Raw genomic sequence first — 71654 nt, 5'->3', positions numbered from 1 at the left:
TGCAAGGAAAGAGTGGAGAGAAAAAGACCAATGCGACCACGTATAGATTCCATAATAAATTAATTAGGTCCATAACGGGATTTGTTTACAATGCGTTAGGATTTACGTGTTAGTTTTCTTAATAAAGAAATGCACTGATGTAGGGAGCGATTGATTCGGGTAAGGAAAGATAGATTCGTGATCTTTTGTATGTTAGAAAATTATTGGTTTGCAAGGAAAGAATGGAAAGAAAAAGAACCAGTACGAGCGGGTGGTGGGAGGTGGGACGAATAAAAACTGGAGGAAATTGGGAGGTGGGAGGGGGCGAGTAAAAACTGACGAAAAAAACCCAACAAAATTGGGAGGTGGGAGGGAGAACGAAAAAAACCAAAAAGGATGGAAGAAGGACGAAAATAAACCGTATGAGGCTACCAACTACTTCATTAGAAGTAGAGATTGTCTTAGCATACTCTTATTGCAGAACGAGGAGCGCATCTCACGATACAGATCCAACGCTTCTGAGTCGAGGGGCACGACACCTGGTGGACACCAAATATTCACTCTATTTTTATTCATATAATACTATATTGCCAGAAAAACAAATACAACAGAACACATACAAATACCCTGAGGTCCCGAACACCGAAAGACTCACGCAAGACACAATTGCAGTAAGAAAAAGAGACCAAAGGTTACATTTCTCGCTTCTTCAACTTTACCATGAGTCCATTTTTCATCTGCAGCACACAAGACATCTTCGGCTGGACTCTGTGCCCTTCAACCACCTCCACATCAAAGTTCCACACCATTGCCGCAACAATAGTATTCATCTGCATGAATGAGACGTCCTTGCCAAGGCACAGCCTCGGGCCCGAGCTGAATGCCAAAAATTTGTGAGACGGCACGTACCGCAGCTTCTTGCCATCCTCTGAGAGCCATCTATCCGGGTTATACTCCAGGCAGTCTTTCCCCCACACGCCTTCCATTCTCCCCATGGAGTGGAGAGAAATCAATAAGGTGTCACCGGCGTGCACTACATGGCCACTCGGCATCACGTCGTTGGCGACCGCCGTCTTACGCTCGATGGGGACCGGCGGGTGCAACCTGAGAGACTCGTGTAGGGCGGCTCTCATGTAGACCAGAGATTTGGTCTCCTCCGGTTCAAAGATCACCATGGTGCTGCTGTTGTTGGCGCCTGTGGCTGCTTTCCGTGATGCAATAGGTGATAGTTCGTTGCGGATGGCCGACATGACATGAGGGTTTTGGGCGAGGTTGTAGAAGACCCATGTCAAAGCTGTGCCGATCGTGTCCCTCCCAGCGATCATGTAGTTGATGAGCGTCGCATGGAGCAAGCCATCGTTCTGCTGGTAGTCTGGATCGTCGATGTAGGAAGACAGAATGTCCACGGAAGAAGGATCTCCCTCGTTTGCAACATGTTCCTTCTTCTTCCTCCTCTCCATCATCTCCTCAATGAACCCACCTAGAACCGTGTGCGCTGCGGCGAGCTTCCTTTCCGGGCCGATATTTAGCCGCCTCATCGCCTTCCAGCAAGAGGCCGGCACGGTGTGCCGGAACAAGGCGACCTCCATGACCGTGTCCATGGCGGCCGCTGCGTCCATGGGGGGCATGTCCGGGGAGAGGAGGCCAGGGTCCACGCCGAAGAGAGGCGCGGCGGTCATGTCGAACACGAGCCTCGTTGTCAAATCTTGCAGGTCGAACGGGGTCGCGGTGCTCGCCATGTGCATAAGCACCGGCAGGAGGCCGTTCTCCACCTTGTCACGGCAGGAACCGGTCATACCGGCAAGCAACCGTGGGTTGCTCAAGACTCTCTGGGCTCTTGCGCGCTGCCGACGCCAGGGCTCGCCTTCAGTCGTGAAGAAGCTGCCACCGGCGATGTCAAAGATGGCGGCGAACTCCGCGCCCTTGGGGAAGTTGGTGTGGTTCGTCGTGAAGATGTGCCGGACGTTGGCCGGGTCGCAGGTGAGGAAGAACCGCATCCCGGTCCCCGGTGGGCCGTGCGCCCTGAAGTTGTGGCCTGCTTCGGCGAGGACGGCGGCGAGGTAGTCGTGCAGGTTGTGGAAGTTGGCGATAAGGTAAGGTAACACGCCCACTATTGGCCAGTTTGTGGGGAGCACTGATGGGTTCTTTGATCTACTAGACCTGAGGTACAACGTGTAGAGGGGAACAAGAATGATGGCCAGTGTGGAGATGAGCAGCTCTTGCGAGAACATAATCGACATTGCTATCAGTGGTGTGGGGAGATGCTTCTACTTTGGGTGTATATATGCTGCATGGTCATGGCGGTAGCTCCATTTATATAGTGAGAAGTTTCCCTCGGTGGCATGCATGCAGCAGCCATGAATCCTCTGTGTTTATTAGTTAATGCTCGGGCACAAAATCTGAAAATTTGTAGTAAATGTGTGGGAGGTTTAGCGCTGGCAGTTGGTTCGATGGATGCATTAATAGAGTCAACGATGAGAGTTGCTTAACTACTGTGTATATGCTGGCAATCCTTGATACTCCATGCTGCCCCATGCTGCATGAACTAATAAGATGTTATAATCAGTGGAGTATGATGTACAAGACCTTGGTTTAGAAGACACTGTCTTTGATTAATTCGGCTTCACATATCACTATCAGGTCCATCACGCGTACCCGGCCCCCGGTCATCTTCCACCACGATCTCAAGTCGGTGCATGCATATGCGTATGGTCTACCATTTGCCCATATACTAATTCGGGATGAAAACAACGTGTATGCATGCAGCTGGTAGGTATCATGGCGAGATGTATCTCAGGCATTAATCACCTCTGGTCGGTGCATCCACAACCACAGAACATATCATGGCGAGATGTATTTATAGCTGATCGGTCACCACAGCGAAAAACAGTAGGAAGACCCCTACTCGCCATTTTATATTATATCAAATGGGATATGTGCACAGGAGCGGATCAGAGCAATCACAAGGCATCTAACCAGAATTGCATGCCTTCTTTAAGGCTAGTCCGAGCACTATGTATAATTAGTGCAACAATGTTTTAATCAGTCCTCCGCAATCATTTGCTTTTTTGAGGGATTTCAATAATCTGCTTTTTGGGGATTTGTTCTCAAGGTCCATTGTTTTGGGTCAGATACTCGAACAGCCCATTATCTTGATTTCCATGAAACCCTCATAATTATATTCCTCTTAGCTTCCTGTATGATCTCGGTTACCACTGACGGGCCAATAGAGGCTTGTTATCGGTGGGTCTTGGCATTGACAATGAAAATAGACTATCGGCAATGACTATCAGGCGATAGCTAACACCCTCAAATTTGCTCATTTGGCTTTTTATGTTTGATTCTGCTTTTATGATTTTATGTGGCATTTAAATCTGGCATTTGGATTTTATTTGGGTTATTCCAAACTTTGGACCAAGTGGTGTTCTTGAAGAACCTTTGATCCAAGACTAGCCCATGCTATTATATATTTATCCACCCCACTTCCATGCAACCACATACAAGGATAGAAAAACAATTCATTTTCCTATTAAAATTATTCTCACTTATTCCACCTTTACAAAACAACTACTTTGCATTGCTTGGAAATTTCAAAAAAAAAAAGTCATGGAGCTTCCAATACCTATAAAAAGCCAGGATCCAGAAAAACTTGGAACTCCACAGCGAAAATATTTCTACAAAATGTTAAATCCAACGAGATTCTGCCCTAAATCTAAGAAATAACCAAAACTTTATTTCCACATCTACAAATCATCTAATTTCTTTACATAATGATCATAACCCCTAGGGATCTCAAAGTCCAAGAAGTAAGGAAGTCGCCAAAATTCTTTATCATCCCTTTTCTATCATTTTAATTGGCTTAGGAATGCAAGTTTGTCGAAATGGTGAGCCGAGGTAGCATGCACAGTAAGCCGAACATGATCGGCATGGCCGAGCCATGCCAATCATGCAGTAACCATGGTCGTTGGCATGCCCGCCATGACACAAACCAACATCATGCCACCTGCAGCAAAAAACCAAACGAGTGTGCCCTCTCACAAACTAATCTAGTTGCCGCCTATCTTTGCCACTCCACCCTGCCAGGGCCCCGATATGTGCATTTGACATCAAAGGCTAAATTTCTCAATTATTATGCGTATTCAATCACATTTTCCATGTTCAATCTTTACTTTTTATTTTATTGTAGTCTTGCATCGGGAGGGAGCTGAGAAACTATTGGAAATGGAGAATGGAGAATTCATAGAGAAAAGCATGTTTCTGAACCAAATAGAATAAAACAAAAAAGTCCTTGGAGACCTAGGGTTCCCCTATACAGTTGGTCCACATAACCTAAGCCCTGGCCACGTGACCAGGTCGCGTGAGTCCAACAGAGACTACCTCCTCTTCCTAGAGGGATACTAAAAGGGACACAAACACATCTTAACTCATTTAAGTGGCACATGATCTTTCTGTAGATGAATGTTATTATGTCATATATATGCTTTGCCTACATTACTTCGACAAATTTTCCATACTAAAATTTAAAATAATAAACTTTTTTTCACAACAAAACGGAATTCTACTTTAGCATGATGTATATGTATGTAACGATTTTAAGAATACATACAAATTGACACGGCGTGATGAATGATCATAGTTAAAATTGGGAATAATATCAATTAATATTATATTAAACATGTATGATATAAACTACTTCCAAAATTTGAATCAAAGATTGTCTAAAAATAAGTAAAAAATATATTATTAATAATCAACTTCCACTAGGATCTTCAATAAACAACACCAAATGCTAGAGTATGCATGTAGAGTCATAAGCTTGGTTTAAACATAATGGAAAGTTTGGATCCATAGTCATTCTCATACTTCATTGGCTTATTTAGTTGTGACATTCTACATAACATAAGATTGAATAGCATCTCCAAGAGTTCCACCGGCGGTACCACTAGTAGCCTGGGATTAAGTTAGAACCAATGTACCCTAAGTAATCACCAAGACTTAGTTGTTTTGGGAGCACTTTCTGCAATGTTCCTTGTGATGTTTTTCGCGTTTCAGAGGTTCATGATGAATGGATTCATGGTTGAGATAAGGTCCAGGAAGAGCCTTACATTCCCCTCCTTTCCCAGTGCACTCGCTTTGTATCTCTGACACACAAGGAGGGACACGATGGGAAAAGGTTGCCCTAGCCTCTATCGCTCTATCAGTCCATTGGCATCAGAGAGGCACGCCTTTCAAATATTTCAATAAATGCATCCCTAAGACCTGGGAATCCAAAGGGGCTCTTCAGATCATTTCATAAATGATTGACTTGTGATGAGCCGCATCTGGCCAAGTCAAAAGGTGCACCAAGCTATAACATGGATTCATCGTTGTTTAAGGCGTATCTCTCGCTAGAGGCCATCGACCACTATAAACCAACAAAGTATAGCACAATTCAAGCCCCTTATACTCAAGTGACGCATGAGAACTTGATTTATCGGCCAAATTTTTCGAGTTTTTATCATTGGCGGGTGTTTAGGAGCTAAATTATGTACCAAGGCATTGGCGAGATATAGAATGATAAAACCATACTACTTGAGCAAAAATTTAATGTGTCAATTTAAATGCCTTTTACTTACTCTATTATCAATTCTTGAAACATCTACGTATCCTTAACATATCTCAGATTGTGTCAAAAGAAACATTCAACTATTAATGCACGACAATCATGAAATGGAGCTTTGTCCAAATCGACTTGTTTTTATTTAATACTAAAGAGAAGTGATAAAACCTCAACACGACAAAAATTAGTACAATTTCTTTTCTTATCAACAAGATTTTTCTTGCAGTTAGCTGATGGCCGGGAAGCGAGTTAGTTGATAAAATGCCCCACATTTTTCTTCCCAACTAGTAAGCTTGCACGTGCAACACGTATAGTCTAACGCGCATTATGTCAAACATCTATAATTGCAAAGAAATGTGATATGTGCTAGTCTATAGTTGCAAAGAAATGTGATATGTGCTAGTTTATACGCACAATATATTAAACATCTATAGTTGTACAGAAATGTAATATGTGCTATTACCCAAAATAAATAAATGAAAATGCAGTTTGTGTGATGAACAGTTGGCAAAGAAGGCTTGTAAATACAAGCTCCATCCAGAACTAACTCTCGTTGTAATGAGTGTATCTAAATACACTCGTTTCAACAACAGTTAGTCCGGGCGAAGGAAGTATTAAACAAGGTGTTTGAGCCGTCCAAAACAAAAAATCAGAAACGAAGATACATCCATGATAAAAACAGAAAATGCATGAATACACAGAACACCATGACAGTTTAGCCCAAAAGGTAGCACGTTGGTTTTTACTGGTAAAAAGGGGGAAAGAAAAGATTTGACACGATGGTTAAAACACTATTACATGATTGCTCTTTATATGAAGTCTCGGCTACTCACCTATTCTTTCGGTTGATTATTCATATGAAGTCTGAGCTACTCACTGATCTTTGCCGAGAGCATGCTCTCCGCAAATGCTAACGAATAGAAGGCCACCACGTGCCCATTAGTCTAATAGAGGGGCCCTCACCTTCTACCGAGTGTTGCCTTTTGTCGAGAAAGCCACTCTTAAAGATACCCATTCATGTACAAAATTGCATAAATTTGACAAGCGTTCATGGATACATGAATCTTTGTTTTGACCATCTTGATGGTCTTGTAAATGCCTGAAATATGAGCAGCCACTACTCAAAGCACATTTGACGGTGTTCCTCTACAGTACTAATTTTTTTTTAGTAGTAGTGAATCTTACAAAATAGTTTATTCAAAATCAGTAATGTCTTCTCTATTCATTTTTCCTGGATCAGGGACCGTCATGTATGAGCCCAATATATTCCTGGAAAAAACAAAGATTACCATGTAAATGTTCTATAAAGATCAAACATAATCTTTACTAAACGCGCCACATGATTAGGCCCACTGAGTTCAATCTAACGGCTACTGTTAATCTAATATGTTTCCAGTGTGCACTTTTAGATTTACATTGACTGACCGTACTCCACCGCAGAGGAGGATACAAACTCCACGCACACTCCATCAAAACCCCTACAATCACGCATCATGCAAGCCACGCAAATAAAAAGATACAATATCTCATAAAAAAGGAACAGATCCCCAGGCTGATCCCCTCGCCGCACGGAAGCATTGTCGCCTTCCTGATTACCTCGCCGCCAACAGCAGTGTCACCTTCCTGGCCGGCGCCCTCCCCGCCCTGCACCTACCCATCAAGTGTGGGGTTGTTCCTCCATCACATCCTCACCGCGGACAGGCCGTCAGCTCCCTGCACCACCTTCGCCATACTCTAAAACATCATACAAGATTTTAATCTGATATTTAGACATCTCTTCTTCTTGTTCTTCTAATTAGCACGAACATTAATGGTTATATGGTGTGCTTCATGCCTCTTTCCCAAAACAATGTTAAAACAGACTATGTTCTGAATAGAATGAGCAGATTATGGATTTTTAAGTGCGGATGAGAGAGTGGTCTGAGCAAAACAATGTTAAAACAGACTACCTTACCAGAACTACGTATCAAAATGGTTTGCTGCAAAAAAAGAACACAGTTATAATTCCTTATGCTAATCTCTTTGTTCAAGAACACTTCCTGACAAGCCAATCTCTATCAGATTTTGCAATGTCATTAGATAATTTTCTTATAGCCTCCTGAGGGTCTGCATGCCAACATTTTTTTCCACATGATCAAGCATGAATGCCTTCGTAAATAAAGCAACTCAAAATGGTGCAGTCGATTAATAGGGTGCTCTCTAACCGTGCTTGAATAATAAATGTGTTCATGAGCTGAATCTGCAATATTGGGCCATGAATTTACTACAAATACATCTCATTTATAATTTAATCTTGGTATGGTTGCAAATGTCAAAAGGTATATTAGCTAAAGATTGTTGCTTGAACACTGACCTTTGTGGGTGCAGGGAGCAGGGACCATGAACGGAACAACCATAATCTAGAAAACAAACAAGTTCTTTATAAGAAAAAAGAAACAGATGGCATGGAGATGGAAAATATTTCTATTTCTTCACTTGTGCCTAGCACCAAATCTATACCTGCCCTATAATAAATCATGTGAATAGTCTCATAATAGGTTCTTGTTTATACTTGTTTTTGGAAAAAAATTCCACAAACTTTGGCCCAGGATGAATCTTGTGCATCAAGTCCTTAAAGGAAGAGGAAACATCAACTCTACAAGGGAAGGGGGAACTAAATTTTTGCATGTCTCCATTTCGTTGATTCAAAGCAAGTGGAAACTAAAATCTGGGAAATCTGTAGACATGATAAAATATGAAGATATATGAGCCAGAGTTGTACCTTCACATTGGGACATCAACAAAAGCCTTCGCCTGAACAAAAAATTGCTATCATCAAAAGAAAAGAAAAATAGATAGATCACACCATTACGTAGCACATGGCCCTCTGAAACTCACAGTTCAGCCTCTGCGATTAGAACAGGTAGCTCAACTCGTCTGAACCCAATCTCGCCTCCCAAAGCATAACTGGAAACAAACCAATGAACCAAACGCTCACACACAACGTAAGCTTGAGTCACTACCACATGAATACAGTCCAGGGGTGCGTTGTACTGTTGTAGCCTTGTAGGATGTGGGGGAAAGAAAGGGGTGGATGGATAAAAAATGTTCGTCGTCGCTGCAGCTTGGGAGCACCATGGGGTGCGAAATCTGGGCAATTGGCCCCGCCCTGATTCAAGCACGAACAACAGTCAATGGATACGACGGCTGTCGTGGTGCACTAATGAATTCGTCGTCGTCTTTGGAGAACTTGGGTTAGGAACACACTGCCATTACACGATTTAGATGTGATTCAGTTCTATATATATTAAAAAATGATACGCCTCGTTTTGTTGAGTGCCACATAATTGTATAGTACTGTGCAAAAAATTGAGAACTATTCTGTCTGTGCCAAGTAAACTGATGGCAATAAATCTTATATCAATATCAAAGGAGAGCCAAAAACACGTTTTTTAATTAAAAGATGCTTACAACCAGATATTAGTATGAAATCATGTGGTAGAGCCAAAAATTAAATGATATATGTTACAAGCTAGCAAAATAAATACAAAAGAAACATAATCCAAGTGCATAATAGCAAGTTCGGTCCTATCCATGTTAAGACATGAATACCCTGGTTTATTCCTTCTCTCCTCAGATGTTAAGACATAATATTACTTGAAATGTGGTAGGTGCAGCGTAGCCAGAGAAAATAATGTGATAGATTTCTAAAAAATAATGGAAAGTATCAATTGGACTCCTCAGAATGGGAAAGATCCTAATCCCCAAGGATCAAATACAAGCGACAAAATATTATCATAACAAACAAATTTTATTAGACATGCAAAACCACTACAACTTTCAAAGTATACGGTTAAATTTTATTATATTTTTACTGTTGTACGTACGCAAAAACGCGCAAAGGGTTTTATAGACTTGTGGTACCTCTTGTAGTCTTTTTAGTGATGCGTCCTCAAAAGTATAGAAATTAACAAAAGGTCGGCATGCCTGCACATTGGCGGAGGCAGGATTAGTGAAATTAGGATGTTGTGGAGGGCCCAGTTAGAGCAAAAAAAAAACAAATCAAAAGCGGCATTGTTCATGTTTTATTAGGGACAAATCGATGGTATTTGTGTGTATGTGTGTGTGGTGGGGGCAGTAGTAGAAAAAGGGCCTTTAGTCCCGGTTCTGGAACCGGGACTAAAGGGTCGGTACTAAAGCCTCCCCCTTTAGTCCCGGTTGGAACCGGGACTAAAGGCCCTCTCCACGTGGCCGCTGCCTGGAGGTCCACCTTTAGTCCCGGTTGGTAACACCCCTCATCAATGCTCAATTTAACCTTTAATCTCTAATCACCCCTCATCATTCCAAATCATCTAACTTCCGGAACGGTCACCCATCCTCTCACTACTCCAGCCTGAGCACGCTTAACTTCCGGGTTCTATTCTCCCTCGTTTCCAAGTCTGCACTTGTTGTTTTTCTGACAATAGTAAGATGTCAATCCTATTAACCCTCAGGAATTTAGCTTGAGCATGAATTCACACATTTCACTGTTTGAGTTTGAAACTATTGTTCTAAAAATCAATAATTATTCAGTAACACTAATATTTCTTGATTAAGTAGTCTGACCACATTTTGACCATAGTTTGACCACAGTTTGACCAGATTTGACCAAAATTCAAAAAACTGAAATAATTATTTAGTAACACTAATATTTCTTGAATAAGTAGTTTGACCATTGTTTGACCACAGTTTGACCATAGTTGACCAAAATTCAAAAAACTGAAATAATTATTTAATAACACTAATATTCTTGAATAATTATTTAGTAACACAAATACTTCTTGAATAGTTTGACCAGATTTAACAAAAATTCAAAAAAACTAAAATTTGAGCATAACTTTTTTTCCTTTTAGAATTTGAGGATTCTAAAAATTTGCAAACAGGCCATAGGCTGTCAAAATCGGAAGCGGATTTTCGTTTTGAACATTTTGATATATTATACGTTTTTTCCGACATCGTATGCAAAAGTTATAGCCGTTTTACATTTTCCCTACACTTTTTGCAAAACATGTCCAAATTTAAGTTTTTAAATTTTCCTAACTAGTAGATGTAGTAATATAACTACCTCTCGAAGGATTTTATTTTTTGAAGTTTTTATCATTTTTCTTTTGATTTTTTCAAAACAAAAAAGGCGATCCACCAGGGGGGTAGAGTTTGGAAATGGGACCTTTAGTCCCGGTTTGAGACACAAACCGGGACTAAAGGGCATCGCACCCTTTAGTCCCGGTTCGTGTCTCAAACCGGGACTAAAGGGCTCAGGTGAACCGGGACTAATGCCTTAGCCGAACGAACCGGGACCAATGCTCATATTAGTCCCGGTTCGTGACTGAACCGGGACTAATATGAATATTGCCCCGTGACCAAAGCCCTGTTTTCTACTAGTGGGGGGAGGTCCTCTGCGGGTCATGTATTTATCCGCAACGGCATGCCTGCAAATAAGAACAAAAAATAAATATTTGATCACTACAATTATTGTGATAGTTGAATTTATCAGTACCCACATTTAACTGGGAACAGAAATAGTCCAGATGATGTACTCCTAATCCCTCAAATTCAATTGTGTGATATCATTATTCCTCTACATGTGGTGCAGCAAGCCATTGAATCATGCTCTTAATTTCAGGATTTCCACAAAAAGCCCCACAACACCAGTTTCTGACTGAAACTCCTATACAGTCAATGGATCACTTGGACAGTTATCCTTGATATTATAATCTTGGAACCATGCGTTCAAAGTTAAAAAAAAACGATCAGGAAGATCAGAACATAAAAATACCATCTTCTAATGACGTGCATATATATATGTATATATATATATATATATATATTAAGTCACTATTGATCATGTTAGACATTATTTGAAATTCTATACACGAGGTTCATTGGAATAGTTGATTGCTTCATTGGTGGACGAACCGAAAAAAATGATAGGGGCAAATACATGCTATTAAGTCAATTTATGAACCTTGGCAGAGATGGAGATGTTAACTAATAGACTGATATTTGTCAGTTGTGATTGAAATTAGGTCATTCATAGAAGAATCAACTATGAAAAAATAGCAGAAAAGAAGAATATGGAACATTAGCATGGAGTTGTATGGTTCGGGATTTGACAATGTAGATGAAAATTGTTGAATTGCAGTTTGATGTATACCCTAACCACACATAGCAATCACGAAAGTAGCCCAAATATGCTCAGGATTAGTAGATGAGTAGCATTGATATGCTCGTCCTTAGAACCCAAACCTTCTGAAAAAAGCACAAATTCCAGAGAAGAATGTTATATTTTGAGTGTATGTGGGTTCGATGTTTATGGTGAAATTCCTGTGAAATGTTGATTTACTCCAGTAAGGCTAATGGTAGCTGCACCTGATGACCTGAAAATCATGCAGTAAAACGATCTCTCTCAGCTATAAAGAATGCAGCGGCTAGCTAGAAAACAAGTGCAAAAAAATGACTTTGCAAGAGGGAGAATATTTCTTACTTGTGTACATGAGATTCAGGAATGCTACAGCGATGCTTGTGAGCCCTGCCGTCTCGCCTAAAATTCAAGTAGCCTGCTGAAAAGAAAATTGGGAAGTCAACATACAAACAATTAAGAGCATGGTTGTCCTGCCCAAGTGAGACTTTCAAAAAATCTGAGCCAGTTCATGACAACAAGACATAATGTTTTACATATATACCAAATTTGCAATCAGAAGCATCAAGTTCTCTTGGGTGCAAGGATCATATACTGGGTAATGCCACTCTCGACACAACCACATGTCTCTCCTTCTTCATGGTCTATCAGTCCATCCCATTGATGCTTGGTAGAGAGTCCATGAGATTCATTTGTTTGTCGTTCCCGTGAGCTAGCCTCATACACACGTCCTTTTGCTCAAAATTAAGGTATGCCTACAAATATTTGATCACTACAATTATTGTGATAGTTGATATTTGATCTTGCACGTGCAAACGCACGTCCCCACTAATATTACAAACATACGAGAGAATTAAAATGCATAGAAAGAATTTTGTTTGCACCAGGTATTGATTCAAGTTGATTGATCAGGACAGAGCATTGCATTGACAATACCCAACATCAAGTTCTTGTCAATTGGGTAAATGCAAGACAGCATAATACTTGGTGCAACACTTGAATATACATACAACTAATACTGGTGGAAAGCTCACATACACGAAGCGCAGAGCTTCGCCAGATAAACTTCCACGTGAAAATATGGCAACCCACAATTGCAATATCTCAACATATCACATTACAGACAGGTAACACAGCAGTCTAAGAAACACTTTTAATTACACTAACATTTGGGGTATTTGGGATACTTGTCATGAATAATTTCTCCCATCAACATCATTGCAACTTAGCACAATTCATTTTCTTTTCTGTAGAAGGTCGATCTTATTTCTTCTAACCTGTCTGCTCTATGGATCTTGGAGCTGCAGGCAGATGGACACATCTCCGCTCAGAGCATGTTTTTAAGCAAAAATTATACCTAACGATATAATCTACAGAAAACTAATGCTCAGGCATAAATACTAAAAAATCAATGGCTTAGCAGTTGATGGTGAAAGTACATTACAAGTTGAAGTTTCTGGTTCCAACAAATCCCAGCTATTGGTTTCCGTCAGCCAATAGTTCATTATCGTATTAACCAAGGTTTGTGCTTCACTTATGGAGGTCGCCGGTAGAAACTATTTGTTCATACAAGTGTTTTTCAAGCTATAACATTTTAACTTAGGTTCCATTTTCATCCATCACTACACATTTTAATTTCTATGTGCAGGAAAAAAAATACCTTGATGACGATGCTCGGTGCAGAAGAAGTCATCATCATCTAGGTTGACATTGACATACCGTTCATCCAAATCCATGAAAATCATGGGTGCTCCATCTCCATATCCATGACGTTCTCTCGTAGAGTTACTTCTTCGTACCTGCAAGAAGCAACACTTTTAGATAAAAATGATACTGCTTTCTTATTCTTATGACATATCATTCTCCATCAAACCATTTTGTACCCATTCTATGCCAGTTTTACATATGTAAAGTGAAAAGGTGTATGAAAGGTCTAACAAACAGAGTAAAACTTTTGAATATAACTTGACGACAATGGTACAGTAGCAAGATGTTAAATATCGCATTTGGAGTGCTAACCAACTCCAAAAGGCAAGCAAGTCTGCCCGTTAAACATGACAGAATGTTAAGAAATGTTAATAGTTTTGGAAGGTGTTAAAATCCCCTCCGAACATACATTAAGCGCACAGTTAATTAATCCCACCAATTAGCCCCTATAAATCTGTACCGCTTTGTCCTCATGAACATTCCACCCGCGCAACCGCCGCGCTATCGCTCCTCTGCCCTGTGCTGCGTCCCAGGCCTCCGCTCCTCTGCCCCTAACTCCTAGAAACCATCAAAGGAATGAGAACTTGACATAATATGGTTGAAACATATATAGTTGAGATTTCATTGGGCTACATTTTTGTGTGAATGCAAAGGATATCTAACATATTTATGGGAATGTTCGATCTTTTTTTGCAACTGCAACTAAATAAACAAATTAAAACTAATGCATTTACAGGAATATTCAATCTTTTTAGCCAATCCAACTAAAGCACATCATATCCAAATAGGAAGCACCCTAAAAATATACTATACAGAACCATCACATGAAAATCTCTAACTTGAGCTGAAAGGTCTAATGTCATGAGTGTACCAAGCAGAGCATTTATTTTCCAAGCAGAGAGGCTGCAGGGTGCCTTATATGCATTCAACAAAAGAACAGTAGAAGATTTGTCTCAATAGGAAATATTTATCACCAATAGATCTTTTATTGGAGGGGTGGAAATTCTTAATACAGTGGGACACTCTGGAGCACTCCTGCCCATATACTTATGCTAAACTTGTAGCATGTAACACTCATGCAGTACTGTCCATTAGCAAGTATTGTTCTCTTTAAACTTTTCTTATGCTAAAAAATAGATGACTGCAGTTTTGCACAATGCACTGCTTATCCTATATTCAGGTTCTTCTTGCGTGTGATGACCCAGTTACCTACAGGGCTGGTATGGATTACTAACAGGGTGACATGGTTAACTGCAGAATCATGTTTTACTTTACTAAGTATAATTGACCAGTACACAATTAGCGCTCACAGAAATCTATGGTGTTTCACCCAATAGAAATATTTTTTTAGGGCTATCAATTAAAAGTGGTTAAGATATAAACGCTCTTATATTTCTTTACAGAGGGAGTATTTTATAAAGTTAACATACATTAGAATTATTGAAAATTGTCAGAATTCACAGGCATTGTTCTTAATTTCACTGTGCAGAACTATTGTAGATGCCATTATTTTGTCAAACGGATTAAGGTTTCTCAGCTATATCTAAATAATTTAATTCTGTCATCTGCAAATTTCCGTTACAGAAAGCTGCAGCATATTTGGACAACCATGTACTATATTTTGTAGATGAAGAGAAAAAAGAAGCTGCTAGCTCATGAGAAAGGATTTCGTTGAGCGCATCAACACATGGCTTCATGGGCCTAATGGAGCAAAGATGAATTGAGTTTTGAATCATTTAAGCAAATGATTATTAAGGCTGCTAAATGAATCCTCAGTGTACATCCTTCAATACAAAATGATAATCATACATGGCAAGAACAAACACAAGTAAAATGGAAGATAACAAACTTTCTGGCTTCGCTCATTTTCAGTTTAACAGTGCAGTATTCCAGAGTGCAGACTATGCCCATCAAGCCTAAAATAAATCCTATTACCATCATTTCGCCACCACACAGTTTTCAAAAGGAGTACAAGAAACATCTTTTGCATACAACAATTGTAAGCTAGATATTCAGATCTAGGAAGAGTTGCAAAATTCTCCCACTATAGTTATCCTTCCTAGCAACAAGCGACAAACAAATACTTTACTACCATGGAATCAAATTTTCAGGGGAAGCAGCCAACATTTTTTTTACAGAGGGCAGAGGAAGCACTCACTGATGATGGCTTGGCACGGGCCTATACGGCTGTACCATGGCCATGCCGCCCATGACGAGGAGTTTCCCAAGTAGCCTATCGGCCTGCAAAATCATCAGCAGCAGAGCGTCAGCCACACCCACGCAGTTAACAAACATTGCTCGGGTAGAGATCAAATTGAGAAAGAGATCGAAAGGCCAGCACATTACCATCTCGCTCTGGTTTTGTTCCCTGCCTCTCTCCGATGGTGGCAAAAACCCTAGGCGGGTGCGGTTCGTCTCGTCTCAAGGGGAGACGCGGGGCCCGTGTGCAGGACCAGAGGACCGCAGGGCCGCGGGCCGCGAGGGCGGGGCAGATGGAGGCCAAGAGGGATCGCTCCCTCCAAGCTTGACGCCGACGGCAACTGCGGGAACGCATCCTCGAGTAGCTGCGGGAGGTGGCGAAGGGCGCGGCGGGGCGGCTCCCGCGGCTGGGGAGGCGTCGACCCGCGACGGCTCCCCCGAGGCCCTGGTGGCGGCTCTCGTGGCTCCCGTGGCTCCGTCGGAGAAGGACGCGGCTACGGGAGGCGGCGAAGGGCGCGGCGGAGCGGCTCGTGTGGCTAACGGCGGTGAAGGGCGCGAGGCTGCGGCGAAGGGAGACGAACGGCGTGGGAGGAGAGGAGGAGATCGTGCCGGAGGCGAATGGCACAGGAGGAGGAGGAGGTCGTGTGGTCGTGCGGGCCAACCGGTTTTTTTAACTGCGAGGCAGATTAGCGATGGATTGTACTGGCTTATTGCGTGGTTGGTAGTGTTAAATACAGAATAATTAAGGGCCATTAGATTTTGATGTTGGATGGATTGATTGTTTGGATCTGCCCCTTTCTTCCTTTTATAGTGGTAGTAGATAGTAGATAGTAGATTGATAAAATACCTTCTATTAAGAATAACCATCACTGTTTAGTTGAACTAGAAGGGTTGGTGCGCTCCATCGTGCCCATGTATCATGCCAATTATAAAGCTTGTATCACAATGTTTGTTTGCGCTATGTTATTATTTGGTATTCGTGAAGGAAATATGCCCTAGAGGCAATAATAAAGTTATTATTTATTTCCTTATTTCATGATAAATGTTTATTATTCATGCTAGAATTGTATTAACCGGAAACATAATACATGTGTGAATACATAGACAAACAGAGTGTCACTAGTATGCCTCTACTTGACTAGCTCGTTAATTAAAGATGGTTATGTTTCCTAACCATGGACAAAGAGTTGTTATTTGATTAACGGGATCACATCATTAGTTGAATGATCTGATTGACATGACCCATTCCATTAGCTTAGCATCTGATCGTTTAGTATGTTGCTATTGCTTTCTTCATGACTTATGCATCTTCCTATGACTATGAGATTATGCAACTCCCGTTTGCCGGAGGAACACTTTGTGTGCTACCAAACGTCACAACGTAACTGGGTGATTATAAAGGAGCTCTACATGTGTCTCCAAAGGTACATGTTGGGTTGGCGTATTTCGAGATTAGGATTTGTCACTCCGATTGTCGGAGAGGTATCTCTGGGCCCTCTCGGTAATGCACATCACTTAAGTCTTGCAAGCATTGCAGCTAATGAGTTAGTTGCGAGATGATGTATTACGGAACGAGTAAAGAGACTTGCCGGTAACGAGATTGAACTAGGTATTGGATACCGACGATCGAATCTCGGGCAAGTAACATACCGATGACAAAGGGAACAACGTATGTTGTTATGCGGTCTGACCGATAAAGATCTTCGTAGAATATGTAGGAGCCAATATGAGCATCCAGGTTCCGCTATTGGTTATTGACCGGAGACGTGTCTCGGTCATGTCTACATTGTTCTCGAACCCGTAGGGTCCGCACGCTTAAGGTTTCGATGACAGTTATATTATGAGTTTATGAGTTTTGATGTACCGAAGGAGTTCGGAGTCCCGGATGAGATCGGGGACATGACGAGGAGTCTCGAAATGGTCGAGTCGTAAAGATCGATATATTGGACGACTATATTCGGACTTCGGAAAGGTTCCGAGTGATTCGGGTATTTTTCGGAGTACCGGAGAGTTACGGGAATTCGCCGGGAGAAGTATTGGGCCTTGTTGGGCCATACAAGAAAGAGAGAGGGGCTGCCTAGGGCAGGCCGCGCGCCCCCCCAAGGCCTAGTCCGAATTGGACTAGGGGGAGGGGCTGCACCCCTTCCTTGTTTCCTACTCCTACTACATGGAAGGACTCCTAGTTGGACTAGAAAAGGGGGAATCCTACTCCCGATGGGAGTAGGACTCCCCTAGGGCGCGCCATAGAGAGGGCCGGCCCTCCCCTCCTCCACTCCTTTATATACGGGGGCAGGGGGCACCCCATAGACACACAAGTTGATCTTCGTGATCGTTCCTTAGCCGTGTGCGGTGCCCCCCTCCACCATATTCCACCTCGGTCATATTGTAGCGGTGCTTAGGCGAAGCCCTGCGACGGTAGAACATCAAGATCGTCACCATGCCGTCGTGCTGACGGAACTCCTCCCCTACGCTTTGCTGGATCGGAGCCCGGGGATCGTCATCAAGCTGAACGTGTGCCAAGAACTCGGAGGTGCCGGAGTAACGGTGCTTGGATCGGTCGAACCGTGAAGACGTACGACTATATCAACCACGTTGTGCTAACGCTTCCGTTGTCGATCTACAAGGGTACGTAGATCACACTCTCCCATCTTGTTGCTATACATCACCATGATCTTGCGTGTGCGTAGGAAATTTTTTGAAAATTACTACGTTCCCCAACAATTCGGTGGTTCATCATAAATTCAAAAATATGTAATACATTGGTAAGCATATGGAGAGGAGAATTTATTTGATCTTTTGTGTCAATTAGTAATCCTTATAAAAGAATTATCCCAGAACTGATACTTAAATATTTATCCAAGAAATTTTGTACCTTCCCAAGAGTATGGAGAAGAAACAACCATGTATTTACAAGTTTTTTATACGTAAAAATAATGCAAAAATAGAGACGAACAAGTAACCACTACACAAACCAATCATAGGCTAGTTTTTCAGCATACTCTAGTATATACAACCTCTCCTGCATAAATCATAAGATGATGCAAACATTGCTACTTGGTAGCATGGATCAGGTTCCTCAATTTGCTTATGCATCTCGAAATAGCCTTTCGCTCCAATTTATAAAAAAGCAACTTCTCATGTCGGAACCTAGGAAGCAAACATTTTTCCCTTCTAAAGGATGATAGATGAGTCATATGCCAACATGGTACAAGGTATGAATGTAAATTGCAAATGTAGATGCATAAAGAAAAAAGTTACTCAAAATTTGAAATGGAAAAGCCTAGAGATAAATATATGGATCTCTCTTTTTATTATCAAAATGACAAGCGAAGATAGCTGAACATGCAAGAAACACTAGGGAATTTTAGGTGTCATCTTTACCAAGTACTATGAGCTACCAAGGTAATTTTATAATCACCAAAATGAGTGCTAAAGCGAGTAACTTGAGGATCTGGGAGCCAAACAAAGGTTTTTTTCCCCAAGCATTATGAAGGAACTTGGACCGAACACAATGAGTCTCAAAAAAGAAAAACAATAGAGTAAGCTACACAATATGTCATGGTATTAACATGACTATGAAAGGAAAAGATTTATCATGGACTTCAAATATCTTGGAGATACTGAAGCTCGGACGTTTCTCCTCATACGCCGAGATAAATGGGTAGTGAAATATCTAGGAACAAGTTAGTAAGATATACTCCCTCTGCAACTTAAATAATACTTTTTTGATAGTGTCATAGTTTCAAAAAACGTCTTATGTTAAGTTACAAAGGAAGTATGTCCATGCTATATCTGACCAGCAACCAACTGCTTTGTTAAGCGAAAGAAAGAAACAGAAGCCTCTAACGTTGCAAAAGAAAGGATAAACCATTTGAATTTTTCCTTCCCTACGAGATAATATGAGTTAGGGTAAACTTATTTTAAAATCCTTCAATTCCAATATCAACATCAATCACTTGCTCCACGGTATTAATTAAAATTTTCAGACATGCAGTAACATACATTTTGTCGAATATATAGCATGCAAATGAATAAATGTTGGAATTGAGGTCCTCATTTGAGTTTGAGGATGGGCTGCGGGTGCCTGCTCGTCGGAACAAGTGCTAGCTAACCAGTAGCGGAGGACGAATTTTTGTTAAGGTAGGGAAAACCCTAAAGCATAAAAAAGTTGATGTAAAATCAAAATAGCCCCACACTCATAATTGTACGTGATTCAAGAGAATTATCAAAATAGCGGGCAACACCTTCGCTGTTGCACCCTGCCTGCCTACGACCTGTACACCATGAGGGCTGAGACGTGTGAGCTGGTGCTACCAGGGAACGATTTTCATCTTCCTGCTGTTGGCGCTGTCCATAGGCCCTAGCCGCTCGCCATATTGGTACCTTTTTTTTTGAGAATCTTTTTTTGTTGCACACAATCGATTGGGTAGTTTTTTAGGGGTAATCGGTTGATTTTTTAGCACAATCCACTAGGTTTATTGATTAATAATCATCGAAATACAAAGAGTGTCATGGGGCAGACCAAGCCATGTGTGTCCCCTCATCTAAAGTAGCTGCAAACCTAGCTAGATTGTGGGCTTCATAATTTGAGCCTCTTTTTTCATGGACAAAATGCATAAGGTGAAAGAAGATCTAGAAGCATTAATATCCTTGATAACCACCTCATATTTACCACCTTGAAAAGTGGCGATGTCATTTACCACGTTTAGACAATCTGTCGCAATATGCACCCTCTGGAGACTCATGTCCATAGCAAACGCAATACCTTCGCCACAAGCAATAACTTCCAGGGTTGCAAGATCAGTAACCCTCCGGTAAGACAACAGCTAAAGCGCACAAATATAATCCCTGGTCATCCCTACAGACCGCAGCAGCTATACCATATAAGCCTGACCTGGAGATGCCACCATCCACATTAATTTTGGCGGACCCATCAGGTGGAAATTTTCAGGGCGAAGTGTTCTCCACTAGTGTTGCACGCGATATAGGTTTTACATGCATTTTTTTAGCTCATCAAGTTCCAAGATGTACCGAGTCACAAATTCATGTGTAGCAAAAAGAGTTTGAAAAATTCTCTCATGAATCGCCTTCCTCCTCGCCGTCCAGATCGCCTACAGCGTGACCACCAAACGGGTAAGTTGCTCAAGTGATATGGACTCAAACATTGAGAATAGCCATGATTTGTGGTCTGATTCGTTCATAGCCATCATATGCTCCAATAAGTCCCCATCAACCAACCCCAGACACATCGGGTCATCAAACACTCAATGAGGAACGCTTCCATGAATCCTTGGCGCCACACAGGGAACAAACCGGGATGGTGCTCATCTTGCGGTGCTTTTCTAACATCTTCTAATGGTAAGGTAATCTGCTGGGTTTTTTTTTAGGGGTAAAAGCCTTTTATTACTCAAAATCCACAGAGAGTGGGATACAAGTTTGGTCATGTGGCTGGCCAAACCACACATGACGCCCTGGGAGTAAAGACAAAGCATATTTAGCTAACTTGTGGGCTTCAACATTCGCCGCACGCCCTTCAAAAATAAACTTGCTAGTAGATGGAACTCTATGTCTAATCTCTCTGATTACAGCACCATATGCTCCTTGGCTTCCCTTGGCTAGATCGTCAACAACCTGTTTGCAATCGGATGCCATGATGTAGTTATGTAGGTTGAGGTCTTCTGCCAACGCCACGGCTTCGCGACATGCTATGGCTTCCAGCGTTGGTGCATCCCATACCCCTGCAATGACGAGCTCTGAGCTGCCCAAGTAAAGACCCTGGCTATCTCTGCATATAGCAACTGCTGACCCTCCTCTCTCCGACCGGGTGCCCGCATCTACATGGATCTTTGCATAGTTTGCCAGGGGTGCCCTCGGTCTCGCTGCCCTTGTGTTCCCAGTCGTAGTCCGACTATGTTTCTTGGGCTTTCTAAGCACATCAAGATCTTTAATGTACCTAGTTACGAAGGCCGATATTGCATGTGGAGTCTGAAAAATTCTTTCATGTACAGCTTTCCTCCTAGATGTCCAGACAGCCCAAAGCGTCACTGCCACCAAGGTGAACTGCTCGTGCGAGAGGGACCCCAGCAGATTGAAGAGCCAGCTCTTGGCCCGGTTCTCACTTGTGGCTACAATGTCGCAGCCTAACTCCTCGTCCACGAGCGCCCAAGTACATCTCGAGAAAGTACACTCGAGCAAAGAGTGTCGCCAGGAGTCCGGAGCGCCGCAAAATCCACATGTGCTCGTCGTCGACATATTCCGGTGTGCCCTCACATCTTCAGTTGGCAGTGATTGTTTCGCAAGCCGCCATAAAAACATTCGAACCTTCGAAGGCACCTCCGTCTTCCAGAGAGACTTCCATGAGCTGGACTCCACATGCGAAGATGAGGATCCCGATGCACCATATAACCAAGCTTCTCTTCGCTGCATCGTCGCCACGAGCATATTGTATGCTGACCGCATCGTAAACTGGCCCGAGCGCTCGTGAGCCCAGCCCCAGAAGTCGTGCATGGGTGTTGTGGGCAACGGTATACTGAGTATTAATTTAGCGTCAAAAGCAAGGAATGTGGGGTTGATCAATGTCCTGTTCCATGTTGCATTTGTGTGATCTATCAGTTCCGAAACCGTGACTGGTGGTGCCGCTGCTAGAGATCCATAAGGTCTCATCATCTCTAGACGTGGGAGCCAGTTTTCTGTCCAAATGTCCGTGCTCTCTCCATTGCCAATGCGCTTGATTAAGCCCAACTTTAAGATATCTCGCCCCTCCATCAGGGCTCTCCAGACCTGACTCGGGTGACTCCCAAGTGAAGCTTCAAGGATGCTGGAATTTGGGAAATAAACACTCTGCAATATACGCGCACTGAGGGAGTCGGGATCCTGTAACATACGCCAAACCTGACGAGCCAGCATAGCAAGATTAAACAGCTCGAAATCCTTGAAGCTAAGGCCTCCCATGCTTTTTGGTTGAGTCATAGCCTGCCAGGAGACCCAGTGTGATCTGCGCTGGCCGTTCTTGCTTCCCCACCAAAACTTCCTGATCAATGTGTTGAGATGCTCGCATAGGCCCCTTGGAAATTTGAAACATGACATGGAGAAGACAGGTATTGCTTGAGCCACCGCTTTGACCAACACCTCCTTGCCCGCAGAGGACATCGTCCTCTCAACCCAGCCTTGAATCTTATTCCACAATCTGTCCTTTAAATATTTGAATGCGCCATTTTTTGAGGCTCCCACATTTGTGGGCATACCTAAGTATTTCTCATTCAAAGTTTCGTTAGGGACGTTCAAGATATTCTTAATGTCATTGCGAACCACCTCGGGGACACCTTTACTGAAGAAAATAGATGACTTGTCAAAATTTATCCGCTGACCTGTGGCCGTGCAGTAAATATCCAGGACTTGGTTCACCTCGGTAGCCCCCACACCGTTAGCCTTGAAGAACAGCAGGCTGTCATCAGCGAATAATAAGTGGTTAACTAGTGGCGCCGTAGGTGCCACTCGGATCCCACCTAGGCTGGATGACTCTCTTTGTGATTTTAACAGGCACGAAAGGCCCTCTGCTGCTAACAAGAACAAGTATGAAGATATCGGGTCCCCTTGTCGAATACCACGTGACGAACTAAACTCCTCAAGCCTTTTACCATTGAACAAGACAGAAAATTTCACCGAAGATACCATGCTCATAACAATGTCCACCCACCTGGGAGTGAATCCCAGCTTCAACATTATTGCCTGGAGATAGGGTCAACTCTGTCATAGGCCTTCATCATGTCTAACTTGAGGGCACAGGACTGGTGTTTTTGGCTTTGTTCCTTTTCATAAAATGCAAGCACTCATAAGCTGTTATGATGTTATCTGTGATCAATCTGCCTGGAACAAAAGCTGACTGCTCTGGTGAGATAATATCAGGAAGTATTTGCTTGAGTCGGTTGGATATTACCTTGGACGCGATCTTGTAGAGGACATTGACTTGTTCGCTTCGGTAATTTGGTTGTTCGGCCCAGCAAGAACTCATGGGCCCAAATAAATGTGGCCCAAAGCTGCACCAACAACTAGGCCCTCTCGTTTCCCCCGTTATTCGAGCGATCGTGACTCCACGCACGTACAACCAGCCAACTTATGCGTACATGTACAAAACTGTTTTTGCACAAAATCAAGGTAGGCGCGGGCACGCTGCCTTGCCCTACAGGGAGTTTCGCCCCTGCGCCTAAACCCCGCATCGGGGGGAGAGAGAGAGGGGCTACTTGCATATTGAGGGCGAATGTCGGCGTGCGGAGGCAGAGGTGGTATGTTGTTCACTTGTTATTTGTACCTGTGTGTAAACCTGGGCATGGGCAGCCCGGCTCGACGACCCAGCCCAAAAAACCCTGGCCGGGCCGAGTCAGGCTTTGTCTTCAGGCCTGAAAATGCAGCACGTTGCGTATGTCGGGCCAGGCTCAGGCCTAGGAAATCAGGCAGTTTACATGGAGGCCCGGCCTGGCCCAGCCCGAAATTGGTTCATTTTGTCCCTTCAGGCCGGGCTCAGGCTTATATATGGTTTTTTTGGCCGGGCCAGGCTCAGGCCTAGACTTTGCAAGTCGGGCTTTGACAGGCCCGGCCCGGCGCGCAGAATGCCCAGGAAGGAAAGCAGCCAAAATATCACGTGAACGGAGACCATCACACCACCAGCCGGTCCCACGCAACAGAGAAACATGCCCACCGGCTCTTAACAAAAAAATAACCACGTCCGCTGGCCCACACGCCAGCCAGAGGCGATCCGCAGATGACCTCAGCGCTGGCCTACCGATACCCCTAAACAAAAAAACCTCAATTAGTGACGAAAACTACGAAATTGCCCCGACTGAAATCCCCCCAAAAGAGCGCACCCACGGTCTCCTCTGTTCTGCTCGCCACGCGCGCACGCCGCCGCCGGAGCTCTGCCCGCCGGCCGTCCTCTGCCCCGTGCCAACCTCTCTTCCGCGCGTCCCCGTCCCGCCTTGCCTTCCCCTCGACCCCAGCTCGCCCCCGTCCGCCAAGGAGAAGGCCAGCAGCGGCGGCGGCCCCAGTCTAGGGAGGGAGGATCCTCTCAGGTGAGACTCTCTATCGAATGCTATGCCCCATGCCTCCGATTAGTTCCCCTGTTTGGACGGTTTCAGGGTGTGATGTGTGCCGCGATCCATTTGGTAGTATGAGCTGTAGCACGGGGAATGGATCTGGGATGATGATGGGTTTACCATCACAATCACAGGAGATGGGCGAGGATTTTCCAGTTTGGTACAACATTCTCTACATACAGTACTTCTCTCTTGAGTGCCAATTCAATAACCGGACTGTAAACAGGCTCAGCCAGCAGGCTCTAATCCTGTTTCCATTCCTTGAAGAAGAAAGAGAATACAGGAAGAACACATATATTTAAATAACAGATTGTGCTGTTGCACCCATATAACAATCTGTGAGCTGTGGATTCAGTTATTTGATGAAAATAGGTTAATATTTTTGTGCGGTCTAGATCAATAGTATGAGTATCCCATCGCTTTTTATGGTGGAATACTTCTTTTTATATCCTTTTCAGTTCTTTCTGGATAGTTAAAAGTTTTTGGCTACCGACAAGATGACGTGCTGAAATTCTCTTGTTATTTAGGTTAGGGTTATTTTGGTCTCTTCGTCCCTGTCATTTCTGTCATCTAGCAAAGAAATATGATCAACTGTAATCTGTGGCATTTTATCAATCTGCAAAACTAAGATGGTGCATTTGATCAATTGCAGAGAAAGATGGGGCATTTTGGCTGCAGTAGACAAAACATGGAGCATTTTATCAGTTAGCGTTGTTAAAGCGCTGGCCACTCCTTGTACATTTTCTGCACCAAGAGGTCGTTGGAGCTCCTGCAGCAAGGTAAATCCGGCAGCCGGACTCAGTGGGGATCCATGGCATGGATCTGGATGCTCTCGGTGGCTGGAGCCGTCCTCCTGTGGGCGGTTTCTCTCGGGCGGATCCTCTCCTCCCCGACGCCCTACTCCCTGCCGCCAAGCCCTCGCTTCCTGCCCCCTCTTGGAGACAGGAGGAGCAGGAACGTGCTCCTGGTGCTCGCCCACCCCGATGACGAGTCCATGTATGTTACACCTCCACTGCTCTCCTTCGTGTATGCTCTGTGTACCACTACCAGGTGCTCGATGAAATTCATGCCGCTTCAAAATCTCGTGGCAGCTGCGTAGATCACATATGACAGTGGGTATTAATTAACTGGAATCCAGTAGCTTGTGAAAATGATAATAACCAATGGTTTAACTCTGACTAAATAAACTGGCGTCTGCCAACTCATGTGCTGCCTAAGCTTCAGTGTGGATGTTATGTGTTTTCCCTTAGTTCTAGTTTGGTGCTTTGGTTGATTTATTCTTGATGTCGATGAGTATCTAATGCAGGTTTTTCACTCCAACTATTCTTTTCCTCAAGTCAAAAGGTCACAGCATTCATGTTTTGTGCATGTCCCTGGGTAAGATTGCTACCCTGTTGTTAAGTATGTCTATTTTTTGTGTATCTTTATATATATATGTGTCCAGGAGCAGTCACCTGTCCATCCATTTGTTTGGCCAAAATACATCATATGCACACAGGATTATTTTATATGAAAACTGGATTGTTGCTGGATGTTCGGACACACCATCCAAGAGCATATATAGGAAACCATGGTTCATTCTATGCACGCGGCGACACATAGAAAAGGAATATTTCAGCATCACCTGCATAACATGTTCCACAGCCCAATTTGTAAATAACATCATCTGTAATGCATGGACAATGGTCTATATGCCTGGTGATCATTACTGATTATTATTGGCAAATTATAAACATATCGCCAACATATGAAGGAGGGCTTTGGGAATGCAATTTTGTTTCCTATACTACTTGAGAGGCCATTGACTAATAGATGACTAGAATATTCTATCTTTTGTATGAAACATTGACTAAGTAGTTCTGCCTGGCTTACTAAAATGATAGATAAATAGCTGCACATTTAGAAATCTGTTTCTTTGGCTTATAGTATCAATACAGAACTACTTGTTTGCATATTAGAGCTGTGCCTAGCTAATCTTTCCGAGTGGTTACTTCCACTTTTACAGGTAATGCTGATGGTCTTGGAGATACTCGTAAAGAAGAACTGTATGATGCATGTGCAACTCTTAAGGTACTCGGGTCTTCCACTTCTCCATAGTGCCCTCTGGGGAGCAAGCTTTTTCTCAGCTCCTGACATGGCTCCCATAATTGCAGATTCCAGCTGAGCAAGTTTCAGTATTGGACCATCAAAAGTTGCAGGTTATTTAGTTTGCACTCATTTTTCATACTCCAGATACTATTCCAAACAACATTGACAGTTGAGCATACTCAATTGTAGGATGGGTTTCATGAGAAATGGGATCATGGACTATTAGCTGAACTTGCCATGGAGCAAATCCAGCTGTGGGATATAGACACAGTAATGACTTCATCTCAGTCCTCACATGTCACATGAACTCCTACCCTAATGTACTTCTTTTACCAGCTGTAGTACGCAGTTGTAGTGTTACGTTTTACATTGATTTTGCCAGTTCTAAACATATTCGAAACCATCCACCTGAGGAACAGATATGGAATATGTTTATCTGAACTAGATGTAAAATATGAAATGTTTGAGAAGTATCTACCAGACTACCACCACATCACTACTTCTGTACTTAACTTCCCCGAATAACTGAATGTTTAAAGGAATTTTTTTCACAACCTTTCACTAGTTATACTTGTTCCAGGTAAAAACCAATTATCTGACACTATATTAGCTATCCCCAGTTCTAAATCTCAACGCAATTCCACTGCATACAGTTACTAAGTAGTGTACATCATATGATTTTGCGGTTAAAATGCCCTTATCTGCATTTCTTTGGACCTCTCAATTTGAATTTTTTTTCTTTTCTTCAATTTTACTTACTTACCGCTGCAATATGTCATGTTGTTTTAGATTGTGACGTTTGATTCATACGGAGTATCAGGGCATCCGAATCATCGTGATGTTCATCATGGCATATGGTTAGTTAACTTCTCATTTGTTGCTACAGTGCATTAGTTTCTCACATTTGTCTTTACTTATGATTGTTTAGATTACATATATAGTGTTTATCATATTTATGGGGTACATTTTGGATCTGCTGTTCAAGAACCTAAACTGTTTTTATTTTGTATGAACAGCAAGCTTCTTCATGAGAATCAGCGAGGAAATATTGAAGCATGGGAACTTGTAAGCTTCTTTACAGGAGCCTTGGATTACATTCTCCATGTTTTGTTATTAGATCCTTATAGTCGCCTTTTTATTTTTAAGGTCTGAAAGAGAATTCAAAATACTTTGTTGGTTTTCCATATGGTGTGATTAAAAGCATTTATCCTGTCAATTTTGTAGGATCAGAAAGGTAGAAACCAATAATACTATTCAATATGTTCTTTGAAAACTGATATATTGGTTGAGTGTCCTTATCTGAGTTAGTTTCACTATGTTATTGGTTTCATGCTGGACAATTTCCAATTGAATAACATATGACATAAGGAATAAATAATAGTTTTGTTCTTATGAACGGGTTTTGAACAATGCCAGTCAGTTTGATGTGTTTTTTTTTCTGTCGTTTGTATGAACGGTTCACAACCTCTCATTCTTCAATAAAATTAGCAGGAGCTAACATGATTGGTGTTGGTTTATTTGGAAATGTAGGTAAGCCTGAATATGTTTCGCAAATACAGTGGTGCAGTTGACATTTGGTTGTCATCTTTGATCTCCTCAAGGTCGAAGCAACTGATGTATTGTCTAGTTAACTGTAGCCCATCCAGAACCTTTGAGGCAATGGCTGCACACAGAAGTCAGTGGGTTTGGTAAGTAGAATCAGCTTCTTTTTTTGTAATTTGACGCATCATCTCATTTTCTGTTGTAAAAACTTGCACTTCAACAGAATGGTAGAGGTCAAATTCATAGTCTGAAGTTTGCCAAAAGTTTATTTTCAACAAAAGCTCTAATGACCAATTAAAAAATTTCAATGCTGTTAGTTTCTGTAGGGCATGCCTTATATTAATTCAAGAAAACTAATGCTTTTTTTTTTTGCAGGTTCAGAAGATTGTTTGTTAGGCTCTCGAGTTACACATACGTAAACATGCTCCAGAAAATTTAGCATTTGTTATTGAGAAGTACCATCTTGTCGATATAGATTGTATTACAAAAGCTTCCTATGATCGAGGACAGCAGTTTACGGATCATATCCTTTACTGCATAGTGAGAGTTTATTGTAGACAGTCCATTGTGTTAGTGTAATTATACTGATACTTTTAACTTCAAGTGATAGTTCTTGCTAAAAGCCCAATTCCAGTGTTTGTGGTAGTTGATTGCGTGTTTTGAGAAGTATCAAAAAGATTGTAAACATATTTGAAACCATCGACCCGAGGAACAGATATGAAATGTTTTGACCTGTAATATAGATGTAAAATAAGAATTGTGTGAGAAGTATCTACCAAGCATACACCACACAACTAATTCTGTAGTTTTATTTACTTCCCCAAATAACTGAATGTTCAAAGGAATTTTTTCACAACCTTTCACTGGTTACCCTTCTCTAGTTTGTCGAGCCCGGAGCCGTGAAATGCTTAGTGGCAAAATCTAAAATATCCCAAAATCTAATTGTTATCTCGTTTAACCTACATTAAATTCAAGTAGTACTAAATCAGCCACAATTTTTTTTTGAGACAAACTAAATCAAAGCAGTAGATATCTGCGGCCCAAGGAAAATTTTAAATTTGGGTACTTCAATCCTGGCAATGTGTATGTTGGAATAAAAGCTGCAGAGCGATGGAAATCATGTAGGGTAGTCAAAGGGCTTAAGTGAAAATGTCCCCTTTGAAAAATGCTGCTCCCATCCCGTGTCCCGACGAGGCGACGCCTTCGTGTTGAACGGCGACCAAATCGCGTGCGTGCCGGGAAAAGTATACGACAAAAGTGACAAGGCTGCCCTCGTGCTCCTTCTCCGTTTCTTCTTCCTTCGTCAGATCCAGCACCCCATCCACGCTGCCGTTGGAGGTTTCTCCGGCTTGCCGTTGTGGGAGGGAGAAAGCAGAGCATGGGGCTGCGGGGCGCAGAGTCGGCGGCGCCCAGCGGCGGCATGCCCAGCCTGCCGGGATTCTTCGGCCGGCAGAACAAGTACCTGCGCATGGACGACGTCGCGCTCGGCCCCCCGCCGGAGCACGAGGAGGAAGGCGTCCGTGCCGGGCGGCGCCGGAGCAGCACGAGATACGTCTTCGCCTGCTCCGTCTTCGCCTCCCTCAACTCCGTGCTCCTCGGCTACGGTACGCCACCTCGCCTCCGCCGCAACCGATCCACATCTCCGGCAGCTAGCTAGCCGTCTCCTCGGTCGCACCGGCGACGCAGATTCCATTGTCGTTCCACATGAGTTTCTTGGCGATCCTGATCACTTCTTGGCGAATGAATCGCGTTGACTTGTTGCGAGTTAATTGCTTCGTTGACTTGATTAGAACTGTTGCTTCTTCTTGATCTCTGTCAGATGTGGGAGTAATGAGTGGGTGCATTTTGTTCATCCAGAGGGACCTCCACATCACCGAGGTGCAGCAGGAGGTGCTCGTCGGCTGCCTCAGCTTCGTCTCCCTCCTCGGCAGCCTCGCCGGGGGCCGGACAGCCGACGCCCTCGGCCGCAAGCGCACCATCGGCCTCGCCGCCGCTGTATTCCAGGCGGGGGCCCTGGTCATGACGCTCGCGCCGTCCTTCCGCGTGCTCATGGCCGGCAGACTGCTGGCCGGCATCGGCATCGGCTTCGGCGTCATGATCGCGCCCGTCTACATCGCCGAGATCTCCCCCGCCGCGTCCCGGGGCTCCTTCACCTCCTTCCCGGAGATCTTCATCAACCTCGGCATCCTCCTCGGCTACGTCTCCAACTACGTCTTCTCCGGCCTGCCCGACCACCTCGGCTGGCGCGTCATGCTCGCCGTCGGCATCGTCCCGTCCGTGTCCATCGTCTTCGCGCTCCTCGTCATCCCAGAGTCACCCAGGTGGCTCGTCGTGCAGAACAAGGCAGCCGAGGCGCGTGCGGTGCTTCTCAGGGTCACCGACGGCGAGGAGGAGGCCGACGAGAGGCTCGCCGAGATCGAGGCGGCCGCGGCCAGCGCGGCAAACTCCGGCGAGACGGTGTGGCGGGAGCTGTCGAGGCCCTCGCCCACGATCCGCCGGATGCTGGTCACCGGGCTGGGCATCCAGTGCTTCCAGCAGATCACCGGCATCGACGCGCTGGTGTACTACAGCCCCACCATCTTCAGAGACGCCGGGGTGACCACCGAGAGCCAGCTCCTCCTCGCCACGGTGGCCGTCGGGTTCTTCAAGACGGCGTTCATCGCGCTGGCCATCGTGCTCATCGACCGCGTCGGCCGGAAGCCGCTGCTGTACGTGAGCACGGTCGGCATGACCGTCTGCCTGGTCATTCTGGCATCGACGCTCTGGCTGCTCGCGCACGGGGCGGTGCCCAAGGCCCTCGGCGTGGCCGTCGCCGTCGTGGCGGTGTGCGGCGACGTGGCCTTCTTCTCGGTGGGGATCGGGCCGGTGTGCTGGGTGACGAGCTCGGAGATCTTCCCTCTGCGGCTGCGGTCGCAGGCGGCGGCGCTCGGCGCGGCGGTGAACCGGGTTACGAGCGGCACCGTGGCCATGTCGTTCCTGTCCGTCTCCCGCGCCATGACCGTCGCCGGCGCGTTCTCGGCGTTCGCGGCCATCTCGGCGCTGTCCGTCGTGTTCGTGCACAGGTTCGTCCCGGAGACGAAAGGCAAGACGCTGGAAGAGATCGAGCTGCTCTTCGGCGGCGGGGAAGGTGGCGAGGGAGTGACAGTGAGCCCCGGGGAGGTGGAGCTCGGTGACGCCGAGCACCTGGTGCGGAAGGGATGAGAAGGTCCTTGTACTCTGATGGATCAGTTTGGAACTGTCACTCCCGTCTGAATGTTTAGTTTCAAAATGTGCATTCGATTTATTTATTGGTCATTTAGGAGAAAAATTATACACAGTTAACAGCCTTGCAGCTTGAAATTCTTAGTTTCAGCTTGCAACACAGAGTAACAGCTATGACAGAAATGGGAGGCACTGAAAATTGGGGAACTGCTATTGCATATTTGCATATTTGCCAATTTCCACAAGTACAATTAATACCTTGATCACTCTTGAGTCTGAAATAACTCCCAGCTCAGAATGTAGATTCCTGAGATGAACATTGCTGCCGATGTGCTCCTACTCCTATGCTCATCCTTCAAACTTTGGTCCAGATTTTTTTTGCCGCGGCACCCTGTGTGCAATGTGTTTCAAGTTTTATAGACCCCCCCCCCCCCCCCCCCACCCACCCACCCACCCACACACACCCCTAACAAATAAAACAAGTAGCTCTGCTTGTGAATCAAACAAATGAAGGTGAAATCGAGACAGGGAACTGAATTTAGGGAACATACATTGGAAATGTAAGGCGAAGTCCAAGAAAATTACAAACGATCTCTGCCGCAAACTCCGGCTTTATTACAAAGCAGTAACAATTCTTTTCACAAACACAAGTCTTAAACTGCAGAGGGACCCCGGCTAGCCTCACCGGACAAGACGCAAACAACACCAAGACAGTAGGAATAACAAGTTGGCAACGACAAATTATAGGAAAGCGAGCAGATTCGAAGAAAACCTGCATAAGCAAACACTTGTGAAACAAATAATGAACCAAACCTCCAGCAAGCAAGCAGAGTGGCAAAGAGAGTGATCACTCGTATTTCACTGCAACCTTGAGCTGCTGATCTGGGCGCTTCTCATTCAGTGTCTTTAGCTGCCCCACTGTATCGTCCAATGAAGAGTTGTTTTTCTTACCAATGAGCTGAACCTCTTTAACGCTTGTCAAATGCTCGATGCCAGTTACGCTCTTAGAATCTGTGGTTGCGAATCTCACTCTGAGTGACTCAAGTTTTGTCATTGATCTTTCCTCAAATCGGAGAACTTCCACAGCTCCATTCTCAAATTTCAGGTACAGGTCCTTGAGCGCCGGAAAGCTCTGGGTAGCTTGTGCAACCAGCTCTTTATCTTGGTAGCAGTACGCGTCCAAGTCTAAGTACTTCAGCTTGGGCAGATTACATATTGGGCTGAACAGTTGGTCACCACCAAAGTATGTCCAAGCAACGGAAAGCTCGACAAGATCATGCAGAAACTCGACCCACTCGGGCAATTTGTCAATGTGGGAGCCGATCCTTAGATACTGGAGGTACGGCGGGTGCGGCTTGACATTATGCAGAAAGTTCAATACATCCTTGTCCGGACCACGGTCACTAATGTTGAGCCACCGGAGGGAATATAACTTGCTCAGGGACTCAGCAAGCTTTTTCTTAGCTTCCTCATTAGGGGGCTCGCTGACAACGGCCATACGTAAATCTCTCAGCTGTTGTAGTTCACCGAGCTCTTTGGCAGCATCAACATCACATTTAAAAACCACTTCATTCACCGTCCGTAGTGCCTTCATCCTACGCAGGCCCTTGCGTGCAGTCCAACTATCACCGTAAAAGTAACGCCTGCTGCTGATTTGCAGGTGTTCAAGTTTCTCTAGCTTTGACACAGTTTCCGGTAGATCTTCCAGGAGCGTGTGACGTAGATCAAGGGTCTCCAAATTCTCTAGGTCACCGACTTCTGGTGGCATCTTCTCGATACTTGTACCTTTCATGCTCAAAAATCTTAGCAGGTACATCCGGCAGACATGTTTCAAATGCTTGTTTTCTAGGCCCATGCAATCTTCCAGGTCGAGCACCCTGAGCAGGGTGAACTCGCCTAAACGATCAAGCACCATTCTGTGATCGTCCGGGCCAAATAGGCTCAACGATCGGACATGATCCATCTTCACCCCCTCGATGCCATTTGTCTTACTAAGACATGCCGCAGTTCTATTAGATGGAGAGCCCTCTGTCTCTTCACCACCATGGATGGATAGGCGGCGAATCCTATAATACGCCATCCCTTTGTACGGACCACCTACTAGGCTAACAAAGTTACACTCCAGGGATTTGTTCACCATGACCTCAAGCATCATGTCGTGCACCCGACACATCTCCAACCTCCCATCATAGAAGGTGACTACATCACTGGACCGATCAATCATGCTTCTACTCACCAACTCATTGTAGTGGGCTTGTGCAACCTCCATTAAGGTCAAACCCCGGACCTCAGTAACTAGTCCTTCTGCTATCCATCTCTTCAGGAGACGATCTTTGGCGAAGACATAATCCTCTGGGAAAATGCTGAGGTACATCATGCAACCCTTAAGGTAATGAGGGAGGTGGTTATAGCTGAGAGTAACTATTTGCCTCATCCCCTCAAGGGTAGGGTGGCTCTCCATGTGAGAACCAATCGACTTGTGAACTCTTTCCCACATATCTTTGCTCTCCGATAATTCGTAGCTTGCCAAGAGGCCTGCGATGCTAATAATTGCCATTGGAAGTCCACCACATTTTTTCAAAATTTTGTGCATTTCAACTACCAGACCCTTGGGGCAAGAGGCAACCTTGGGACCAAATGCTCTGCTGAGGAACAACTTCTTGGAGTCTTCCAAACTGAGGGGCTTAATCCGATAAACGCAATTTTCATTAACACTGCTAGCACCACTGCATGCTGCAGCCACAGTATCTATCCGAGTGGTCACAATGATCCGGCTGCCTTGGTTGTTGTCTGGCAACCTGTATTTGATTGCATCCCATGTTGCTACTGTCCATACATCGTCCACCACAATGAGGTACCTAGTTTTGCAAAAGGAATTCCTTATTAATTAGAATGCATGAAAAGCGATAACTACCTTCATTATGAATAGGTATTCCTTAGTGACATAAACATGGTAGCTTAAGGCCATCTACAAAGACGTGATATCAGTTGATTCTTTGTTTTTGAGTCATAAACTAATATGTGTAGAAGTTTTGTATGGATTTATATTATTGTAACCAATATGTAGAAGTTGCTCCCTTTTTGAGTTTGTACAACTAGTGCAACCATTTATAGTCTACTACATATTAATTCGACTATATTTACATAATACCAAACTACACCATACTACAATAACTCTTCATTCAATGCCAGCACCTTGCTGTCTCTTCTATATATTTTAAAGGATTTGAGATGAAGAACACATGATGGATATTTTTCTGGATTGGCCAAAGAGAAAATTTTAATGATCAGAGGATCATCTGAAGTGTAATGATTCTTTTCTATTGAAAAAGTAATTTTTTTTCATGTGATTGCCAAGGAAAGGCAGAAAGCTAAACCTTGTTTTAAAACATAGCAAGGAAAACTATCTAGAAACTGAAAGCTTAAAATGTGGCTTCCTAATTCAAACATCATCTACAACTCATATCTACGTCAAACAAATATTATACTACAACCTGAATATTTTTTGGACAATTTTCGTATTCTAAAGTTAATTAGGAGATTCTTATGTAACTACTAATTCCATGCATGTATTTTGGTCATGCCACCAAACACAATTCATTTTTGTTCTACATAGCGGATATATTGACCCAACGAGAACTCGGGAACACATAAATTGTCTGCTACTCTTCTGTGGTTTAGAAAGAAGAAAAAACATGATGTATTTACCATGAAATAACATAAAAACAGACGAGTGTTTGGGCCGGCCGGCCACCGCCTAATAGTCGCCATAGGTAATTACCACTTCCATTTACTGCAAATATCGCAACCATCATAACTCCATTATCTTTGCTGATAATAGATTCAGGTGTGATTGAGAATGATGTCTTCACTGCTAAAGTCTTAGGCTGCCCGTAATGGGAGTATCATAAGTAATACTCCCTCCATTCTCCTATACAAGGCCACAAACTCATATTACAGATACCAAGATAAAATTTAATGACTGCTTTTCAAGTCAACTTTTCTTTTCGTTAACCGGTATCATTAATACGCCACAAGCATGCAACAAATGAATGAGAAGGAAGTAGCTGAGTGTCAGTATGACTACATGCATATAAGTATTAAAAAGTTGCAAGTACGAGACAACATTATTATTTTTTGCCTCGGTTATTGTTGGTGGCCTTGTATTGATGCAAAATGTATTTTTGATAGTGGCATTGTATAAGGGAATGGAGGGAGTATCATGCATTCCAACTAGGCAATTTTAATGAGGTGTCATGAAATTAAATGAAGAAAGAAATGGTTAAGTATCATATCATGATACTATATCATATTAAATAATGTGCTATTATGTGTATTGCATGGTAATAAATGAAGTCATCTATGATATCAACATATGATACTTTGTAATATGGATGTAGTATCATATGTATGATATTACTATATGATACTCTCCGCTACGAAAACCTTATCAATATTCTCTTGCTACCACAACTTGTCGAATACAAATCAGGGTAAAATCCTTCCAAACAAAAACTAGGTCGATCATGTTTTTCTTTTTGTTGAGGGGTACTAGGCCGATCATGTATCATGTATCAGGTATCAGGTATCTATGCGGGTTTTTGCTAGGTGGGCCGAGCATCTCTAGCAGACATCTTATATCACGCCGAACTGCAAAATAACCGTTAGTTTACAGTTTTACACGAAAAAAGTGGCCCAAATAGATACGGTCTCGGCCCGCGGCCTTTCAAATTTTTTTCGGGGCGCAGCAAATTCTCCCCCTCAACCTTTAGAAACATGGGGCAGGAAGCCCACCCTAGGGTGACCCCTATCGCTAGCGAGATTTGGCGGGAGGGACATTTCCGCACAGCAGTTCCTATTCTCCCTTCCCTCCGCCGTCATTGATCTTCCTCCGCCTGCTCCGGACCACCTTCCTCAGCTCTGTAGCGCCGCCATGGACGCCTTCCAGCCATCACCCATCACCATGGAAGTCATGGACGCACCAACCCTAAAGAAGATCTCATCGCCGACCATGTTGCGCCCGCCGCCGTTCAAGCCTCGACCGCCCATCCCCGCAAGCGCTAGGGCAACTTCGTCGTCCAGAGCGGCGCTCCCACAACCGCCGCGGGGAAGGCACGCGCGCTCGCCGCTGCTACGAATCCGGTCCAAGCCACCCCAACCCCGCCGATGAAGATGCGCAAGGTGTCTGGGGTGAAACGCGAGAAGGCAGCCAAAAAAGGTACTACGAGCACCACGCCACCACCTCCTCTGATCGCCATCACAAGAGCTTCTGCGAGGACGCCCGCCGACGACGCTGGTGCCGTCGCCCCCGAGGTGTTTGACGGAATTGGCACAAGGTAAGGAACTTTAATTTTCTTCTAGTCGTTTTCACTTCCCGCCATTCACCATCTGTCAAGATAGTACAACGATACCAGAAGTAAAAGTTTACATCTAGGTCTGTAGACAAGCTAGCAATGACTACAAGCACTAGAGCGAGCTGAAGGGCCGCCGCCGTCATCGTTCATCCCTCATCGGAGCCGGGCAAACCTTATTGTAGTAGACAATCGAGAAGTCGTCGTGCTAAGGCCCCATAGGACCAGCGCACGAGAACAACAAATGTCGCCGATGAAGAAAAGAGTAGATGAGAAGAATCTAACCTGTAGACACGCATATGCAGACAAATGAAGATCGGGTTCACCAAAGACAAAGGCCGGCCGAATCCCACTAGATCCACCAGAGATGCACCTCCACACGCCTTCAACGACGCTAGAAGCATCGTCGGAACGGGAGTTGGCGAGGAGAACCTTATTCCATCTTCAAGAAGCGGCATCCACATCGTTTCCTGAGCTTCGCACAAACCCTAACAAAACTAGAAGAGACACTTAAAAAAGGAGCCCTCTCGACGACAAGGGGTGGCATCCACCACACCTCCATGGTCCTAGGACTATATAGGAGAAGAGGCAGACCGGCGATGTTGTGCCTACATGGTCCTAGGGCCGTAGGAGAAGAGGCGGACTGGCGACGGCGCTGGCAAGAGGCAAAGGAAACCCTACAAGAGAGCCCATAGGTAACATGTACGAAGGGGTGATGGTAAGTAGTAGAATTGAAACTAATGAAACGGAAAACTTTTTTTTTGGATGAGCTCTATAAACCGGAAAGGAGGGAGTATGTGTGTAGCGTCGCCGACCGAGCGAAAAGAGCCACATATCACTTAGAGGGCTTTCCAACGGGGCAGATTTGGCAACTGGATCCGGGACAAGTATTTCTGGCCATCTGATTGAGCAGAGGGTAGTGCCGTGGTTCTAAGTCTGACAGTAATGTAGGGGGTAGGTATGGAGAGGCAAGATCTTAGCTATGGAGTAGTTGTAAGCACACGAGGTTTACGAGTTCAGGCCCTTCTCGGAGGAAGTAATAGCCCTACGTCTCGGAGCCCGGAGGCGGTCGAGTGGATTATGTGTGTATGAATCACAGGGGTGTGAACCCTTTACACTGAGGAGGGGGGTGGCTTATATAGAGTTCGCCAGACCCCTCCGGCCCTCAGTTATGCAGGGTTTTAAGTACATTAAGGTCGGGCGTTACTGGTAACGCCCCTAATAAAGTGCTATGATGACCATAAAAGCTACTTAATGACCGACCGTTAGCATGCGGAGTGACTTTAGGTCTCCTGGCCGTCGAGTGGTTGGATCTTGGTCGAGTGATTGCTTCTTGGTCGAGTGTCTTCGAGTCTGTCGAGTGGAACACCTCCAAGTCGATTGAAAGGTGATTTATTCTAGAGATGTCCTTGGGTAGGGCACTTAGGACAGGTCCATGACCCTACCCTAGGTACATAGCTTCATCATTAGCCCCCCAATGGATCGAGGTTTGATTGGGGAAGGAGTTGAGAACTTCTCCGACCCATTTTTCATGCCATGAGCATATCTTGTTTCGGATCAATGAACCTGAGTGACGACAGCAACTTCCTTTTCAGTTGCCTTGATCCATTCTTAGTTTTTTGTCGAGTGAGTTTCTTTACTTGAAAAGCTCCGAGTGATGGTGTGGAGGAGATCTTCCGTCTGACAAGTTGTTCTGCTGCTCGCGGATTTCATGGGATTCGAATTTTGGGAAGCGCGCGGGACGGGGGAGGCCGCAGTAATCAGATGGGATAGGGCGGAGCCGCCTCGATCTCCGCGCCACCTTTTTCGCCATGTATCGCGCGCTCGACCGTTGCGGGATTTGACAGGATCGTCCGGGCCTACCAGTCAGCCACTCGGAAGTAACCTCATATAAGGCGTCGGACCGGGGTTTCTTGAACAGTGCGTTCTCATTTCCTCTCCTCCTCTTCAGGCTTCTTCGTCGCGCTCGTTCTCGCCCCAGCGCCGCCGCTCCGTACGTGTCTCGCCGGCGACGATGGGGAAGGAGAAGACGACGGCTCTGGAGCGGGCGAAGAAGGCGACCAGTCGGGGTGGATCTTCCTCGCGAGCCGGCCTGCCGAAGGGATGGATCCAGGGCGACTGGATCCGCTCGACGATCCGCCAAGAAGACCTCGACGACCTAGCCGACGGAGGACTGATCCCCCATGGATCAACGCGGCTTCCGGGGAAGGAATCCGAGCCGCAACCTCGGGAGGGTGAGCGCGTTCTCCTTGCCACCCACGTCGACCGTGGGTTTTCCTTGCCTCCTCACCCTTTCTTTCGGCGATTTCTGAATTTCTTTGGGGCACAACTCCACCACTTCACTCCCAACACAATCGTGTATCTCGCTGCTTTCGTGTCTTTGTGCGAGAATTTCTTGGGTTGTCGGCCTCACTGGGGTCTTTTCAAGCACATTTTCACCTGCCGTTCTCAGACGGTGAAAAAGGCCAATCTGAGTGATGAGAGAACACAAGTGATTCAGATGTGTGGGGGTCTTGGTGTTCAGATGAGAGGGAAAAGTTCCTTTCCGGCCATGATTCTTCCCGACTCGGTCCGCGGATGGCAGTCGACCTGGTTTTACTGCAAAGACCAGCCGACGCCAGGGCAGTCGACTGGCCTCCCTCCTTTTACCATGGACCGAGTGAGGAAACCCTCCTCTTTGAAGGTGATCTCGAAGGATAAGGCGCAAGTTAGGGTGTTGGTCGAACGAGTGGCCTAGCTTATCCGTGACGGGGTCACTGGTATGGATCTCTTGGAGGTTTTCCTTCGGCGGCGCATCCAGCCTCTTCAAGCTCGATACCATCCGATGTGGATGTATTCGGGTCTTGACGACACCACTCGGATTCACCCGGAGGAGGTTGATGACGACACTCTGGAGGGGTGGCTGTCGGGCATCACCGGAAACAAGGACAACCCCAGGGGAGCCAGGAGAGTTCCTCCATTCGACCAATCCCATGAACCAGAAAAGGTCCGATTCTGAGCTTTTGATTATAATCTGAATTCACTCGCGCAACGGCCTATACTGTGTCGACTGACTTTGTTCTTCCTGCTTTCTTTCAGGCCCTTATCAAAATGTACTCAGTGCCCAACGGAGAGCAAGAGCAAGACCCAGAAGGAGAGGCGAGCGGCGGCGACAGTGGCGAATGGCATTCTGACGGAGAAGGGGACGAAGAAAGCGACGACTCAAGTGACGAAGAAGAAGTCGAGTCGCCTCCTCGCAGGGAGAGGCGATCCAAGCTTGACCAAGAACGACCGAGCGCCCGTGAAAAGGCGATTGCTCAGACTGGTCAGTCTTCAAAGCATCCTCGGACATCTTCACCAACCCCAACTGAAAAAGCGTCAAAGCATCCAAAAGTTGCAGAGCAGAAGCCTCAGAAGGCGTTGCCGAAGATTAAGATTGACATCCCCGTCGCTTCTGCGTGAGTGTCTCCCTTTGTATTCACTCGACGCTCCATGCTGTTTATTTTTTCTTGATTTAACCAGACGAACTTTGGAACTGGCAGCGCTGCTACTTCCGGGACCTCAGCTTACAGGGATGAGGATGAGGTAATGGAGGATGCAGTCACTTCCAATCTGGGTATGATTTCTGTCATTCTGTCTTTATTTGGTCGACTCAACTGCAATGCATACCATTGGGTGATGTGATTTTGGCGATTGATCTTTGAACAGCTCCTAACATTATTGACCTCCCCGATGATGATGATGAAGAGCCTGAGAGGCCTTTGACGAGGAAAAATAGGAAAGCTCCTGCAAGCAAGGTGCCACAGTCGACGCCGATGGCGGAACCAGTCGTTCAGGACGCTGGTGATGCCAATCGGGGTTTTGTTACCTTCGCCGTACCATTGTCGAGTGCCCTGCCTTCTTCGTCGACTGCTCAAGCTCCTGCCGACCCACCTTTAGTTTTTGCGATCCATCATGTCCCAGAGGACGAAGTGAATGTTGCCAAGGAAGCCATATGCCAGGCGGGTGTTATGATGGAGAAGATGAAGGCGGTGCGGGACGCCAGTCAGGCCGCCTATGACGCCAGCTCGGCTCTCCAAAGCAATGTTCAGGTTAGTTGGTCACCGTTTGTTCTGTTAGGATATGCTACCTGAAGACTCTCTTTCCGAAAATCTTTGCATTTGTACACCCACTGGGTGCGTCGATTGAATTTTTGGACTAGTGGGGGCACGCTGAGTGCACCCACTGGGTGTAGTCCCCGAGACTACGGTGGACTGCTGGCAGTCGACTGTAGTCTTTGTATTTTGATTCTTTCGCTCGATCTGGTCTGGCCGTGTCGAGTGTAAACCGAACCGGCGGGGGCACACAAAGTGCACCCACTGGGTGTAGTCCCTGACACTATGGTGGACTGCGGGCAGTCGACCGTAGTCTTAGTATTTATTGTCTTTGTCGTTTTTCGCTGTAAAATAACTTCCCCTCCCTGATTGTAGAAATCTTATGATCTTGGAGCTCGCTTTGCTGACTTGGAGAAACAACAGATCCAGCTAAACCTTGACCTGGAATTGGCTTGGCAAAATCTGAAAAAAGCTCAAGACGAGGCCGCTGGTATGGAAGGTAACTGATTGCCGACTGAACTTCAATATATCTCTTTGGTCTCTTTTTTTGATTCGATTATTTCTTTTGCAGAGAAAATGAAGTTGGCTCTGGACAAGAAGGACTCGGACCTCGCCGCCGCGCAAAAAGCAGCCCAAGACAAAACCGTTCTCGCGGACGAGAAGCTTGCTTCAGTCGGAACATTTGAAGGAGAGGTGACTAGACTGACATCTTGTCTTAATGAAGCTAACCGCGAAGTGACCAGCCTGAAGAAGGATAAGGTCGCCCTGAACGAAAAGTTGGAGTCTGCGATCCGCAAGAGGAACGACACAGAAGCTTATCTGAGGACCCTTGCCAAGAAGCTTTATCTCGTGCTGGGAGGTATTTCTTTTAATCCGACTGTGTTGATGCTTGCCATCGGATTTTGCTCGGTTGATTGAACTGACTTTTGGCTGCAGAACTTTGACAAGACTTTGATGAAGAAACTGGAAGGGTCGAGACGGGTCTGGACCCTATCACTTCCCTGGTCTGCGACGAAACTGCGATGAAAGTGCTCCGACTGGAGTCCCGTATTGCCAGCGCCACAAGCTACCTCGCACGCCTGAAGGAGGTTGTCTCTCGAATCGACTCGACGCTTTGGCTGGGGGCGATGCTTCAGAATGATCTGGAATCTTTGACGACTTGACTGAACGAGATCCCTGGCCGAGTGCAAGAATGGAAGAAATCCTCCGCCCGGTGTGGTGCTGATGTGGCGTTGTCCCTGGTGCGAGTCCATTGCAAGGAGGCTCGTGAAGACAAGCTGGCAGCAATCAAGGTCACCAACACCCAAAGGCATGACTTCCGATCTTTTATGGAGACTTTTATTGCTGCAGCCACTCGGATCGCCGACGGCGTCGACCTGGACGAGTTCGTCGAGCCTGCCAGTCCTCCTCCTGCGGAGTGAACAAACTTTTATGCCCCACCTTAAATTTGCCTCGGGATGCCGAGTGGTTTTTGTAACCATTAAACTCTTTCGGGCTGAATGCCCGAGCACTTCGATCTGCGGTCTGGAACCTTTAGGATTTGTCTGAACTTGGTTTATCATTGAATATCTTCATGAATTCTCCGTCGAGTGGAACTCGTTCTTCACTCGAGACAACTTTTGTATTTGTGGCGAAGCTCCGAAGGAGAAGGTGGCAGTCGACCTGCACCTCGTCGTCCTTGCGGATTGGGATGGAGCGCACGTTGTATTTGTGGCGAAGCTCCCAAGGAGAAGGTGGCAGTCAACCTGCGCCTCGTCGTCCTTGCGGATTGGGATGGAGCGCACGTTGTATTTGTGGCGAAGCTCCGAAGGAGAAGGTGGCAGTCGACCTGCACCTCGTCGTCCTTGCGGATTGGGATGTGTTTCGTACTTAGGCGAGTACTGGACTGCAGCTAAGAATCCGAGTGGGAGGGTCGCTCTCCACTCGGTAGGATTTTTCAAACTTAGGCGAGTACTGGACTGCAGCTAAGCCCCCGAGTGGGAGGGTCGCTCTCCACTCGGTAGGATTTTTCAAACTTAGGCGAGTACTGGACTGCAGCTAAGCCCCCGAGTGGGAGGGTCGCTCTCCACTCGGTAGGATTTTTCAAACTTAGGCGAGTACTGGACTGCAGCTAAGCCCCCGAGTGGGAGGGTCGCTCTCCACTCGGTAGGGTTTTTCAAACTTAGGCGAGTATTGGACTGCAGCTAAGCCCCCGAGTGGGAGGGTCGCTCTCCACTCGGTAGGATTTTCAAACACTTAGGTGAAACGGGTTCACAGCTAAGCCCCCGAGTGGGGGGCTGGCTCACCACTCGGTAGGATTTTTTTTCAAATACTTAGGCGAGTACTGGACTGCAGCTAAGCCCCCGAGTGGGAGGGTCGCTCTCCACTCGGTATGATTTTCAAATACTTAGGAGAGTACTGGACTGTAGCTAAGCCCCCGAGTGGGAGGCTGGCTCACCACTCGGTGGGATTTTCAAATACTTAGGCGAGTACTGGACTGCAGCTAAGCCCCCGAGTGGGAGGGTCGCTCTCCACTCGGTATGATTTTCAAATACTTAGGAGAGTACTGGACTGTAGCTAAGCCCCCGAGTGGGAGGCTGGCTCACCACTCGGTGGGATTTTCAAATACTTAGGTGAGTACTGGACTGCAGCTAAGCCCCTGAGTGGAAGGCTGGCTCCCCACTCGGTAGGATTTTCAAATACTTAGCGAGTACTGGACTGCAAGCTAAGCCCCCGAGTGGGAGGCTCGCTCACCACTTGGTAGGATTTTCAAATACTTAGGCGAGTACTGGACTGCAGCTAAGCCCCCGAGTGGGAGGCTGGCTCACCACTCGGTAGGATTTTCAAACACTTAGGCGAAACGGGTTCGCAGCTAAGCCTCCCGAGTGAGGCTGGCTCGCCACTTCGGTAGGAAATTATTTTTACAAACTTAGGCGAAAAGGATTCGCAGCTAAGCCACCCAGTGGGGGATTTCTCACGCAACAAAAACAATAACAATCATGGGAAAATTATAACGCTCTTGTCTTTGATAGATAAACTACAGAAGTTTTTATTATTACATCTCATCCGAGTGAGAATTCAAGTATAAAAGGGGCGGAGTAGCTCCGCATTCCAGGCTCGTGGCTCATCAATCTGGCGATCGACATTATAAGGTGGTATGCTCCATTGTGGAGGACTCTGGTGACTATGAAGGGACCTTCCCAAGTAGGAGCGAGTTTGTGTGGATCGACGCAAGTCCTGCTGATAGATGGTTGATCGGATCATGGCCATTTCTCTTTCTTCTTCCAGGAGGTCGACTGCGTCCTGCCGGGAATGTTCTGCTTCATCTTCAGAGTAGAGCTCGACTCGGGGTGCGTTGTGAAGCAGGTCACTCGGCAAAACTGCTTCGGCTTCGTAGACCAGAAAGAATGGGGTTCTTCCAGTCGATCGGTTCGGGGTTGTCCTCAATCCCCAAAGAACTGATGGAAGCTCGTCGACCCATGCACCTGCTACGTGCTTGAGATCGCGCATCAGTCGGGGTTTCAGTCCTTTGAGAATTAAGCCGTTTTCTCTTTCCGCTTGTCCATTCGACTGGGGGTGAGCGACTGAAGCGTAGTCGACTCGTGTGCCTTGAGAGGCGCAAAAGGCTATGAATTTGTCAGAATCGAAGTTTGACCCATTGTCAGTGATGATGCTGTGCGGAACTCCATATCTGAATATCAACTCTCTGATGAAACTGATAGCAGTGCAAGCATCAAGATTCTTGATAGGCTTAGCTTCAATCCATTTGGTGAACTTGTCGACTGCTACTAGCACATGAGTGAAGCCGCTCCTGCCCGTTCTCAGTGGTCCAACCATGTCCAGTCCCCAACCAGCGAAGGGCCAGACGAGTGGAATGGTTTTCAAGGCTGACGCGGGTTTGTGCGACATATTGGAGTAAAACTGACATCCTTCACATTTGTCGACTATCTCTTTCGCCATTTCATTCGCCCTTGGCCAGTAAAATCCCGCTCGGTATGCTTTAGCCACAATGGTCTGAGAGGACGCATGATGACCACAGGTCCCCGAGTGGATATCATCAAGGATTATCTGACCTTCTTCTGGTGTTATACACTTCTGACTGACTCCAGTCGCGCTTTCTCTATACAACTGTCCTTTTATGACTGTAAAGGCCTTGGATCGACGGACGATCTATCGAGCCTCTTCTTCGTCCTCTGGGAGTTCTTTCCTTAGGATGTACGCGATCTACGGTACCGTCCAGTCGGGAGTGATGACCAAAACTTCCATGATCAGGTCGACCACAACTGGAACTTCAACTTCAATCGGATCCGTGGCACTTTTTGGCTGCGGGGCCTCTTCAGTGAAGGGATCCTCCTGAACTGATGGTGTGTGGATGTGTTCCAAAGACACATTGCTAGGAATGGCTTCTCTTTTTGAACCTATTTTCACCAAATCATCAGCTGCTTGATTTTTCAGTCGGGGTATGTGATGAAGTTCTAACCCCTCGAATTTCTTCTCCAGCTTTCTCACTGCATTGCAATAACCAGTCATGGCCGGACTTCTGACGTCCCACTCCTTCATCACTTGATTAACCACCAATACAACCCCGGCACCGGAACCATTCAGCATTTTGGAACCGTCGAAGAACATGGTCCAATACTCCGAGTGAACCTGAGTCGGCAGTTGTTGTTCAATCCACTCGGCGACGAAATCTGCTATTGCTTGAGACTTGATAGCTTTCTTTGCCTCAAACTTGATATCTAGAGGAAGGAGTTCAATCGCCTATTTTGCCACTCGACCAGTTGCATCTCTGTTGTGCAGGATCTCTGACAATGGAGCGTCGCTGACGACTATAATGGAATGATCAGAGAAGTAGTGAGCAACCTTCTTTGTGGTCATATAAATCCCATATACAAGCTTCTGATAATGAGGATATCTTTGCTTCGACGGGGTCAAAACTTCAGAAACATAATATACTGGGCGCTGAACTTTGAAGGCTTTTCCTTCTTCTTCCCGCTCGACCGTAAGTACCGTACTGACGACTTGTCCCGTGGCTGCGATGTAAAGCAGCAAAGGCTCTTTGCTGATTGGAGCAGCAAGCACCGGCTAGGTGGAGAGCAGAGCTTTGAGCTCTGCAAACGCTACATCAGCTTCAGGAGTCCACTCGAACTTGTCTGACTTCTTCATCAATCGGTAAAGAGGCTATGCCTTTTCACCAAGACGAGAGATGAATCGACTTAAAGCGGCCAAGCAACCAGTAAGCTTCTGGACATCGTGCACTCGCACTGGACATTTCATCCGGATTATAGTACCAACTTTTTCTGGATTGGCGTCGATTCCCCGTTCGGAAACGAGAAAACCGAGTAACTTTCCGCCAGGAACTTAGAATGTGCACTTTGATGGATTAAGCTTGATATCGTACCTCCTGAGGTTGGCAAAGGTTTCAGCAAGGTCAGTCAGCAGGCCGGAACCCTTCCGTGACTTGACCACAATATCATGAAGGAAATATGCCCTAGAGGCAATAATATTAATAAAGTTATTATTTATTTCCTTATATCATGATAAATGTTTATTATTCATGCTAGAATTGTATTATCCGGAAACATAATACTTGTGTGAATACATAGACAAACCAAACGTCACTAGTATGCCTCTACTTGACTAGCTCATTAATCGAAGATGGTTATGTTTCCTAACCATAGACATGTGTTGTCATTTGATTAATGGGATCACATCATTAGGAGAATGATGTGATTGACATGACCCATTCCATTAGCTTAGCACCCGATCGTTTAGTATGTTGCTATTGCTTTCTTCATGACTTATACATGTTCCTATGACTAGAGATTATGCAACTCCCGTTTACCGGAGGAACACTTTGTGTGCTACCAAACGTCACAACGTAATGGGTGATTATAAAGGAGCTCTACAGGTGTCTCCAAAGGGTACATGTTGGGTTGGCGTATTTCGAGATTAGGATTTGTCACTCCGATTGTCGGAGAGGTATCTCGGGCCCTCTCGGTAATGCACATCACATAAGCCTTGCAAGCATTGCAACTAATGAGTTAGTTGTGAGATGATGTATTACGAAACGAGTAAAGAGACTTGCCGGTAATGAGATTGAACTAGGTATTGAGATACCGACGATCGAATCTCGGGCAAGTAACATACCGATGACAAAGGCAACGTATGTTGTTATGCGGTCTGACCGATAAAGATCTTCGTAGAATATGTGGGAGCCAATATGAGCATCTAGGTTCCGCTATTGGTTATTGACCGGGGACGTGTCTCGGTCATGTCTACATTGTTCTCGAACCCGTAGGGTCCGCATGCTTAAGGTTTCGATGACAGTTTCATTATGAGTTTATATGTTTTGACGTACCGAAGGAGTTCAGAGTTCCGGATGAGATCGGGGACATGACGAGAAGTCTCGAAATGGTCGAGACGTAAAGATCGATATATTGGACGACTATATTCGGACATCGGAAAGGTTCTGAGTGATTCGGGTATTTTCAGAGGTACCGGGGAGTTACGGGAATACGAGGAAGAAGCAATGGGCCTTAATGGGCCTTAGTGGGAAGGACCAGGAGGTGGCGCGCGCCCCTCCCAAGCCCAGACCGAATTGGACAAGGGGTTTGGGGCACGGCCCCTCTCTCCCTTCCTTCCCCTCTTCCCCCCTTTCCCCCCTTCTCCTAGTTGGACTAGGAAAGGTGGAAACCTACTCCAACTAGGAGTAGGAATCCTACTCCTCCTTGGCGCGCCCACAAGGGCCGGCCGGCCTCCCCCTTGCTCCTTTATATACGGGGGCAGGGGGCACCCCATAGACACACAAGTTGATCCACGTGATCATATTCTTAGCCGTGTGTGGTGCCCCCTTCCACCATAATCCTCGATAATATTGTAGTGGTGCTTAGGCGAAGCCCTGCGATGGTAGTACATCAAGATCGTCACCACGCCGTCGTGCTGACGGAACTCTTCCCCGACACTTTGCTGGATCGGTCGGAGTCCGGGGATCGTCATCGAGCTGAATGTGTGCTAGAACTCGGAGGTGCCGTAGTTTCGGTGCTTGATCGGTCGGGCCGTGAAGACGTACGACTACATCAACCGCGTTGTGCTAACGCTTCCGCTGTCGGTCTACAAGGGTACGTAGATCACACTCTCCCCTCTCGTTGCTATGCATCACCATGATCTTGCGTGTGCGTAGGAAATTTTTTGAAATTACTACGTTCCCCAACAGTGGTGTTAGAGCCAGGTTTATGTGTTGATGTTATATGCACGAGTAGAACACAAGTGAGTTGTGGGCGATATAAGTCATACTGCTTACCAGCATGTCATACTTTGGTTCGGCGGTATTGTTGGACGAAGCGGCCCGGACCGACATTACGCGTACGCTTACGCGAGACAGGTTCTCCCGACGTGCTTTGCACAAAGGTGGCTAGCGGGTGTCAGTTTATCCAACTTTAGTTGAACCGAGTGTGGCTACGCCCAGTCCTTGCGAAGGTTAAAACAGCATCAACTTGACAAACTATCATTGTGGTTTTGATGCGTAGGTAAGATTGGTTCTTGCTTAAGCCCGTAGCAGCCACGTAAAACTTGCAACAACAAAGTAGAGGACATCTAACTTGTTTTTGCAGGGCATGTTGTGATGTGATATGGTCAAGACATGATGCTAAATTTTATTGTATGAGATGATCATGTTTTGTAACCAAGTTATCGGCAACTGGCAGGAGCCATATGGTTGTCGCTTTATTGTATGCAATGCAATTATGCTGTAATGCTTTACTTTATCACTAAACGGTAGCGATAGTCGTGGAAGCATAAGATTGGCGAGACGACAATGATGCTACGATGGTGATCAAGGTGTCGCGCCGGTGACGATGGTGATCATGACAGTGCTTCAAAGATGGAGATCACAAGCACAAGATGATGATGGCCATGTCATATCACTTATATTGATTGCATGTGATGTTTATCTTTTATGCATCTTATCTTGCTTTGTTTGATGGTAGCTTTTTAAGATGATCTCTCACTAATTATCAAGAAGTGTTCTCCCTGAGTATGCACCGTTGCGAAAGTTCTTCGTGCTGAGACACCACGTGATGATTGGGTGTGATAGGCTCTACGTTCAAATACAACGGGTGCAAAACAGTTGCACACGCGGAATACTCAGGTTATACTTGACGAGCCAAGCATATACAGATATGGCCTCGGAACACGGAGACTGAAAGGTCGAGCGTGAATCATATAGTAGATATGATCAACATAGTGATGTTCACCAATGAAGCTGCTCCATCTCACGTGATGATCGGACATGGTTTAGTTGATTTGGATCACGTGATCACTTAGAGGATTAGAGGGATGTCTATCTAAGTGGGAGTTCTTAAGTAATATGATTAATTGAACTTTAATTTATCATGAACTTAGTCCTGGTAGTATTAGCATATCTATGTTGTAGATCAATAGCTCGCGTTGTTGCTTCCCTTTATTTTTTGATATGTTCCTAGAGAAAATTGTGTTGAAATATGTTAGTAGCAATGATGCGGATTGGATCCGTGATCTGAGGTTTATCCTCATTGCTGCACAGAAAAATTATGCTCTAGAGACGGCCGCATTCACGTTAAATAGGGCACCATCAAAATCCGTCGAAACGATGCCTTATGAACTATGGTTTGGCAAGAAACCAAAGTTGTCGTTTCTGAAAGTTTGGGGCTGCGATGCTTATGTGAAAAAACTTCAACCTGATAAGCTCGAACCCAAATCGGAGAAATGTGTCTTCATAGGATATCCAAAGGAAACTATTGGATACACCTTCTATCACAAATCCGAAGGCAAGACTTTTGTTGCTAAATTCGGAAACTTTCTAGAGAAGGAGTTTCTCTCGAAAGAAGTGAGTGGGAGGAAAGTAGAACTTGACGAGGTAACTGTACCTGCTCCCTTATTGGAAAGTAGTACATCACAGAAACCTGTTTCTGTGACACCTACACCAATTAGTGAGGAAGCTAATGATAATGATCATGAAACTTCAGAACAAGATACTACTGAACCTCGTAGATCAACGAGAGTACGATCCGCGCCAGAGTGGTACGGTAATCCTGTTCTGGAAGTCATGCTACTAGATCATGACGAACCTAGAACTATGAAGAAGCGATGGTGAGCCCAGATTCCGCAAAATGGCTTGAAGTAGGGATGGCAATGGGGACAATCCCCTATGGGGTTACCTACAACATCCCCATCCCCATCTATTCCCTATCATCCCATCCCCATCCCCGTTTACGTGAGTGGGGATGAAATTTCCCCATACCCATGCCCCACTAGGGAATTGGGTCCCCATCCCCATAAACAAATACACATATACATAATATGACACCCTATAATCAACATACATACATGGTGTTGTCCTTGTCCTACTAATGCCTATCTAGGTCGTATTGACTTCTTGGTCATGGTGGCAGCTGAGGTGAGGATGTGAGATACATTTAAGGTTTTTTCAGAGCTTTTTTTGTTTTCGCAAGTTTGTTTGTGAATATTTTAAGGTTGACCGCAGTATCACAGTTACTAACCGGGTCCCCGATGGGTATTGGGTCTGGGGAATAGGATATCATCCCCATCCCCGTTGTACCCTATGGGGAATAAAATAGTTTGGTAAATATCCCCATGGGGATGTTTTTTGCCCATCCCCACACCCTAATAGATGAAATCCCCATGGGTTTGGCGGGTATGGGGCCCCGTTGCCATCCCTAGCTTGAAGCCATGAAATCTGAGATGGGATCCATGTATGAGAACAAAGTATGGACTTTGGTTGACTTGCCCAATGATCGGCAAGCAATTGAGAATAAATGGATTTTCAAGAAGAAGACTGACGCTGACGGTAATGTTACTTTCTACAAAGCTCGACTTGTCGCAAAAGGTTTTTGGCAAGTTCAAGGGATTGACTATGATGAGACCTTCTCACCCGTAGCGATGCTTAAGTCTGTCCGAATCATGTTAGCAATTGCCACATTTTATGATTATGAAATTTGGCAAATGGATGTCAAAACTGCTTTCCTGAATGGATTTCTGCAAGAAGAGTTGTATATGATGCAGCTGGAAGGTTTTGTCGATCCAAAGGGAGCTAACAAAGTGTGCAAGCTCCAGCGATCCATTTATGGACTGGTGCAAGCCTCTCGGAGTTGGAATAAACGCTTTGATAGTGTGATCAAAGCATTTGGTTTTGTACAAACTTTTGGAGAAGCCTGTATTTACAAGAAAGTGAGTGGGAGCTCTGTAGCATTTCTGATATTATATGTAGATGACATATTGCTAATGGAAATGATATAGAATTTCTGGATAGCATAAAAGGATACTTGAATAAGAGTTTTTCAATGAAAGACCTCGGTGAAGCTGCTTACATATTGGGCATTAAGATCTATAGAGATAGATCAAGACGCTTAATTGGACTTTCACAAAGCACATACCTTGACAAAGTTTTGAAGAAGTTCAAAATGGATCAAGCAAAGAAAGGATTCTTGCCTGTGTTACAAGGTGTGAAATTGAGTAAGACTCAATCCCCGACCAATGCAGAAGATAGAGAGAAAATGAAAGATGTTCCCTATGCTTCAGCCATAGGCTCTATCATGTATGCAATGCTGTGTACCAGACCTGATGTGTGTCTTGCTATAAGTCTAGCAGGGAGGTACCAAAGTAATCCAGGAGTGGATCACTGGACAGCGGTCAAGAACATCCTGAAATACCTAAAAAGGACTAAGGATATGTTTCTCATATATGGAGGTGACAAAGAGCTCATCGTAAATGGTTACGTTGATGCAAGCTTTGACACTTATCCGGACGATTCTAAATCGCAAACCGGATACGTGTTTACATTAAACGGTGGAGCTGTCAGTTGGTGCAGTTCTAAACAAAGCGTTGTGGCGGGATCTACATGTGAAGCGGAGTACATAGCTGCTTCGGAAGCAGCAAACGAAGGAGTCTGGATGAAGGAGTTCATATCCGATCTAGGTGTCATACCTAGTGCATCGGGTCCAATGAAAATCTTTTGTGACAATACTGGTGCAATTGCCTTGGCAAAGGAATCCAGATTTCACAAGAGAACCAAGCACATCAAGAGACACTTCAATTCCATCCGGGTTCTAGTCCAGGTGGGAGACATAGAGATTTGCAAGATACATACGGATCTGAACATAGCAGACCCGTTGACTAAGCCTCTTCCATGAGCAAAACATGATCAGCACCAAAGCTCCATGGGTGTTAGAATCATTACTGTGTAATCTAGATTATTGACTCTAGTGCAAGTGGGAGACTGAAGGAAATATGCCCTAGAGGCACTAATATTGTTATTATTTTATTTCCTTATATCATGATAAATGTTTATTATTCATGCTAGAATTGTATTATCCGGAAACATAATACTTGTGTGAATACATAGACAAACCAAACGTCACTAGTATGCCTCTACTTGACTAGCTCATTAATCGAAGATGGTTATGTTTCCTAACCATAGACATGTGTTGTCATTTGATTAATGGGATCACATCATTAGGAGAATGATGTGATTGACATGACCCATTCCATTAGCTTAGCACCCGATCGTTTAGTATGTTGCTATTGCTTTCTTCATGACTTATACATGTTCCTATGACTATGAGATTATGCAACTCCCGTTTACCGGAGGAACACTTTGTGTGCTACCAAACGTCACAACGTAATTGGGTGATTATAAAGGAGCTCTACAGGTGTCTCCAAAGGTACATGTTGGGTTGGCGTATTTCGAGATTAGGATTTGTCACTCCGATTGTCGGAGAGGTATCTCCGGGCCCTCTCGGCAATGCACGTCACATAAGCCTTGCAAGCATTGCAACTAATGAGTTAGTTGTGAGATGATGTATTACGAAATGAGTAAAGAGACTTGCCGGTAACGAGATTGAACTAGGTATTGAGATACCGACGATCGAATCTCGGGCAAGTAACATACCGATGACAAAGGGAACAACGTATGTTGTTATGCGGTCTGACCGATAAAGATCTTCGTAGAATATGTGGGAGCCAATATGAGCATCCAGGTTCCGCTATTGGTTATTGACCGGGGACGTGTCTCGGTCATGTCTACATTGTTCTCGAACCCGTAGGGTCCGCATGCTTAAGGTTTCGATGACAGTTTCATTATGAGTTTATATGTTTTGACGTACCGAAGGAGTTCAGAGTTCCGGATGAGATCGGGGACATGACGAGAAGTCTCGAAATGGTCGAGACGTAAAGATCGATATATTGGACGACTATATTCGGACATCGGAAAGGTTCTGAGTGATTCGGGTATTTTCAGAGGTACCGGGGAGTTACGGGAATACGAGGAAGAAGCAATGGGCCTTAATGGGCCTTAGTGGGAAGGACCAGGAGGTGGCGCGCGCCCCTCCCAAGCCCAGACCGAATTGGACAAGGGGTTTGGGGCACGGCCCCTCTCTCCCTTCCTTCCCCTCTTCCCCCCTTTCCCCCCTTCTCCTAGTTGGACTAGGAAAGGTGGAAACCTACTCCAACTAGGAGTAGGAATCCTACTCCTCCTTGGCGCGCCCACAAGGGCCGGCCGGCCTCCCCCTTGCTCCTTTATATACGGGGGCAGGGGGCACCCCACACACAAGTTGATCCACGTGATCAGATTCTTAGCCGATGTGCGGTGCCCCCTTCCACCATTAATCCTCGATAATATTGTAGCGGTGCTTAGGCGAAGCCCTGCGACGGTAGTACATCAAGATCGTCACCACGCCGTCGTGCTGACTCGGAACTCTTCCCCGACACTTTGCTGGATCGGGGGGATCGTCATCGAGCTGAATGTGTGCTAGAACTCGGAGGTGCCGTAGTTTCGGTGCTTGATCGGTCGGGCCGTGAAGACGTACGACTACATCAACCGCGTTGTGCTAACGCTTCCGCTGTCGGTCTACAAGGGTACGTAGATCACACTCTCCCCTCTCGTTGCTATGCATCACCATGATCTTGCGTGTGCGTAGGAAAGTTTTTGAAATTACTACGTTCCCCAACATATCATCCATGTATGCTTCCACATTCCGACTGATTTGAGTGAGCAAACACTTCTGAATCATCCTCATGAATATGGCTCCGGAATTCTTGAGACCGAATGGCATGGTAACATAACAGAAGCACCCGAATGGAGTGATGAAAGCTGTTTTGATCTCGTCAGGTCCATACAGACGGATCTGAGGGTACCCGGAATAGGCGTCTAAAAAAGGCAGTCGCTCACATCCCGCAGTCGAGTCGACTATCTGGTCGATGCGGGGGAGAGGAAAATGATCTTTCGGGCAGGCCCGATTGATATGTTTAAAGTCAATGCACATGCGAAGTGACTTGTCCTTCTTGGGGACCATGACAACGTTGGCGAGCCACTCGGAGTGGTAAATCTCTCAGATGAACTCCGCTGCTAAGAGCCGATCCACCTCCTCACCAATAGCCTTTCTCTTCTGGACGGTGGACCGTCAGAGATGTTCTTTGACGGGTTTCACTTTTGAGTCGACTCGTAGGCGGTGCTCAGCCAGCCCCCTGGGAACACCCGGCATGTCAGAAGGCTTCCATGCGAAGATGTCCCAGTTCTCACGGAGGAACTGGATGGGCGCTTCTTCCTATTTTGAGTCAAGTGTTGTTGAGATATGAGTCGGAGCAGCACTGGGATCGGTCGGGTGAATGTGAACCGGCTTCGTTTCGCCAGACGACTAAAAAGATGATTCTGTAGCGGGCTTCTTGGCTCGCAACAAATCACTCGGGTCTGCAGTCTTCTGGTACTCCTGTAGCTCCACCACTGCCATCTGAGCATCAGCGATCTTTGAGCCTTTCTGAAAACACTCTTCTGCTTTCTTTCGATTGCTCGTAACAGTGATCACACCTTTGGGACCAGGGATCTTCAATTTGAGATACACATAACATGGTCGAGCCATGAAGCGTGCGTAAGCTGGCCTGCCCAAAATAGCATGATAAGCACTCTGGAAATCCACGACTTCGAACGTCAACTTTTCTTTGCGGTAATTCTTGGAATCACCGAAAACCACATCAAGAGCAATTTGGCCGAGTGACTCAGCCTTCTTCCCAGGAATGACTCCATGGAAACTCATGTTGCTGGTACTGAGTCTGGACATCGGAATGCCCATCCCTTTCAATGTCTCAGCATACAGTATGTTCAAACCACTGCCACCATCCATCAAGACTTTAGTCAGTCGAGTGCCTTCAACAACTGGGTCGACCACCAAAGCTTGCCTCCCAGGGGTGGCAATGTGCGTTGGGTGATCGGACTGGTCGAATGTGATGGCAGTCTGAGACCACTTCAGATAACTGGGTGTCGCCGGAGCAACCATATTCACCTCACGGTTGATAACTTTCAGTCGACTTTTGCTATCAACATCAACAAAAATCATCAAGGTGGAATTGACCTGGGGGTATCCATCATCACTATCTTCCTTGTCCTCAACTTTGTCCGACTCCTTTTCCTTATCTTTGGGCTGTTTGCCCTGGAACTGCTGGATCAAGAGCCGACACTGTCGAGTGGTATGTTTCGGGTAAATGAGCTTACCCTCTTCATCTTTCTTGGTGTGGATGTGACATGGCAAATCCAACACATCATTTCCGTCTTGGTCTTTAACTTTCTTGGGGTTCCAAGGCCCTTTGGGTTTTCCCTTAAACTTTCCTTGAGTTACAGCCAAGGCTTCCCCAGGAGCAGCTGGCTCGGCTTTCCGCTTCTGTTTCCGATTGGAATTTCCTCCTCCGGTTTCTTGGGCGACTGACTTTTGCTTGCCACTCCGGAGTCGATCCTCATCTTCACCATTAGCGTACTTGGTGGCAATCTCCATCATCTGATTCAGAGACATGTCTCCGGTTCGACCGAATTTCAGATTCAGTTCTCTGTACTTGACGCCTTCTTTGAAGGCACAAACTGCTTGGTGATCAGGCACATTCTCTACCGTGTGATGTAACGTGATCCATCTCTGGATGTAATCCCTCAAAGTTTCATTCGGCTTCTGCACGCAAGACCGCAGTTCTGTTAGCCCTAGGGATGGCAACGGGGCCCCATACCCGCCAAACCCATGGGGATTTCATCTATTAGGGTGTGGGGATGGGCAAAAAACATCCCCATGGAGATATTTACCAAACTATTTTATTCCCCATAGGGTACAACGGGGATGGGGATGATATCCTATTCCCCAGACCCAATACCCATCGGGGACCCGGTTAGTAACTGTGATACTGCGGTCAACCTTAAAATATTCACAAACAAACTTGCGAAAACAAAAAAAGCTCTGAAAAAACCTTAAATGTATCTCACATCCTCACCTCAGCTGCCACCATGACCAAGAAGTCAATACGACCTAGATAGGCATTAGTAGGACAAGGACAATACCATGTATGTATGTTGATTATAGGGTGTCATATTATGTATATGTGTATTTTTTTATGGGGATGGGGACCCAAATGGGGCCCCGTTCCCTAGTGGGGAATGGGTATGGGGAAATTTCATCCCCACTCATGTAAACAGGGATGGGGATGGGATGATAGGGAATAGATGGGGATGGGGATGTTGTAGGTAACCCCATAGGGGATTGTCCCCATTGCCATCCCTAGTCAGCCCTGCCGGTCGCTTGCATGTTCCTTCAAATGTGGTGACAAACACTCGGGCGAGATCTTCTCAAGTGTAAATGCTGCTGGGTGCTAACTGATTCAGCCACGCTCTGGCCGAGCCCTCCAACATGAGAGGCAGGTGCTTCATGGCCACTTCATCATTGCCACCACCAATCTGGACAGCCACTCGGTAGTCTTCAAGCCAAGTGTCGGGCTTGGACTCACCAGTGAACTTACTGACTCCAGTCGCCAACCTGAAGTTGGGAGGAATCACAGCGGCCCTGATGGCTCTACTAAAGCACTCTGGCCCCGAAACATGTACTCTGCTGCTGGTAGGTGCGCCTCTGTCGTGACCTTCTCGGTGAGCTCTGTTCCTGTCGACCAAACCTTGAACGAGAATGGATCTCGCATCAAAGCCTGGTTCCCTGGGGTCGACTGGAATCCTTCTCCCAACACTATGAGGGTGCCTGTCATCCTGCTATCGAGGCACATACGACCCACTCCTCGGGGGAGGGGTGGTCACTCGATGTTGATCATCACGATTGAATCGGTGATCATACTGCTCACGGTTTCCGTACTGGTCACGCCGGTCCCCACGTCCCTCACGCCTCTGGGGCGATTTTGGGCTATGAGCCGATTGGACTGTGTCTGCAGCAATGGATCTTCTATGAATCCTGTTCCGCGACTGAGAAACGGCGGAATTCTGGTCTCCTGCTGCCCGGAGTAACGCTCTGATCTGCAGCAAGCCTTTGCCAGCCTCTGACTGGGAAGGCTGAATCGACTCTGCTATACGGGCTGCAGCTGCTAAATTCTGAATCGGAGTTTGATATACCTGCGGGGGCGGAAAGAGCTGACGTCGACTGGATTCTGGAACCCGTTGTTGCACACGCTCGTCGAGTGCTCGCTGGAGGTTCTCCAGTCGAGTGCGCTCAGCCAAGTTTGCCAGGCGCGCGTCTTCCAAGGCACGAGCCTCGGGGGTTTCTCCAACGATAGGAGTGTGCGGTGCATCCATGTTCCGGCGACGAAGTTCTTCTCTCTGCAGCGACGTGAGAGGCTCGGGGAGATATTCCTCATGGGGATGCGACGGGTCGCCTCCACCTGCGCCTCCATTAGTGCGGGGAAAACCGGGAGGACTGCGCGGTCCATCGACCATCAGAACCTCCGCCGCCGGATCACTGCTGTCGCACTCGGATGCGGTCTCTGCGGAGCCAGTCGATAGGTCGAACAGGCCGTAGAGGGATTCGTCGGGCTCGATCGCCGCGACTTGAGGGGTGGCCGACTGGCGTGCCACCGCGTGTCTCACCCACCGCTGAAGTCTCGACCGACCGGAGCGCTTGCGCCGGCGGGAAACGGGAAGGGAAGACAACACAGGGGCCGACCGATAATGGGTCGACGGTTGCCGCAAGAGGACGCCGCGGATGCACGCGCGAAAGTGCGTTGCCCCGCGGACAGGGAGTGCGTCGACGTCGAGCGGAGCCTCCTGAAGCCAAGCAGAGTCGTCGGCGATGAACGTGAGCGCGCCGAGACGGATCTCGCGGCCCTCCACCAAAACTCCGCCAGAAACCATGATGATTTGGATCGGAAAAGATCGCAACTCCTCCAACAAATCGCTAAGACACCAGCCCCACGGTGGGCGCCAACTGTCGTGGTTCTAAGTCTGACAGTAATGTAGGGGGTAGGTATGAAGAGGCAAGATCTTAGCTATGGAGTAGTTGTAAGCACACGAGGTTTACGAGTTCAGGCCCTTCTCGGAGGAAGTAATAGCCCTACGTCTCGGAGCCCGGAGGCGGTCGACTGGATTATGTGTGTATGAATCACAGGGGTGCGAACCCTTTACACTGAGGAGGGGGGTGGCTTATATAGAGTTCGCCAGACCCCTCTGGGCCTCAGTTATGCAGGGTTTTAAGTACATTAAGGTCGGGCGTTACTGGTAACACCCCTAATAAAGTGCTATGATGACCATAAAAGCTACTTAATGACCGACAATTAGTGTGCGGAGTGACTTTAGGTCTCCTGGCCGTCGAGTGGTTGGATCTTGGTCGAGTGATTGCTTCTTGGTCGAGTGTCTTCGAGTCTGTCGAGTGGAACACCTCCAAGTCGATTGAAAGGTGATTTCTTCTAGAGATGTCCTTGGGTAGGGCAGTTAGGACAGGTCCATGACCCTACCCTAGGTACATACCTTCATCAGGTAGGATTGCGAAAAATGGTAGAAACTCGTTGTATATAAGTGGAACATAAACTACAAAAAAGAAATAAACAAAGGATGTCTCATAGCTAGAACCCAACGGTTTTGCGTCTCACATCCTCCTACCGTCGGCCCTACCTCCGACGGCCTTTGGGCCGTGGAGGTGCAGAGGATCTCGGCCCCCCCGTCAGCGGGAGGGATCTTGTTCTAATTTTTGTTAGGTTGAACGTCTTGGTTAGGGCTGTGTCTCCACATCCTATCCCCGCCTCGATGGTGCGAATAGCATCGTCGGAGGATGTGTTAAAATATGTCTCCATCGGATGTCGCGGAATTCGATCGGTGCTTGTCTTCAGCGGATCTATTTGGATCCAGTTTTTTTATCTTCTTTCATGTAGTTACAGGTTTGATCTTTCCGTTCTACAAGTCTCTTCATCGGCAATGGTTGTTCCTGTGGTGCGTTGGTACTTTGGGGCCTTAGCTCAACGACTTTCTGATGGTCTATTACAAGTTACAACAAGGTTTGTCCAGCTCCAGTGAGGGAGGGGCGATGAGGGCACGACGCCTTCAGCTCACTCCAGCGCTTGTAGTCGTAACTAGATGGTCCATGGACTTGGTTGTAATTTTTTCTTTACCTCTACTGTTCTATGTACTGTCATGATTGATGCATAGATTAGAAATTTTTCTCGCAAAAAAAAGATTGTGAACTAACAAATTCTCAGACTCGTGATAATTAAAAATACCGATACCCTTGTAGGGTAATTAGTGTGGGTAATCTAATTGCAATTATATGTAGATCCCACCAAATGAGTTTGGCTTGGATTGCTAAATCTCAGTTGAGTGAGACTTAATCAAGCCTCTGTTGATGTTATATTCATGAGATTTTACCGAAGATCCGTGCAAAAAAAAAGATACTTTTTGTATTTTATGTTGCTTGACTAAAACTTTGTTAAATCTTAGTTGACTGAGATCTAACTACACCTTTGTTTTTCTTCCTTGATTAACATGGAACTTCCTGAGTGTCTAAAAAAAAGATTGTGAACTAACAAATTCTCAGACTGATAGATTCAAACAAAAAAGAAAAAGAAAATCACAAACAGATAGATCTATATATATATATATATATATATAGGCAGTTTGTGAGTGTATTTACCTCATGTCCTTGAGAAGCTCCTTGAGCATGTTAGTGAGGTCGTCTTCATCCTTGTTGTCGATGTCATCTAGGGGTTCTTCTTCCTTGATGCCTTGCGCGTTATCTACTTTTGGCTTGACGATTTGACGAAGCATGCGCCTCAGCAGTCCCTCCATATCCTTTGTGCCGCGGAACGCCTGGGACACGGAGACTTGTGCTTGGCGTTGGAAGTCCGCCTCCAGCTGCTGGCACACCTCCATGGCCAGCGTAGTCTTCCCGAGCCCTCCGAACCCCACGATGGAGAACACCTTGGGCTTCATGTCACGCTCACTGTTAATCACAGCCTTAACCATCGCGGCCAGTTCCTTAGCCTGCTCCGTGATGCCCACGAGATGGTCACGGTCGTTTGCTGCCAGGCTGCGCGCATGGCGGAGCACCGGCGCAGAGGTAGAAGGAGAAGTAGAGCGGCTCAGCGCCTTACGGCTGACGCCGTAACGCGCATGACGCTCACTGATCACGACGGCACGGGCGCGGAGCTCCTGGATCTCACGAGCCAGCCGACGGCGAGGGAAGAGCGTCGTGAGGATGCGCTTGGACCAGACGAGGAAGCCGTCTCTCGGCCGGCACCGGATGCGGAGGATGTAAAGGTGAACACAGTCCTCCGCGTCGTAGGCGAGCTCGCGAACCTGCTTCATCCACGCCCGGATGAAGTGGTCCACGGCGCCCTCGTCGGCATCGGACAGCATGCGGAGGATGGCGTTCATGGTGTCCAGCTCGTCCCTGAGCTCAGCCACCTGGCCGGCTACATCGCGGAGCTGCCGGTACTCCTCCCCCACCAGCTGCCCGACGATGGACACAATCTGGGTCGTCCCCTCCATTCTCCCCCGCTCTCCCTTGGCTCTCTTGACTCTCTCCAAGGGTGAGTGGCTGGATCGGAGATGCACAGTTTTGTGGTGTGGTTCGCTATTTCAGATGCTCATTTATCAGGTACGGGGAACATGGTTTGTGTTATTAAGGACAAAGAACATATAGTAGGTAATTAAGGTGGTGAGCAAAGCACTCTCAACCAATGATATACAAGCTCGCACCACCAACAGCCATGCCTAGCTGGACACTGCACATGATCAACCGCTAAACGTAAAATATAGCCTCGCCCTCGCGTCCAAAGACGACTCAGAGAAAAATCCTTCTTTTTTTTCTCTTAGATCCATGCCATGGCAGGCACCATGAGCATTCCTCGAGCAATAATGAGAAAAGCTGAAGATATTTACTACTCCCTCACATATATTAAGATCTTATATTCCGAGACGAAGGGAGTATATCTAGAGTACGCATGTTAGCTGGCCATCGAAGCGAACTGCCTCGTAAGTTGCCGACTTGCCTGTTGATAATGTAATCTGTCATGGAAAACCTTTCCTGGCAGAAGTATAGGCAACATCCATTTTCTGTCAGTAAACCTTTCGTCAACAGATAGTGTGATAACACTGATATCGGTGTGGTGGTGTAGTCTGTAGTGGCTGTAGACAGACCTGGGCGGCTGGGCAGAGGGCACTAGTAGAAAACAGGGCTTTGGTCCAGGCCGGGTCAGCCCATTAGTCCCGGTTCAGTTCAGAACCGGGATCAATGGGGGCATTGGTCTCGGTTCGTGAGCCTAGGGGGCCGGCCGGGCCACGTGGGCCATTGGTCCCGGTTCATCTGGACCTTCTGGTCCCGGTTGGTGGGACGAACCGGAACCAATGGGCCTCGCTCCTGGCCCACCATCATTGGTCCCGGTTGGTGGCTTGAACCGGGACCAAAGGCTCCCCTTTAGTCCCGGTTCATGCCACCAACCGGGATCAATAAAGTGCCTATATATACCCTCTCCCGTAAGAGCAGAGCACACTGCTTTGTTTTTTTCTGGCCGAGGGGGAGAGGACTTGGTGGTGCTCTAGCTCACCTCCTATGCGCACAAGGTGTTCGATGGAATGCCCGAGCCACACTACTTAAGCTTTCTCCTCTCCAAGCTCGACCTCCAAGCTCCATTTTTCTCGAGATTTGTATAGATTTAGCGGTCCGTCACGCTCCGTCCCCGTCTTCACCGCCGTCGATCACCCGCGCCGATCTCATCACCGACACCACCGTGGTGAGCCTCTTGTTCTTATCTTCTTTCTGAAAGGAAAAATATTCTTACTTGTATGTTTAGATAGATACTTGTATCATTTTCTTACATTTATTATTGCATCTTATATAGTGCGATGGTTTTGGTATCCGCCCCCGTCGGCCCTCGTCATGTCTATGATTCGGATGTGGTATGTATATTATCTTTATAACTATTGGTTCATTTATGGTTTATGAAAATTATGCCGACCAACGTGACATAGATTTTATTTATCTAGGATGTATGTGAATCGGAAATGCCAACCGACTCTATTGTCGAGAGGTTAAATTTAGTTGAAGAAGAAAACAATTTGTTGAAGGAAAAAATAAAAAAAAATTGAGGAGGAGAAGATGATATTGGATTTGCATGTTGCGGATGTCGTTGATGATCACAAGATCAAGATGGATGCAATGCGCTTGAAGATTAGAAAGATTAGAAAATATGCCATTCATACCGAGGCTTGGTATCATTATGCTGTTGGATCAATTGTTACCTTGGTTGCGATTATGATCGCATTTGTTTTCGCATTGAAATGTTTTACATAGTTTCAATGTATGGTTTAATTAATTAGATGCTCTGGAGAGCTATATGTTGTTAGATGAGAACTATGTATGCACTTTGGTTTTAATGTGATGATGAACTTCTATTAATTTGGACACTTAATTATATATAATGCACGCAGATGAACCGGCAATGGATGTACGGTGACAGACACACCCGCGAGTACATTAAGGGCGTGCATGAGTTTCTCGATGCGGCTGAGGCAAACAAGCAGAATGGTTTTATGTGTTGTCCATGCACTAAATGTGGGAATACGAGGTCTTACTCTAACCGGAAAATCCTTCACTCCCACCTGCTTTACAAGGGTTTCATGCCACACTATAATGTTTGGACGAGGCACGGAGAAATAGGGGTTATGATGGAAGACGGCGAAGAAGAAGACTACGATGACAACTATGTGCCCCTGAATACGGTGATGCTGCAGGGGGGAGTTGGTGAAGATCAAGAGGAACCAGACGATGTGCCCAATGATGCTGCAACGGGTGAAGCTGCTGAAGATCAAGAGAAACCAGACGATGTGCCCGATGATGATGATCTCCGCCGAGTCATTGTCGATGCATGGACGCAATGCGAAAGTCAAAAGGAGAAGCTGAAGTTCGATCGCATGTTAGAGGATCACAAAAAAGGGTTATACCCCAATTGCGAAGATGGCAACACAAAGCTCGGTACCGTACTGGAATTGCTGCAGTGGAAGGCAGAGAATGCTGTGGCTGACAAAGGATTTGAGAAGCTACTGAAAATATTGAAGAAGAAGCTTCCAAAGGATAACGAATTGCCCGACAGTACATACGCAGCAAAGAAGGTCGTATGCCCTCTAGGATTGGAGGTGGAGAAGATACATGCATGCCCTAATGACTGCATCCTCTACTGCGGTGCATACAAGGATCTGAACGCATGCCCGTTATGCGGTGCATTGCGGTATAAGATCAGACGAGATGACCCTGGTGATGTTGACGGCGAGCCCCCCAGGGAAGAGGGTTCCTGCGAAGGTGATGTGGTATGCTCCAACAATACCACGGTTGAAACGTCTGTTCAGAAATGAAGAGTATGCCAAGTTGATGCAATGGCACAGTGAGAAACGAAAGAAAGATGGGAAGTTGAGAGCACCCGCTGACGGGTCGCAGTGGAGAAAAATCGAGAGAAAGTACTGGGATGAGTTTGCAAAGGACCCAAGGAATGTATGGTTTGCTTTAAGCGCGGATGGCATTAATCCTTTCGGGGAGCAGAGCAGCAATCACAGCACTTGGCCCGTGACTCTATGTATGTATAACCTTCCTCCTTGGATGTGCATGAAGCGGAAGTTCATTATGATGCCAGTTCTCATCCAAGGCCCTAAGCAACCCGGCAACGAAATTGATGTGTACCTAAGGCCATTAGTTGAAGAACTTTTACAGCTGTGGAATGAAAACGGTGTACGTACGTGGGATGAGCACAGACAGGAGGAATTTAACCTTAAGGCGTTGCTGTTCGTGACCATCAACGATTGGCCCGCTCTCAGTAACCTTTCAGGACAGACAAACAAAGGATACCACGCATGCACGCACTGTTTAGATGACACTGAAAGTATATACCTGGACAAATGCAGGAAGAATGTGTACCTGGGCCATCGTCGATTTCTTCCGACCAACCATCAATGTCGAAAGAAAGGCAAGCATTTCAAAGGCGAGGCAGATCACCGGAAGAAGCCCGCCATGCGCACCGGTGATCACGTGCTTGCTATGGTCAATGATTTACACTACGTAATCTTTGGAAAGGGTCCCGGTGGACTAGCTGTTCCGAATGACGCTGAGGGACACGCACCCATGTGGAAGAAGAAATCTATATTTTGGGACCTACCCTACTGGAAAGACCTAGAGGTCCGCTCCTCAATCGACGTGATGCACGTGACGAAGAACCTTTGCGTGAACCTGCTAGGCTTCTTGGGCGTGTATGGGAAGACAAAAGATACACCTGAGGCACGGGAGGACCTGCAACGTTTGCACGAAAAAGACGGCATGCCTCCGAAGCAGTATAAAGGTCCTGCCAGCTACGCTCTTACGAAAGAAGAGAAAGAAATCTTCTTTGAATGCCTGCTCAGTATGAAGGTCATGACTGGCTTCTCATCGAATATAAAGGGAATAATAAATATGCCAGAGAAAAAGTTTCAGAACCTAAAGTCTCATGACTGCCACGTGATTATGACGCAACTGCTTCCGGTTGCATTGAGGGGGCTTCTACCGGAAAACGTCCGATTAGCCATTGTGAAGCTATGTGCATTCCTCAATGCAATCTCTCAGAAGGTGATCGATCCAGAAATCGTACCAAGGCTAAGGAGTGATGTGGCGCAATGTCTTGTCAGTTTCGAGCTGGTGTTCCCACCATCCTTCTTCAATATCATGACGCACGTCCTAGTTCATCTAGTCGACGAGATTGTCATCCCTGGGGCCGTATTTCTACACAATATGTTCCCCTTTGAGAGGTTCATGGGAGTCCTAAAGAAATATGTCCGTAACCGCGCTAGGCCAGAAGGAAGCATCTCCATGGGCCATCAAACAGAGGATGTTATCGTTTTGTGTTGACTTCATTCCTGGCCTTAAGAAGATAGGTCTCCCTAAATCACGGTATGAGGGGAGACTGACTGGAAAAGGCACTCTTGGAAGAGACTCAATAATATGCAGGGACGGATATTCTTGGTCTCAAGCACACTACACAGTTCTACAGAACTCTATCTTGGTGACCCCGTATGTCGATGAACACAAGAACAGTCTGCGCTCCAAACACCCGGAGCAGTGCGACGACTGGATTACATGTGAACACACCAGAACTTTCAGCAATTGGTTGGAAACATGTCTCAGAGGTGACAACACTGTTTGTGATGAGCTGTACTTGTTGTCCAGGGGACCATCTTTGACTGTATTGACTAACAAAGGATATGAGATAAATGGGAATACATTTTACACGATCGCCCAAGATCAAAAGAGCACCAACCAAGACAACGGTGTCCGCTTTGATGCAGCAACCGAGAGCGGAAAGGACACATATTATGGTTACATAGTGGACATATGGGAACTTGACTACGGACCTGATTTTAAGGTCCCTTTGTTTAAGTGCAAATGGGTCAATCTGTTAGGCGGCGGGGTACAGGTAGACCCACAGTACGGAATGACAACAGTGGATCTGAAAAATCTTGGGTACACTGATGAACCATTCGTCCTAGCCAATGATGTGGCACAGGTTATCTATGTGAAGGACATGTCTACCAAACCGAGAAAAAGAAAACATAAGGAAGCGAATACATCATACGATGAGCCAAAGTGCCACATAGTTCTTTCAGGAAAAAGGGACATCCTGGGAGTGGACGGCAAGACAGACATGTCTGAAGATTATGAAAAGTTTCATGAAATTCCTCCCTTCAATGTCAAGGCTGACCCAAGCATCCTGATAAACGATGAAGATTATCCATGGTTACGGCGCAATAAGCAAATGACACAAGCGAAGAAAAAGTGAAGACTTTCTCGCGCAACTATTATGATGATACCATGCCAACTTTGTAACACACGAACATGCTACCATTGTCCGTTTTGTACATGCACATGCTATGTGGGTGAAATTATGATACCATGCCAACTTTCAACTTTTTCAGAGTTCATTTGAAATGCTTTAATGTCTTATGCTTCGGCCCTCGTAATACCATTATTCAAATTTTAACTATTTAAATTTGAAAACTAATGGCACTAACAGAAAGTTTATAATTTTTTCTAAAACTGATGGCACTAAAAGAAAGTTTATAATTTTTCTAAAACTAATGGCACTAACAGAAAGTTTATAATTTTGCTCCTCGCCCCTGGCCCATGGCCATTAGTCCCGGTTTGTGCCACAAACCGGGACTAAAGGGTTGGTCCTCGTTGCAGGCAGAGTTTAGTCCCACCTCGCCAACCGAAGGGGGCTCACACCGGTTTATAAGCCATTCCCTCTCTGCCTTGTTGAGCTCCTCTCAAAGTGAAAATAGATGCCCTAATAGAGAAAAGTTTAACCTAAATTCATAGTGAATTTCTCTGAAATTCATAGAAATTTACTATGAATTTAGGTTGAATTTTCTCTGTAAGCGCATCTATTCTCATTTTTTAGTAAGTTAATCACAAACTTGTGATTCACACAAATTTCAAAGAATTCAAATTTTAACTATTCAAATTTGAAAACTAATGGCACTAATAGAAAGTTTATAATTTTTCTAAAACTATTTTTATAGTAAAACTAATCACAAAATAAAATAAATAAAGCAACAAAGAAAACTAAAAAACTAAAAAAGTGTTTTCAAATTTGAAAACTAATGGCACTAACAGAAAGTTTATAATTTTTCTAAAACTAAAAGCAAAAAGAATAAAAAATAAAGCAAAAAACATAAAATGCAGAAAACAAAACAAAAAAACTGGAAAAAAAAATAGCAACAATAAGTATTTTGTTGTAAGTAGAAACAAAATAAAATAAATAAAGCAACAAAGAAAACAAAAAAAACAAAAAAAGTGTTTTCAAATTTGAAAACTAATGGCATTAACAAAAAGTTTATAATTTTTCTAAAACTAAAAGCATAAAGAATTAAAAAATAAAGCAAAAAACAAAAGAAAATAAAATAAATAAAGCAACAAAAAAACAAAAAAATGCCACCTACCGGGCCCCCACGGCCTGAATACGACTAGAAACCCATCCAAGGGCCAGGATTCAGGCCCGCAGGAGGCCCAGTAGGCCCACAGGCATAGCAGTGACAATTAGGCCCGTAAGCCTGCAATGGAGAGAAGCTCGAGAGGGGTGCGGCAGTGGGGCTTATAAACCACTGCGCACCCCTCTCAACTAGCGAGGTGGGACTAAACTTTCGACGCCGCAGCAGCACAAGGCCTTTGGTCCCGGTTGGTGACAGCAACCGGGACTAAAGGGGGGCATTGGTCACGGTTGGTGCGAACCGTGACCAATGCCCCCCTTTGGGCTGCTAAAAATTGGCATTTGGTCCCGGTTGGTGGCACCAACCGGGACTAAAGGGGGGCATTGGTCCCGGTTTGTGCCACAAACCGGGACCAATATTCTGTGTATATAAGCAGGACTTAGGAAAATTTGACGAACTCATCGCCAGTTGCCCCCCGGCCCGCCCGACGACGCCGAGCTCATCGACGCCGCAAGGCTGCCCAGATCGACGCCGTCCGCCGTCCCCGAGCCCGCGCGCCACTGCCCTCGCCCCCGAGCGCGCCTTCACCATCCGCCGTCCCCGAGCCTTCCTCGTCGCCGACTCCACCTCGCTTGAGCGCCGCCCGTTCCCCTGCTCCTCCCCTTATACTGGCCGCCGTCGCCGCCGCCCCTGCCCTTCGCGCGCTGCCGCCCTGCGCCGCCCCTGCCCTGAGCGGCCGCCGCGCGCCGCCCCTGCCCTTCGCTGCCGCCGCACGCCGCCCCGCCGCGCGCCTCCCCTGCCCTGCCGTGCCGCCGCCCCTGCGCGCCCTTCATTTTTATTAGTTTAATTTTTTTGTTCATATATATATATAATGTATATGTGTATGTATATGTTCAGAATGTATAAAAAATTGTTCAGAGCATGTTTTTGTTCATATATGTATTTTTTTGTTCATATGTGTATTAATCTTTTTTCATATATGTAATTTTTCTGGTTCATAGAAAGAAGAGGAAGAAAGAAGAAAATTTTGTTCATAGAAATTTTGTTCATATATATATAGAAAGTTTTTTGTTCATGTATAGAAAGTTAGAAGAAAATTTAGAATATGCTAAAATTTAGAAGAAAAAGAAGGATATGAAAGAAGAAAATAAGAAGAGGAATAAAGAAAGAAGAGGAGAGGAAGAAGAGAAGAAATAAATAAGAAGAGGAAAAAAGAAGAGGAGAAGAAGAAAGGAATAGAGGAGAAGAAGAAATTTTTCTATTTTTTCTTCTTCTCTTCTATTCCTTTCTTCTTCTCCTCTTTTTTTTCTTCTTTTTTTTCTTCGATCTTCTCCTCTATTCCTTTCTTCTTCTCTTCTTTTTTTTCATTTTTTTCATAGCATTATTTCCATGTATATATGTATGTGGCTATGTATGTATAGATGGATAGCATTTTTTTCCATGTATGCATGTCATTGTCGATATACCCCCTCCCCGTTAACTTCGACAGGAGGGGGGGTCGATATAACCCTCCCGATAACTTCGACATGAGGGGGGTCGAGAACTAGTTTAGGGGGTCGAGGGTTGAGAACTAGTTTAGGGGGTCAAGGGTCGAGAACGTCGGACATTCATGAGAGAGGCGAGGAAGAAGGGGAAGAAGAGGGAGAAGAAGAGGAGAGGAAGAAGAGGAAGTCTTCTCCTCTATTCTTTCTTCTCTTCTTTTTTCTTCTTCTTCCTATATGTATTAGTTTTTTTATTTAGGTTGTTAATTAGTAGATATTAATTTTGTTCATATATCATGTGATATGTATGTATGTACGTATCGGGTATGTCGTTGTCGATATACCCCCTACCCGATAACTTCGACATGAGGGGCTCGAGAGGGGGTCTAGGGTCGCCGAGGGGTCGAGGGTCGTCGAACATGAGAGGAAGAAGAGGATAAAAAAAGAAGAGGAAGAAGAAGAAAAAAAGAGGAGAATAAAGAATAGAGGAGTTCTTCTCCTCTTTTTTTCTTCTTCTTCCTCTTTTTTTATCGGGAACGAGGGTCGTCGAGGGTCGCCGAGCGGTAGAGGAAACCCTAAATAGCAAGTATCGTCGGTGTGAGATACATGTGGCCGTCGGTGTCGGACAGTACATCCACGTCCCTCATGTATCTCACACCAAACCCTAGAGAAGCAGCGTCGAGGCCACCCCAAACCCTAGAGAAGCAGCGTCAATATTTGTTGTCAATATTTGAATAATATATCCATCTGTCATGTTTGAATAATAATTGCCATGTTGTCAATATTTGTAGAAACTATGGACACCGCCCGAGACGAAGTACAAGAAGAGTTGTTGGGGGACATAATCGCACGAGGAAGTGATGCCGTCTGCTTGTTGTTTCTCAACGACACCGATGGTCTGGAAGCAGCTGGCTATGATTATGATGGCTCCGGTGACCTAATGCCGGTGCAAGAAGGAGACCGTGATGACGTCTCCGGTGACCGAACCGAGTCCGGCCAGGTATATATAGAAGTTAAGCTTCTGCTGACTAGCTAATTGATGCATTCATTGTTTTGGTATGTACACATATTAATTAAGTCTTTGTTCTTTTTTCTAGCCCTCCGGATCGAGCACAACTTCGGTAAAGAGACGACGCCCGAAGAAAAAGTTGAGCTCAGATGAAAAGTTTGAGATCATAGCAATCGCGCCCGACGGCCAACCGATTGAACCCCTCCGGACAAAGAGCGCATTTGTTGCTTAGTGCGGGGTTTTGGTTAGGGACAAGATCCCGATCAGCATCCAGCAATGGTTAAAGCCGGCTACAGAAGACCCTGAGGTGTCTTATGTCAATGATATGCAGAAAAATGATCTTTGGACTGAGCTGAAGTCAAATTTCACCCTACCGCCAGAGGATGATCCAGAGAAGCCAGTTAAAGAGCAATTAATCAAGTCTTTTGCTCTTAAGAGGATGGTAGAACTATTCAGGAGGTGGAAGAAAGAGCTGAATAAGTTTGTCGAAAATAAAGAGACACCAGAATTCAAGGGCAGATATGAGAAGATCAGAGATCACTGGCCCGCATTTGTGGCCCACAAGACATCGGAAAAGAGTAAGAAGATGTCGGCGACAAACAAGCAAAATGCTGCGAAGAAGAAGCATCACCATCGCACGGGGCCAGGTGGCTACCTCGTAGCCCGGCCTAAGTGGGCCAAGACTGAGAATGATCTGGTTGATAAAGGGATCGAACCAGAGACAATTAACTGGCCAGACCGTTGCCGGACTTGGTTCTTCGGGGCTGGCGGAACCTTGGACCCTGTAACAGGGAAGTGCATTTGGACGAACGATCAAATGGACATACCAGTCAGGAAGCTTCAGCAGTATATCGAAGCAGCGCAGCAAGGGACATTCTTTCCAGACAGAGAGATCGACGAGCTCACAATGGCCCTCGGGAATCCTGCGCACCCTGGAAGGACATGAGGCACGCCAGGCTCCATTCCGTGGAAGGTTGGGTTTCCGGACACAGGCGGTTACAAATCCCAGGAGAGGAGGAAAAAATTGCAGCAGACCCAAATGCAGGTGCTACAAGCAAGGGTACAAGTGATAGTGGAACGAGAAGAAAATCGCAGCAAACGTACTGCCGAAGCTTCCCCCGAAGCTACCCCGCCATTTCAGCGGAGAAGCAGCGTGGCTTCCACCGAGCTGCTTCAGCCGGAGCATGCCTTGGTGGCTCCTGCCAGCTATCCCGTGGATGCTATCACGGAGTCTCAAAATTGCCACCTTATGACGCAATGGATGAATTTGAAGGTCAAGGCGGCTGTTGGCTCTGTTTATCCTACTGAACCCGGCGCAACTTTTCACTGCTGGCCGATTCTAGAAGGATATGCTAGGGTGATGGTGGATGAAATAACGGAGGGATTTGAGGACCTCCAGCTTGACTACCCTACCGGTGAAGGGGAGACTAGGCTGGGTTCTGCTCTGAAGACTCCATGCCTATGGCGGAAGGATCTCATCAACCTTCCGAACTGGATGCCTCCGCCTCCTCCTCCTCCTCCGGCAAGTCAGGGCACTCCGCCTCCTCCACCGCCTCCTCCTCCGGCGAGTCAGGGCACTCCGCCTCCTCCACCGCCTCCTCCTCCGGCGAGTGATGATCAGGGCACTCGACCGGCTCCTTCTCCGGCGCGTGGCGGCACTCTTCCTCCTTCTCCTCCTGCGCCGACGCGCCCGAGCAGCCAGCCTCCTCCTTCTCCGCCTCGTCAGCAAGGGCGGAAGAGACCTGCCGCCGCTCCGGCTGCTCTGGCGCGTCGTAGTCCTTCTCCTCCGCCTCGTAAGCAAGTAAAGAAGACAACCGCTCCGTCTACTCTGCCGGCGTCTAGCAGTACAGCCAGAGGCGGGAGGAAATACAGATTCGGTCCTTCTTTGAAGACTCCAGAGAAGTTACCGTACGAGAGGACCCCGAAGGAGAACGTCGAGATCGCACGAGAAGAAGTGAGGAACTACT

The 71654-nt window shown here is 46.0% G+C and overlaps 4 protein-coding genes across 4 annotated transcripts; 2 read left to right on the top strand and 2 right to left on the bottom strand.

The window, feature by feature from the left end:
• Positions 1-522: 522 nt before the first annotated feature.
• LOC125534510 (noroxomaritidine synthase 2-like) lies at positions 523-2262 on the bottom strand. Its single transcript, XM_048697717.1, has one exon. The coding sequence runs from the start codon at positions 2217-2219 to the stop codon at positions 672-674; it is 1548 nt and encodes a 515-aa protein (XP_048553674.1). The 5' UTR covers positions 2220-2262; the 3' UTR covers positions 523-671.
• Positions 2263-24455: 22193 nt separating this feature from the next.
• Positions 24456-29142, top strand: LOC125540301 (probable N-acetylglucosaminyl-phosphatidylinositol de-N-acetylase). The gene is made up of 10 exons (XM_048703906.1): positions 24456-24706; positions 25383-25726; positions 26037-26107; positions 26736-26800; positions 26884-26928; positions 27008-27088; positions 27608-27675; positions 27835-27883; positions 28349-28506; positions 28736-29142. The coding sequence occupies exons 2-10, from the start codon at positions 25542-25544 to the stop codon at positions 28797-28799; spliced, it is 786 nt and encodes a 261-aa protein (XP_048559863.1). The 5' UTR covers positions 24456-24706; positions 25383-25541; the 3' UTR covers positions 28800-29142.
• Positions 29143-29582: 440 nt separating this feature from the next.
• Positions 29583-31768, top strand: LOC125540299 (probable polyol transporter 4). Its single transcript, XM_048703905.1, has 2 exons — positions 29583-29964; positions 30180-31768. Exons 1-2 carry the CDS (start codon positions 29739-29741, stop codon positions 31559-31561), a joined length of 1608 nt encoding a protein of 535 aa, XP_048559862.1. The 5' UTR covers positions 29583-29738; the 3' UTR covers positions 31562-31768.
• A 640-nt stretch (positions 31769-32408) lies between these two features.
• Positions 32409-60741, bottom strand: LOC125538368 (disease resistance protein Pik-2-like). The gene is made up of 6 exons (XM_048701626.1): positions 59885-60741; positions 52727-52746; positions 41906-41934; positions 41407-41414; positions 36008-36019; positions 32409-34419 (listed from the first exon to the last, which is right to left on the bottom strand). Exons 1-6 carry the CDS (start codon positions 60739-60741, stop codon positions 32409-32411), a joined length of 2937 nt encoding a protein of 978 aa, XP_048557583.1.
• Between the last annotated feature and the right edge of the window lie 10913 nt (positions 60742-71654).

This window comes from Triticum urartu, chromosome 2 (genome assembly GCF_003073215.2).
Source record: "Triticum urartu cultivar G1812 chromosome 2, Tu2.1, whole genome shotgun sequence".
Lineage (NCBI taxonomy): Eukaryota > Viridiplantae > Streptophyta > Magnoliopsida > Poales > Poaceae > Triticum > Triticum urartu.
Note: the sequence above shows the minus strand (reverse complement) of the source record. Positions and strands in the feature narration are given on the sequence as shown.

Bases quoted from the DNA above. Each gene is read 5' to 3' on its own strand.
- LOC125534510 (XM_048697717.1), bottom strand. From the start codon at position 2,219: ATGTCGATTATGTTCTCGCAAGAGCTGCTCATCTCCACACTGGCCATC.
- LOC125538368 (XM_048701626.1), bottom strand. From the start codon at position 60,741: ATGGAGGGGACGACCCAGATTGTGTCCATCGTCGGGCAGCTGGTGGGG. The intron at 52,747-59,884 runs GTAAATACACTC...GAGGGCCCGGAG, and splicing joins GAGCTTCTCAAGGACATGAG to ATACCTCTCCGACAATCGGA. The intron at 41,935-52,726 runs GTGACAAATCCT...TCTTCATCAAAG, and splicing joins ATACCTCTCCGACAATCGGA to TCTTGTCAAAGTTCTGCAGC.
- LOC125540299 (XM_048703905.1), top strand. From the start codon at position 29,739: ATGGGGCTGCGGGGCGCAGAGTCGGCGGCGCCCAGCGGCGGCATGCCC. The intron at 29,965-30,179 runs GTACGCCACCTC...GATCTCTGTCAG, and splicing joins CTCCGTGCTCCTCGGCTACG to ATGTGGGAGTAATGAGTGGG.
- LOC125540301 (XM_048703906.1), top strand. From the start codon at position 25,542: ATGGCATGGATCTGGATGCTCTCGGTGGCTGGAGCCGTCCTCCTGTGG. The intron at 27,884-28,348 runs GTAAGCTTCTTT...TTGGAAATGTAG, and splicing joins ATATTGAAGCATGGGAACTT to GTAAGCCTGAATATGTTTCG. The intron at 28,507-28,735 runs GTAAGTAGAATC...TTTTTTTTGCAG, and splicing joins CACAGAAGTCAGTGGGTTTG to GTTCAGAAGATTGTTTGTTA.